This window comes from Rhynchophorus ferrugineus, unplaced genomic scaffold, assembly GCF_030347505.1.
Source record: "Rhynchophorus ferrugineus isolate W39M unplaced genomic scaffold, kcgeb_rfMv2 rfM2, whole genome shotgun sequence".
NCBI lineage: Eukaryota > Metazoa > Arthropoda > Insecta > Coleoptera > Curculionidae > Rhynchophorus > Rhynchophorus ferrugineus.
This window is the reverse complement of record NW_027472581.1, coordinates 26,979,106-27,051,194: the sequence shown is the minus strand read 5'-3', so window position 1 is coordinate 27,051,194 and position 72,089 is coordinate 26,979,106. Positions and strand designations below refer to the sequence as shown.

The 72,089-nt window shown below is 33.8% G+C and overlaps 3 protein-coding genes across 4 annotated transcripts; all 3 read left to right on the top strand.

Moving 5' to 3' along the window:
- Window positions 1–23,553: 23,553 nt before the first annotated feature.
- On the top strand, window positions 23,554–27,804 carry LOC143191715 (uncharacterized). The gene is made up of 3 exons (XM_076397076.1): window positions 23,554–24,051; window positions 24,336–24,831; window positions 24,934–27,804. The coding sequence occupies exons 1-3, from the start codon at window positions 23,800–23,802 to the stop codon at window positions 25,797–25,799; spliced, it is 1,614 nt and encodes a 537-aa protein (XP_076253191.1). The 5' UTR covers window positions 23,554–23,799; the 3' UTR covers window positions 25,800–27,804.
- A 5,919-nt stretch (window positions 27,805–33,723) lies between these two features.
- LOC143191714 (uncharacterized) lies at window positions 33,724–37,974 on the top strand. The gene is made up of 3 exons (XM_076397074.1): window positions 33,724–34,221; window positions 34,506–35,001; window positions 35,104–37,974. The coding sequence occupies exons 1-3, from the start codon at window positions 33,970–33,972 to the stop codon at window positions 35,967–35,969; spliced, it is 1,614 nt and encodes a 537-aa protein (XP_076253189.1). The 5' UTR covers window positions 33,724–33,969; the 3' UTR covers window positions 35,970–37,974.
- Window positions 37,975–39,332: 1,358 nt separating this feature from the next.
- Window positions 39,333–43,583, top strand: LOC143191713 (uncharacterized). 2 transcript variants are annotated; one of them, XM_076397073.1, is made up of 4 exons: window positions 39,333–39,830; window positions 40,115–40,385; window positions 40,443–40,610; window positions 40,713–43,583. In XM_076397073.1, exons 1-4 carry the CDS (start codon window positions 39,579–39,581, stop codon window positions 41,576–41,578), a joined length of 1,557 nt encoding a protein of 518 aa, XP_076253188.1. In that variant the 5' UTR covers window positions 39,333–39,578; the 3' UTR covers window positions 41,579–43,583. The 2 variants fall into 2 exon arrangements, with proteins under 2 accessions (XP_076253188.1, XP_076253187.1); XM_076397072.1 differs by having other exon boundaries at window positions 40,115–40,610.
- Window positions 43,584–72,089: the final 28,506 nt, after the last annotated feature.

The following is a 72,089-nucleotide window of genomic DNA, read 5'->3' as shown; positions in this document are numbered from 1 at the left end:
TATATTATGTATGACTATAAAAAATATAACAGGTTTATTATCTTGAATATTTTTGTCTTTGGCTATTATGTATTATAATGTAATAAAATTGTTTCTCCTTTGACATTGTGTTGGTTTGTAGTTTTATTGCACCCTAAAACACAATTGCCCCGCCCCTTTTGTTTAGTATTTAAGTCACAGTTTACTTAAATTCATCCATAGTTTTGTTAGTTAGCGCAACGCATTTACAACTGCACTATATTCTAATTTTTATAGTTCAACATGAGTTTTAATAACAGCACCCAGTTTAGTTTTGACTCTTGCACAGATAATGATGCTACATCAAGAAATATTGAAATAGAAAACAAATTTCCCGATAGGATCAAACTCACCGCTGTCAGAAGAATACCCTCACTGTACACTTCGTATCAACAGAGTGCCCAACTAAATATATCAACAACAAATGACAGTCAGGTGGGCAATCAAATAAAGACCGACATGGAATGGGAAGCAGCATATAATACTAAAGAGTCCTGTGAGTTTTCCGCAATTGAAGGATTAGTATATAAGCCCAAGAGCAATGAAATTTATCGAACATCTGAGCAAATACAAGAGGGCTCTGATAGTGAAACCGACGATAGTGTCGATGAGGATATATACAATGATATGTTGTGTTCGTATAAAATGCCAGATTTGTTGGAACCTTTAAGTTCTGACGAAGAAGTTGATGATATTATATCTTTAATGGAAGATAAATGCTTATTTTAGATAAATATAGATTGTATATTATGTATGACTATAAAAAATATAACAGGTTTATTATCTTGAATATTTTTGTCTTTGGCTATTATGTATCATAATGTAATAAAATTGTTTCTCCTTTGACATTGTGTTGGTTTGTAGTTTTATTGCACCCTAAAACACAATTGCCCGCCCCTTTTGTTTAGTATTTAAGTCACAATTTACTTAAATTCATCCATAGTTTTGTTAGTTAGCGCAACGCATTTACAACTGCACTATATTCTTATTTTTATAGTTCAACATGAGTTTTAATAATAGCACCCAGTTTAGTTTTAACTCTTGCACAGATAATGATGCTACATCAACAAATATTGAAATAGAAAACAAATTTCCCGATAGGATCAAACTCACCGCTCTCAGAAGACTACCCGCACTGTATGCCTCGCATCATCAGAGTGCACAACTAAACATATCAACAACAAATGACAGTCAAGTGGGCAATCAAATAAAGACCGACATGGAATGGGAAGCACCATATAATACTAAAGAGTCCTGTGAGTTTTCCGGAATTGAAGGATTAGTATATAAGCCCAAGAGCAATGAAATTTTTCGAACATCTGAGCAAATACAAGAGGGCTCTGATAGTGAAAACGACGATAGTGTCGATGAGGATATATACAATGATATGTTGTATTCGTATAAAATGCCAGATTTGTTGGAACCTTTAAGTTCTGACGAGGAAGTTGATGATATAATATATTTAATGGAAGATAAATGCATATTTTAGCTAAATATAGATTGTATATTATGTATGACTATAAAAAATATAACAGGTTTATTATCTTGTATATTTTTGTCTTTTTGTCTTTGGCTATTAGGCATTATAATATAATAAAATTGTTTCTCCTTTGACATTGTGTTGGTTTGTAGTTTTATTGCACCCTAAAACACAATTGCCCCGCCCCTTTTGTTTAGTATTTAAGTCACAATTTACTTAAATTCATCCATAGTTTTGTTAGTTACCGCAACGCATTTACAACTGCACTATATTCTTATTTTTATAGTTCAACATGAGTTTTAATAATAGCACCCAGTTTAGTTTTAACTCTGGCACAGATAATGATGCTACATCAACAAATATTGAAATAGAAAACAAATTTCCCGATAGGATCAAACTCACCGCTCTCAGAAGACTACACGCACTGTATGCCTCGCATCATCGGAGTGCACAACTAAACATATCAACAACAAATGACAGTCAGGTGGGCAATCAAATAAAGACCGACATGGAATGGGAAGCAGAATATAATACTAAAGAGTCCTGTGGGTTTTCCGGAATTGAAGGATTAGTATATAAGCCCAAGGGCCATGAAATTTATCGAACATCTGAGCAAATACAAGAGAGCTCTGATAGTGAAACCGACGATAGTGTCGATGAGGATATATACAATGATATGTTGTATTCGTATAAAATGCCAGATTTTTTAGAACCTTTAAGTTCTGACGAAGAAGTTGATGATATAATATCTTTAATGGAAGATAAATGCTTATTTTAGCTAAATATAGATTGTATATTATGTATGACTATAAAAAATATAACAGGTTTATTATCTTGTATATTTTTGTCTTTTTGTCTTTGGCTATTAGGCATTATAATATAATAAAATTGTTTCTCCTTTGACATTGTGTTGGTTTGTAGTTTTATTGCACCCTAAAACACAATTGCCCCGCCCCTTTTGTTTAGTATTTAAGTCACAGTTTACTTAAATTCATCCATAGTTTTGTTAGTTACCGCAGCGCATTTACAACTGCACTATATTCTTATTTTTATAGTTCAACATGAGTTTTAATAATAGCACCCAGTTTAGTTTTAACTCTTGCACAGATAATGATGCTACATCAACAAATATTGAAATAGAAAACAAATTTCCCGATAGGATCAAACTCACCGCTCTCAGAAGACTACCCGCACTGTATGCCTCGCATCATCGGAGTGCACAACTAAACATATCAACAACAAATGACAGTCAGGTGGGCAATCAAATAAAGACCGACATGGAATGGGAAGCAGAATATAATACTAAAGAGTCCTGTGGGTTTTTCGGAATTGAAGGATTAGTATATAAGCCCAAGGGCCATGAAATTTATCGAACATCTGAGCAAATACAAGAGAGCTCTAATAGTTAAACCGACGATAGTGTCGATGAGGATATATACAATGATATGTTGTGTTCGTATAAAATGCCAGATTTGTTGGAACCTTTAAGTTCTGACGAAGAAGTTGATGATATGATATCTTTAATGGAAGATAAATGCTTAATTTAGCTAAGTATAGATTGTATATTATGTATGGCTATAAAAAATATAACAGGTTTATTATCTTGAATATTTTTGTCTTTTTGTCTCTGGCTATTATGCATTATAATATAATAAAATGGTTTCTCCTTTGACATTGTGTTGGTTTGTAGTTTTATTGCACCCTAAAACACAATTGCCCCGCCCCTTTTGTTTAGTATTTAAGTCACGGTTTACTTAAATTCATTCATAATTTTGTTAGTTACCGCAACGCATTTACAACTGCACTGTATTCTTATTTTTATAGTTCAACATGAGTTTTAATAATAGCACCCAGTTTAGCTTTAACTCTGGCACAGATAATGATGCTATATCACCAAATAATGAAATAGAAAACAAATTTCCCGATGGGATCAAACTCACCGCTCTCAGAAGTATACCCTCACTGTGCCCTTCGTATCACCAGAGTGCACAACTAAATATATCAACAACAAATGACAGTCAGGTGGGCATTCAAATAAAGACCGACATGGAATGGGAAGCAGCATATAATACTAAAGAGTCCTGTGAGTTTTCCGGAATTGAAGGATTAGTATATAAGCCCAAGGGCAATGAAACTTATCGAACATCTGAGCTAATACACGAGGGCTCTGATAGTGAAACCGACGATAGTGTCGATGAGGATATATACAATGATATATTGTATTCGTATAAAATGCCAGATTTGTTATAACCTTTAAGTTCTGAGGAAGAAGTTGATGATGTAATAACTTTAATGGAAGATAAATGCTTATTTTAGATAAATATAGATTGTATATTATGTATGACTATAAAAAATATAAGAGGTATATTATCTTGAATATTTTTGTCTTTTTGTCTTTGGCTATTATGTATTATAATGTAATAAAATTGTTTCTCCTTTGACATTGTGTTGGTTTGTAGTTTTATTACACCCTATAACACAATTGCCCCGCCCCTTTTGTTTAGTATTTAAGTCACGGTTTACTTAAATTCATCCATAGTTTCGTTAGTTACCGCAACGCATTCACAAGTGCACTATATGCTCTTTTTATAGTTCAACATGAGTTTTAATAATAGCACCCAGTTTAGTTTTAACTCTTGCACAGATAATGATGCTACATCACCAAATATTGAAATAGAAAACAAATTTCCCGATAGGATCAAACTCACCGCTCTCAGAAGAATACCCTCACTGTACACTTCGTATCACCAGAGTGCACAACTAAATATATCAACAACAAATGACAGTCAGGTGGGCAATCAAATAAAGATCGACATTCAATGGGAAGTTGCATATAATACTAAAGATTCCTGTGAGTTTTCCGGAATTGAAGGATTAGTATATAAGCCCAAGGGCAATGAAATTTATCGAACATCTGAGCAAATACAAGAGGGCTCTGATAGTGAAACCGACGATAGTGTCGATGAGGATATATACAATGATATGTTGTATTCGTATAAAATGCCAGATTTGTTGGAACCTTTAAGTTCTGACGAAGAAGTTGATGATATAATATCTTTAATGGAAGATAAATGCTTATTTTAGCTAAATATAGATTGTATATTATGTATGACTATAAAAAATATAACAGGTTTATTATCTTGTATATTTTTGTCCTTTTGTCTTTGGCTATTAGGCATTATAATATAATAAAATGGTTTCTCCTTTGACATTGTGTTGGTTTGTAGTTTTATTGCACCCTAAAACACAATTTCCCCGCCCCTTTTGTTTAGTACTTATGTCACAATTTACTTAAATTCATCCATAGTTTTGTTAGTTACCGCAACGCATTGACAACTGCACTGTATTCTTATTTTTATAGTTCAACATGAGTTTTAATAATAGCACCCAGTTTAGCTTTAACTCTGGCACAGATAATGATGCTACATCACCAAATATTATAATAGAAAACAAATTTCCCGATAGGATCAAACTCACCGCTCTCAGAAGTATACCCTCACTGTGCGCTTCGTATCACCAGAGTGCACAACTAAATATATCAACAACAAATGACAGTCAGGTGGGCAATCAAATAAAGATCGACATTCAATGGGAAGTTGCATATAATACTAAAGATTCCTGTGAGTTTTCCGGAATTGAAGGATTAGTATATAAGCCCAAGGGCAATGAAATTTATCGAACATCTGAGCAAATACAAGAGGGCTCTGATAGTGAAACCGACGATAGTGTCGATGAGGATATATACAATGATATGTTGTATTCGTATAAAATGCCAGATTTGTTGGAACCTTTAAGTTCTGACGAAGAAGTTGATGATATAATATCTTTAATGGAAGATAAATGCTTATTTTAGCTAAATATAGATTGTATATTATGTATGACTATAAAAAATATAACAGGTTTATTATCTTGTATATTTTTGTCCTTTTGTCTTTGGCTATTAGGCATTATAATATAATAAAATGGTTTCTCCTTTGACATTGTGTTGGTTTGTAGTTTTATTGCACCCTAAAACACAATTGCCACGCCCCTTTTGTTTAGTACTTAAGTCACAATTTACTTAAATTCATCCATAGTTTTGTTAGTTACCGCAACGCATTTACAACTGCACTATATTCTTATTTTTATAGTTCAACATGAGTTTTAATAATAGCACCCAGTTTAGTTTTAACTCTGGCACAGATAATGATGCTACATCAACAAATATTGAAATAGAAAACAAATTTCCCGATAGGATCAAACTCACCACTCTCAGAAGACTACCCGCACTGTATGCCCCACATCATCAGAGTGCACAACTAAACATATCAACAACAAATGACAGTCAGGTGGGCAATCAAATAAAGATCGATATGGAATGGGAAGCAGAATATAATACCAAAGAGTCCTGTGGGTTTTCCGGAATTGAAGGATTAGTATATAAGCCCAAGGGCCATGAAATTTATCGAACATCTGAGCAAATACAAGAGAGCTCTGATAGTGAAACCGACGATAGTGTCGATGAGGATATATACAATGATATGTTGTGTTCGTATAAAATGCCAGATTTGTTGGAACCTTTAAGTTCTGACGAAGAAGTTGATGATATGATATCTTTAATGGAAGACAAATGCTTAATTTAGCTAAATATAGATTGTATATTATGTATGACTATAAAAAATATAACAGGTTTATTATCTTGTATATTTTTGTCCTTTTGTCTTTGGCTATTAGGCATTATAATATAATAAAATTGTTTCTCCTTTGACATTGTGTTGGTTTGTAGTTTTATTGCACCCTAAAACACAATTGCCCCGCCCCTTTTGTTTAGTATTTAAGTCACAGTTTACTTAAATTCATCCATAGTTTTGTTAGTTACCGCAACGCATTTACAACTGCACTGTATTCTTATTTTTATAGTTCAACATGAATTTTAATAATAGCACCCAGTTTAGCTTTAACTCTGGCACAGATAATGATGCTACATCACCAAATATTGAAATAGAAAACAAATTTCCCGATAGGATCAAACTCACCGCTCTCAGAAGGCTACCCGCACTGTATGCCTCGCATCATCAGAGTGCACAACTAAACATATCAACAACAAATGACAGTCAGGTGGGCAATCAAATAAAGATCGACATGGAATGGGAAGCAGAATATAATACTAAAGAGTCCTGTGGGTTTTCCGGAATTGAAGGATTAGTATATAAGCCCAAGGGCCATGAAATTTATCGAACAACTGAGCAAATACAAGAGAGCTCTGATAGTGAAACCGACGATAGTGTCGATGAGGATATATACAATGATATGTTGTATTCGTATAAAATGCCAGATTTGTTGGAACCTTTAAGTTCTAACGAAGAAGTTGATGATATAATATCTTTAATGGAAGACAAATGCTTATTTTAGCTAAATATAGATTGTATATTATGTATGACTATAAAAAATATAACAGGTTTATTATCTTGTATATTTTTGTCTTTTTGTCTTTGGCTATTAGGCATTATAATATAATAAAATTGTTTCTCCTTTGACATTGTGTTGGTTTGTAGTTTTATTGCACCCTAAAACACAATTGCCCCGCCCCTTTTGTTTAGTATTTAAGTCACGGTTTACTTGAATTCATCCACAGTTTTGTTAGTTACCGCAACGCATTCACAACTACACTATATTCTTATTTTTATAGTTCAACATGAGTTTTAATAATAGCACCCAGTTTAGTTTTAACTCTGGCACAGATAATGATGCCACATCACCAAATATTGAAATAGGAAACAAATTTCCCGATAGGATCAAACTCACCGCTCTCAGAAGAATACCCTCACTGTACGCTTCGTATCACCAGAGTGCACAACTAAATATATCAACAACAAATGACAGTCAGGTGGGCAATCAAATAAAGACCGACATGGAATGGGAAGCAGAATATAATACTAAAGAGTCCTGTGGGTTTTCCGGAATTGAAGGATTAGTATATAAGCCCAAGGGCCATGAAATTTATCGAACATCTGAGCAAATACAAGAGAGCTCTGATAGTGAAACCGACGATAGTGTCGATGAGGATATATACAATGATATGTTGTGTTCGTATAAAATGCCAGATTTGTTGGAACCTTTAAGTTCTGACGAAGAAGTTGATGATATGATATCTTTAATGGAAGATAAATGCTTAATTTAGCTAAATATAGATTGTATATTATGTATGACTATAAAAATATAACAGGTTTATTATCTTGTATATTTTTGTTTTTTTGTCTTTGGTTATTATGCATTATAATATAATAAAATGGTTTCTCCTTTGACATTGTGTTGGTTTGTAGTTTTATTGCACTATAAAACACAATTGCCCCGCCCCTTTTGTTTAGTATTTAAGTCACAATTTACTTAAATTCATCCATAGTTTTTTTAGTTACCGCAACGCATTTACAACTGCACTATATTCTTATTTTTATAGTTCAACATGAGTTTTAATAATAGCACCCAGTTTAGTTTTAACTCTGGCACAGATAATGATGCTACATCAACAAATATTGAAATAGAAAATAAATTTCCCGATAGGATCAAACTCACCACTCTCAGAAGACTACCCGCACTGTATGCCCCACATCATCAGAGTGCACAACTAAACATATCAACAACAAATGACAGTCAGGTGGGCAATCAAATAAAGATCGACATGGAATGGGAAGCAGAATATAATACCAAAGAGTCCTGTGGGTTTTCCGGAATTGAAGGATTAGTATATAAGCCCAAGGGCCATGAAATTTATCGAACATCTGAGCAAATATAAGAGAGCTCTGATAGTGAAACCGACGATAGTGTCGATGAGGATATATACAATGATATGTTGTATTCGTATAAAATGCCAGATTTGTTGGAACCTTTAAGTTCTGACGAAGAAGTTGATGATATAATATCTTTAATGGAATATAAATGCTTATTTTAGCTAAATATAGATTGTATATTATGTATGACTATAAAAAATATAACAGGTTTATTATCTTGTACATTTTTGGCCTTTTGTCTTTGGCTATTAGGCATTATAATATAATAAAATGGTTCTCCTTTGACATTGTGTTGGTTTGTAGTTTTATTGCACCCTAAAACACAATTGCCCCGAACCTTTTGTTTAGTATTTAAGTCACAATTTACTTAAATTCATCCATAGTTTTGTTAGTTACCGCAACGCATTTACAACTGCACTATATTCTTATTTTTATAGTTCAACATGAGTTTTAATAATAGCACCCAGTTTAGCTTTAACTCTGGCACAGATAATGATGCTACATCACCAAATATTGAAATAGAAAACAAATTTCCCGATAGGATCAAACTCACCGCTCTCAGAAGACTACCCGCACTGTATGCCTCGCATCATCAGAGTGCACAACTAAACATATCAACAACAAATGACAGTCAGGTGGGCAATCAAATAAAGACCGACATGGAATGGGAAGCAGAATATAATACTAAAGAGTCCTGTGGGTTTTCCGGAATTGAAGGATTAGTATATAAGCCCAAGGGCCATGAAATTTATCGAACATCTGAGCAAATACAAGAGAGCTCTGATAGTGAAACCGACGATAGTGTCGATGAGGATATATACAATGATATGTTGTGTTCGTATAAATTGCCAGATTTGTTGGAACCTTTAAGTTCTGACGAAGAAGTTGATGATATAATATCTTTAATGGAAGATAAATGCTTATATTAGCTAAATATAGATTGTATATTATGTATGACTATAAAAAATATAACAGGTTTATTATCTTGTATATTTTTGTCTTTTTGTCTTTGGCTATTAGGCATTATTATATAATAAAATTGTTTCTCCTTTGACATTGTGTTGGTTTGTAGTTTTATTGCACCCTAAAACACAATTGCCCCGCCAATTTTGTTTAGTATTTATGTCGCGGCTTACTTAAATTCATCCATAGTTTTGTTAGTTACCGCAACGCATTTACAACTGCACTATATTCTTATTATTATAGTTCAACATGAGTTTTAATAATAGAACCCAGTTTAGCTTTAACTCTGGCACAGATAATGATGCTACATCACCAAATATTGAAATAGAAAACAAATTTCCCGATAGGATCAAACTCACCGCTCTCAGAAGACTACCCGCACTGTATGCCTCGCATCATCAGAGTGCACATCTAAACATATCAACAACAAATGACAGTCAGGTGGGCAATCAAATAGAGATCGACATGGAATGGCAAGTAGCATATAATACTAAAGAGTCCTGTGAGTTTTCCGGAATTGAAGGATTAGTATATAAGTCCAAGGGCCATGAAATTTATCGAACATCTGAGCAAATACAAGAGGGTTCTGATAGAGAAACCGACGATAGTGTCGATGAGGATATATACAATGATATGTTGTGTTCGTATAAAATGCCAGATTTGTTGGAACCTTTAAGTTCTGACGAAGAAGTTGATGATATGATATCTTTAATGGAAGATAAATGCTTAATTTAGCTAAATATAGATTGTATATTATGTATGACTATAAAAATATAACAGGTTTATTATCTTGTATATTTTTGTTTTTTTGTCTTTGGTTATTAGGCATTATAATATAATAAAATGGTTTCTCCTTTGACATTGTGTTGGTTTGTAGTTTTATTGCACCCTAAAACACAATTGCCCCGCCCCTTTTGTTTAGTATTTAAGTCACAATTTACTTAAATTCATCCATAGTTTTTTTAGTTACCGCAACGCATTTACAACTGCACTATATTCTTATTTTTATAGTTCAACATGAGTTTTAATAATAGCACCCAGTTTAGTTTTAACTCTGGCACAGATAATGATGCTACATCAACAAATATTGAAATAGAAAATAAATTTCCCGATAGGATCAAACTCACCACTCTCAGAAGACTACCCGCACTGTATGCCCCACATCATCAGAGTGCACAACTAAACATATCAACAACAAATGACAGTCAGGTGGGCAATCAAATAAAGATCGACATGGAATGGGAAGCAGAATATAATACCAAAGAGTCCTGTGGGTTTTCCGGAATTGAAGGATTAGTATATAAGCCCAAGGGCCATGAAATTTATCGAACATCTGAGCGAATACAAGAGAGCTCTGATAGTGAAACCGACGATAGTGTCGATGAGGATATATACAATGATATGTTGTGTTCGTATAAAATGCCAGATTTGTTGGAACCTTTAAGTTCTGACGAAGAAGTTGATGATATAATATCTTTAATGGAATATAAATGCTTATTTTAGCTAAATGTAGATTGTATATTATGTATGACTATAAAAAATATAACAGGTTTATTATCTTGTACATTTTTGGCCTTTTGTCTTTGGCTATTAGGCATTATAATATAATAAAATGGTTCTCCTTTGACATTGTGTTGGTTAGTAGTTTTATTGCACCCTAAAACACAATTGCCCCGAACCTTTTGTTTAGTATTTAAGTCACAATTTACTTAAATTCATCCATAGTTTTGTTAGTTACCGCAACGCATTTACAACTGCACTATATTCTTATTTTTATAGTTCAACATGAGTTTTAATAATAGCACCCAGTTTAGCTTTAACTCTGGCACAGATAATGATGCTACATCACCAAATATTGAAATAGAAAACAAATTTCCCGATAGGATCAAACTCACCGCTCTCAGAAAACTACCCGCACTGTATGCCTCGCATCATCAGAGTGCACAACTAAACATATCAACAACAAATGACAGTCAGGTGGGCAATCAAATAAAGATCGACATGGAATGGGAAGTAGCATATAATACTAAAGAGTCCTGTGAGTTTTCCGGAATTGAAGGATTAGTATATAAGCCCAAGGGCCATGAAATTTATCGAACATCTGAGCAAATACAAGAGGGTTCTGATAGTGAAACCGACGATAGTGTCGATGAGGATATATACAATGATATGTTGTGTTCGTATAAAATGCCAGATTTGTTGGAACCTTTAAGTTCTGACGAAGAAGTTGATGATATGATATCTTTAATGGAAGATAAATGCTTAAATTAGCTAAATATAGATTGTATATTATGTATGACTATAAAAATATAACAGGTTTATTATCTTGTATATTTTTGTTTTTTTGTCTTTGGTTATTAGGCATTATAATATAATAAAATGGTTTCTCCTTTGACATTGTGTTGGTTTGTAGTTTTATTGCACCCTAAACCACAATTGCCCCGCCTCTTTTGTTTAGTATTTAAGTCACAATTTACTTAAATTCATCCATAGTTTTGTTAGTTACCGCAACGCATTTACAACTGCACTATATTCTTATTTTTATAGTTCAACATGAGTTTTAATAATAGCACCCAGTTTAGTTTTAACTCTGGCACAGATAATGATGCTACATCAACAAATATTGAAATAGAAAACAAATTTCCCGATAGGATCAAACTCACCGCTCTCAGAAGACTACCCGCACTGTATGCCTCGCATCATCAGAGTGCACAACTAAACATATCAACAACAAATGACAGTCAGGTGGGCAATCAAATAAAGATCGACATGGAATGGGAAGCAGAATATAATACTAAAGAGTCCTGTGGGTTTTCCGGAATTGAAGGATTAGTATATAAGCCCAAGGGCCATGAAATTTATCGAACATCTGAGCAAATACAAGAGAGCTCTGATAGTGAAACCGACGATAGTGTCGATGAGGATATATACAATGATATGTTGTATTCGTATAAAATGCCAGATTTGTTGGAACCTTTAAGTTCTGACGAAGAAGTTGATGATATAATATCTTTAATGGAAGACAAATGCTTATTTTAGCTAAATATAGATTGTATATTATGTATGACTATAAAAAATATAACAGGTTTATTATCTTGTATATTTTTGTCTTTTTGTCTTTGGCTATTAGGCATTATTATATAATAAAATTGTTTCTCCTTTGACATTGTGTTGGTTTGTAGTTTTATTGCACCCTAAGACACAATTGCCCCGCCCTTTTGTTTAGTATTTAAGTCACAGTTTACTAAAATTCATCCATAGTTTTGTTAGTTACCGCAACGCATTTACAACTGCACTATATTCTTATTTTTATAGTTCAACATGAGTTTTAATAATAGAACCCAGTTTAGCTTTAACTCTGGCACAGATAATGATGCTACATCACCAAATATTGAAATAGAAAACAAATTTCCCGATAGGATCAAACTCACCGCTCTCAGAAGACTACCCGCACTGTATGCCTCGCATCATCAGAGTGCACATCTAAACATATCAACAACAAATGACAGTCAGGTGGGCAATCAAATAGAGATCGACATGGAATGGCAAGTAGCATATAATACTAAAGAGTCCTGTGAGTTTTCCGGAATTGAAGGATTAGTATATAAGTCCAAGGGCCATGAAATTTATCGAACATCTGAGCAAATACAAGAGGGTTCTGATAGAGAAACCGACGATAGTGTCGATGAGGATATATACAATGATATGTTGTGTTCGTATAAAATGCCAGATTTGTTGGAACCTTTAAGTTCTGACGAAGAAGTTGATGATATGATATCTTTAATGGAAGATAAATGCTTAATTTAGCTAAATATAGATTGTATATTATGTATGACTATAAAAATATAACAGGTTTATTATCTTGTATATTTTTGTTTTTTTGTCTTTGGCTATTAGGCATTATAATATAATAAAATGGTTTCTCCTTTGACATTGTGTTGGTTTGTAGTTTTATTGCACCCTAAAACACTATTGCCCCGCCCCTTTTGTTTAGTATTTAAGTCACGGTTTACTTAAATTCATCCATAGTTTTGTTAGTTACCGCAACGCATTTACAACTGCACTGTATTCTTATTTTTATAGTTCAACATGAATTTTAATAATAGCACCCAGTTTAGCTTTAACTCTGGCACAGATAATGATGCTACATCACCAAATATTGAAATAGAAAACAAATTTCCCGATAGGATCAAACTCACCGCTCTCAGAAGACTACCCGCACTGTATGCCTCGCATCATCAGAGTGCACAACTAAACATATCAACAACAAATGACAGTCAGGTGGGCAATCAAATAGAGATCGACATGGAAAGGGAAGTAGCATATAATACTAAAGAGTCCTGTTAGTTTTCCGGAATTGAAGGATTAGTATATAAGTCCAAGGGCCATGAAATTTATCGAACATCTGAGCAAATACAAGAGGGTTCTGATAGTGAAACCGACGATAGTGTCGATGAGGATATATACAATGATATGTTGTGTTCGTATAAAATGCCAGATTTGTTGGAACCTTTAAGTTCTGACGAAGAAGTTGATGATATGATATCTTTAATGGAAGATAAATGCTTAATTGAGCTAAATATAGATTGTATATTATGTATGACTATAAAAATATAACAGGTTTATTATCTTGTATATTTTTGTTTTTTTGTCTTTGGCTATTAGGCATTATAATATAATAAAATGGTTTCTCCTTTGACATTGTGTTGGTTTGTAGTTTTATTGCACCCTAAAACACTATTGCCCCGCCCCTTTTGTTTAGTATTTAAGTCACGGTTTACTTAAATTCATCCATAGTTTTGTTAGTTACCGCAACGCATTTACAACTGCACTGTATTCTTATTTTTATAGTTCAACATGAATTTTAATAATAGCACCCAGCTTAGCTTTTACTCTGGCACAGATAATGATGCTACATCACCAAATATTGAAATAGAAAACAAATTTCCCGATAGGATCAAACTCACCGCTCTCAGAAGACTACCCGCACTGTATGCCTCGCATCATCAGAGTGCACATCTAAACATATCAACAACAAATGACAGTCAGGTGGGCAATCAAATAGAGATCGACATGGAATGGCAAGTAGCATATAATACTAAAGAGTCCTGTGAGTTTTCCGGAATTGAAGGATTAGTATATAAGTCCAAGGGCCATGAAATTTATCGAACATCTGAGCAAATACAAGAGGGTTCTGATAGAGAAACCGACGATAGTGTCGATGAGGATATATACAATGATATGTTGTGTTCGTATAAAATGCCAGATTTGTTGGAACCTTTAAGTTCTGACGAAGAAGTTGATGATATGATATCTTTAATGGAAGATAAATGCTTAATTTAGCTAAATATAGATTGTATATTATGTATGACTATAAAAATATAACAGGTTTATTATCTTGTATATTTTTGTTTTTTTGTCTTTGGCTATTAGGCATTATAATATAATAAAATGGTTTCTCCTTTGACATTGTGTTGGTTTGTAGTTTTATTGCACCCTAAAACACTATTGCCCCGCCCCTTTTGTTTAGTATTTAAGTCACGGTTTACTTAAATTCATCCATAGTTTTGTTAGTTACCGCAACGCATTTACAACTGCACTGTATTCTTATTTTTATAGTTCAACATGAATTTTAATAATAGCACCCAGTTTAGCTTTAACTCTGGCACAGATAATGATGCTACATCACCAAATATTGAAATAGAAAACAAATTTCCCGATAGGATCAAACTCACCGCTCTCAGAAGACTACCCGCACTGTATGCCTCGCATCATCAGAGTGCACAACTAAACATATCAACAACAAATGACAGTCAGGTGGGCAATCAAATAGAGATCGACATGGAAAGGGAAGTAGCATATAATACTAAAGAGTCCTGTTAGTTTTCCGGAATTGAAGGATTAGTATATAGGTCCAAGGGCCATGAAATTTATCGAACATCTGAGCAAATACAAGAGGGTTCTGATAGTGAAACCGACGATAGTGTCGATGAGGATATATACAATGATATGTTGTGTTCGTATAAAATGCCAGATTTGTTGGAACCTTTAAGTTCTGACGAAGAAGTTGATGATATGATATCTTTAATGGAAGATAAATGCTTAATTGAGCTAAATATAGATTGTATATTATGTATGACTATAAAAATATAACAGGTTTATTATCTTGTATATTTTTGTTTTTTTGTCTTTGGCTATTAGGCATTATAATATAATAAAATGGTTTCTCCTTTGACATTGTGTTGGTTTGTAGTTTTATTGCACCCTAAAACACTATTGCCCCGCCCCTTTTGTTTAGTATTTAAGTCACGGTTTACTTAAATTCATCCATAGTTTTGTTAGTTACCGCAACGCATTTACAACTGCACTGTATTCTTATTTTTATAGTTCAACATGAATTTTAATAATAGCACCCAGCTTAGCTTTTACTCTGGCACAGATAATGATGCTACATCACCAAATATTGAAATAGAAAACAAATTTCCCGATAGGATCAAACTCACCGCTCTCAGAAGACTACCCGCACTGTATGCCTCGCATCATCAGAGTGCACAACTAAACATATCAACAACAAATGACAGTCAGGTGGGCAATCAAATAAAGATCGACATGGAATGGGAAGTAGCATATAATACTAAAGAGTCCTGTGAGTTTTCCGGAATTGAAGGATTAGTATATAAGCCCAAGGGCCATGAAATTTATCGAACATCTGAGCAAATACAAGAGGGTTCTGATAGTGAAACCGACGATAGTGTCGATGAGGATATATACAATGATATGTTGTGTTCGTATAAAATGCCAGATTTGTTGGAACCTTTAAGTTCTGACGAAGAAGTTGATGATATGATATCTTTAATAGAAGATAAATGCTTAATTTAGCTAAATATAGATTGTATATTATGTATGACTATAAAAATATAACAGGTTTATTATCTTGTATATTTTTGTTTTTTTGTCTTTGGCTATTAGGCATTATAATATAATAAAATGGTTTCTCCTTTGACATTGTGTTGGTTTGTAGTTTTATTGCACCCTAAAACACTATTGCCCCGCCCCTTTTGTTTAGTATTTAAGTCACGGTTTACTTAAATTCATCCATAGTTTTGTTAGTTACCGCAACGCATTTACAACTGCACTGTATTCTTATTTTTATAGTTCAACATGAATTTTAATAATAGCACCCAGTTTAGCTTTAACTCTGGCACAGATAATGATGCTACATCACCAAATATTGAAATAGAAAACAAATTTCCCGATAGGATCAAACTTACCGCTCTCAGAAGACTACCCGCACTGTATGCCTCGCATCATCAGAGTGCACAACTAAACATATCAACAACAAATGACAGTCAGGTGGGCAATCAAATAAAGATCGACATGGAATGGGAAGTAGCATATAATACTAAAGAGTCCTGTGAGTTTTCCGGAATTGAAGGATTAGTATATAAGCCCAAGGGCCATGAAATTTATCGAACATCTGAGCAAATACAAGAGGGTTCTGATAGTGAAACCGACGATAGTGTCGATGAGGATATATACAATGATATGTTGTGTTCGTATAAATTGCCAGATTTGTTGGAACCTTTAAGTTCTGACGAAGAAGTTGATGATATGATATCTTTAATGGAAGATAAATGCTTAATTTAGCTAAATATAGATTGTATATTATGTATGACTATAAAAATATAACAGGTTTATTATCTTGTATATTTTTGTTTTTTTGTCTTTGGCTATTAGGCATTATAATATAATAAAATGGTTTCTCCTTTGACATTGTGTTGGTTTGTAGTTTTATTGCACCCTAAAACACTATTGCCCCGCCCCTTTTGTTTAGTATTTAAGTCACGGTTTACTTAAATTCATCCATAGTTTTGTTAGTTACCGCAACGCATTTACAACTGCACTGTATTCTTATTTTTATAGTTCAACATGAATTTTAATAATAGCACCCAGTTTAGCTTTAACTCTGGCACAGATAATGATGCTACATCACCAAATATTGAAATAGAAAACAAATTTCCCGATAGGATCAAACTCACCGCTCTCAGAAGACTACCCGCACTGTATGCCTCGCATCATCAGAGTGCACAACTAAACATATCAACAACAAATGACAGTCAGGTGGGCAATCAAATAAAGATCGACATGGAATGGGAAGTAGCATATAATACTAAAGAGTCCTGTGAGTTTTCCGGAATTGAAGGATTAGTATATAAGCCCAAGGTCCATGAAATTTATCGAACATCTGAGCAAACACAAGAGGGTTCTGATAGTGAAACCGACGATAGTGTGGATGAGGATATATACAATGATATGTTGTGTTCGTATAAAATGCCAGATTTGTTGGAACCTTTAAGTTCTGACGAAGAAGTTGATGATATGATATCTTTAATGGAATATAAATGCTAATTTAGCTAAATATAGATTGTATATTATGTATGACTATAAAAATATAACAGGTTTATTATCTTGTATATTTTTGTTTTTTTGTCTTTGGCTATTAGGCATTATAATATAATAAAATGGTTTCTCCTTTGACATTGTGTTGGTTTGTAGTTTTATTGCACCCTAAAACACAATTGCCCCGCCCCTTTTGTTTAGTATTTAAGTTACAATTTACTTAAATTCATCCATAGTTTTGTTAGTTACCGCAACGCATTTACAACTGCACTATATTCTTATTTTTATAGTTCAACATGAGTTTTAATAATAGCACCCAGTTTAGTTTTAACTCTGGCACAGATAATGATGCTACATCAACATATATTGAAATAGAAAACAAATTTCCCGATAGAATCAAACTCACCGCTCTCAGAAGACTACCCGCACTGTATGCCTCGCATCATCAGAGTGCACAACTAAAAATATCAACAACAAATGACAGTCAGGTGGGCAATCAAATAAAGACCGACATGGAATGGGAAGCAGAATATAATACTAAAGTGTCCTGTGGGTTTTCCGGAATTGAAGGATTAGTATATAAGCCCAAGGGCCATGAAATTTATCGAACATCTGAGCAAATACAAGAGAGCTCTGATAGTGAAACCGACGATAGTGTCGATGAGGATATATACAATGATATGTTGTGTTCGTATAAAATGCCAGATTTGTTGGAACCTTTAAGTTCTGACGAAGAAGTTGATGATATGATATCTTTAATGGAAGATAAATGCTTAATTTAGCTAAATATAGATTGTATATTATGTATGACTATAAAAAATATAACAGGTTTATTATCTTAAATATTTTTGTCTTTTTGTCTCTGGCTATTATGCATTATAATATAATAAAATTGTTTCTCCTTTGACATTGTGTTGGTTTGTAGTTTTATTGCACCCTAAAACACAATTGCCCCGCCCCTTTTGTTTAGTATTTAAGTCACGGTTTACTTAAATTCATCCATAGTTTTGTTAGTTACCGCAACACATCTACAACTGCACTGTATTCTTATTTTTATAGTTCAACATGAGTTTTAATAATAGCACCCAGTTTAGCTTTAACTCTGGCACAGATAATAGTGCTACATCACCAAATATTGAAATAGAAAACAAATTTCCCGATAGGATCAAACTCACCGCTCTCAGAAGACTACCCGCACTGTATGCCTCGCATCATCAGAGTGCACAACTAAACATATCAACAACAAATGACAGTCAGGTGGGCAATCAAATAAAGATCGACATGGAAAGGGAAGTAGCATATAATACTAAAGAGTCCTGTGGGTTTTCCGGAATTGAAGGATTAGTATATAAGCCCAAGGGCCATGAAATTTATCGAACATCTGAGCAAATACAAGAGAGCTCTGATAGTGAAACCGACGATAGTGTCGATGAGGATATATACAATGATATGTTGTGTTCGTATAATATGCCAGATTTGTTGGAACCTTTAAGTTCTGACGAAGAAGTTGATGATATGATATCTTTAATGGAAGATAAATGCTTAATTTAGCTAAATATAGATTGAATATTATGTATGACTATAAAAATATAACAGGTTTATTATCTTGTATATTTTTGTTTTTTTGTCTTTGGCTATTAGGCATTATAATATAATAAAATGGTTTCTCCTTTGACATTGTGTTGGTTTGTAGTTTTATTGCACCCTAAAACACAATTGCCCCGCCCCTTTTGTTTAGTATTTAAGTTACAATTTACTTAAATTCATCCATAGTTTTGTTAGTTACCGCAACGCATTTACAACTGCACTATATTCTTATTTTTATAGTTCAACATGAGTTTTAATAATAGCACCCAGTTTAGTTTTAACTCTGGCACAGATAATGATGCTACATCAACATATATTGAAATAGAAAACAAATTTCCCGATAGGATCAAACTCACCGCTCTCAGAAGACTACCCGCACTGTATGCCTCGCATCATCAGAGTGCACAACTAAACATATCAACAACAAATGACAGTCAGGTGGGCAATCAAATAAAGATCGACATGGAATGGGAAGTAGCATATAATACTAAAGAGTCCTGTGAGTTTTCCGGAATTGAAGGATTAGTATATAAGTCCAAGGGCCATGAAATTTATCGAACATCTGAGCAAATACAAGAGGGTTCTGATAGTGAAACCGACGATAGTGTCGATGAGGATATATACAATGATATGTTGTATTCGTATAACATGCCAGATTTGTTGGAACCTTTAAGTTCTAACGAAGAAGTTGATGATATAATATCTTTAATGGAAGACAAATGCTTATTTTAGCTAAATATAGATTGTATATTATGTATGACTATAAAAAATATAACAGGTTTATTATCTTGTATATTTTTGTCTTTTTGTCTTTGGCTATTAGGCATTATAATATAATAAAATTGTTTCTCCTTTGACATTGTGTTGGTTTGTAGTTTTATTGCACCCTAAAACACAATTGCCCCGCCCCTTTTGTTTAGTATTTAAGTCACGGTTTACTTGAATTCATCCACAGTTTTGTTAGTTACCGCAACGCATTCACAACTACACTATATTCTTATTTTTATAGTTCAACATGAGTTTTAATAATAGCACCCAGTTTAGTTTTAACTCTGGCACAGATAATGATGCCACATCACCAAATATTGAAATAGAAAACAAATTTCCCGATAGGATCAAACTCACCGCTCTCAGAAGTATACCCTCACTGTACGCTTCGTATCACCAGAGTGCACAACTAAATATATCAACAACAAATGACAGTCAGGTGGGCAATCAAATAAAGACCGACATGGAATGGGAAGCAGAATATAATACTAAAGTGTCCTGTGGGTTTTCCGGAATTGAAGGATTAGTATATAAGCCCAAGGGCCATGAAATTTATCGAACATCTGAGCAAATACAAGAGAGCTCTGATAGTGAAATCGACGCTACTGTCGATGAGGATATATACAATGATATGTTGTGTTCGTATAAAATGCCAGATTTGTTGGAACCTTTAAGTTCTGACGAAGAAGTTGATGATATGATATCTTTAATGGAAGATAAATGCTTAATTTAGCTAAATATAGATTGTATATTATGTATGACTATAAAAATATAACAGGTTTATTATCTTGTATATTTTTGTTTTTTTGTCTTTGGTTATTATGCATTATAATATAATAAAATGGTTTCTCCTTTGACATTGTGTTGGTTTGTAGTTTTATTGCACTATAAAACACAATTGCCCCGCCCCTTTTGTTTAGTATTTAAGTCACGGTTTACTTGAATTCATCCACAGTTTTGTTAGTTACCGCAACGCATTCACAACTACACTATATTCTTATTTTTATAGTTCAACATGAGTTTTAATAATAGCACCCAGTTTAGTTTTAACTCAGGCACAGATAATGATGCTACATCAACAAATATTGAAATAGAAAACAAATTTCCCGATAGGATCAAACTCACCGCTCTCAGAAGACTACCCGCACTGTATGCCTCGCATCATCAGAGTGCACAACTAAACATATCAACAACAAATGACAGTCAGGTGGGCAATCAAATAAAGATCGACATGGAATGGGAAGTAGCATATAATACTAAGGAGTCCTGTGAGTTTTCCGGAATTGAAGGATTAGTATATAAGCCCAAGGGCCATGAAATTTATCGAACATCTGAGCAAATACAAGAGGGTTCTGACAGTGAAACCGACGATAGTGTCGATAAGGATATATGCAATGATATGTTGTGTTCGTATAAATTGCCAGATTTGTTGGAACCTTTAAGTTCTGACGAAGAAGTTGATGATATGATATCTTTAATGGAAGATAAATGCTTAATTTAGCTAAATATAGATTGTATATTATGTATGACTATAAAAATATAACAGGTTTATTATCTTGTATATTTTTGTTTTTTTGTCTTTGGCTATTAGGCATTATAATATAATAAAATGGTTTCTCCTTTGACATTGTGTTGGTTTGTAGTTTTATTGCACCCTAAAACACTATTGCCCCGCCCCTTTTGTTTAGTATTTAAGTCACGGTTTACTTAAATTCATCCATAGTTTTGTTAGTTACCGCAACGCATTTACAACTGCACTGTATTCTTATTTTTATAGTTCAACATGAATTTTAATAATAGCACCCAGTTTAGCTTTAACTCTGGCACAGATAATGATGCTACATCACCAAATATTGAAATAGAAAACAAATTTCCCGATAGGATCAAACTCACCGCTCTCAGAAGACTACCCGCACTGTATGCCTCGCATCATCAGAGTGCACAACTAAACATATCAACAACAAATGACAGTCAGGTGGGCAATCAAATAGAGATCGACATGGAAAGGGAAGTAGCATATAATACTAAAGAGTCCTGTTAGTTTTCCGGAATTGAAGGATTAGTATATAAGTCCAAGGGCCATGAAATTTATCGAACATCTGAGCAAATACAAGAGGGTTCTGATAGTGAAACCGACGATAGTGTCGATGAGGATATATACAATGATATGTTGTGTTCGTATAAAATGCCAGATTTGTTGGAACCTTTAAGTTCTGACGAAGAAGTTGATGATATGATATCTTTAATGGAAGATAAATGCTTAATTTAGCTAAATATAGATTGTATATTATGTATGACTATAAAAATATAACAGGTTTATTATCTTGTATATTTTTGTTTTTTTGTCTTTGGCTATTAGGCATTATAATATAATAAAATGGTTTCTCCTTTGACATTGTGTTGGTTTGTAGTTTTATTGCACCCTAAAACACTATTGCCCCGCCCCTTTTGTTTAGTATTTAAGTCACGGTTTACTTAAATTCATCTATAGTTTTGTTAGTTACCGCAACGCATTTACAACTGCACTGTATTCTTATTTTTATAGTTCAACATGAATTTTAATAATAGCACCCAGCTTAGCTTTTACTCTGGCACAGATAATGATGCTACATCACCAAATATTGAAATAGAAAACAAATTTCCCGATAGGATCAAACTCACCGCTCTCAGAAGACTACCCGCACTGTATGCCTCGCATCATCAGAGTGCACAACTAAACATATCAACAACAAATGACAGTCAGGTGGGCAATCAAATAAAGATCGACATAGAATGGGAAGTAGCATATAATACTAAAGAGTCCTGTGAGTTTTCCGGAATTGAAGGATTAGTATATAAGCCCAAGGGCCATGAAATTTATCGAACATCTGAGCAAATACAAGAGGGTTCTGATAGTGAAACCGACGATAGTGTCGATGAGGATATATACAATGATATGTTGTGTTCGTATAAAATGCCAGATTTGTTGGAACCTTTAAGTTCTGACGAAGAAGTTGATGATATGATATCTTTAATGGAAGATAAATGCTTAATTTAGCTAAATATAGATTGTATATTATGTATGACTATAAAAATATAACAGGTTTATTATCTTGTATATTTTTGTTTTTTTGTCTTTGGCTATTAGGCATTATCTTATATATAAAAATGAATCGCAAAATATGTTCCTAAGCGCATAACTCAACAACGCCTGGACCAATTTGGCCAAATCTTTTTTTAAAATGTTCGTTGAAGTTCAGGGATGGTTTTTACGGCGAGAAAAATTAGAATTATTGCTGGAAAAACCCTAAAAATAGCCCTTTTTGTTTGAATTTGTTTCGTGTATCAGTTGACAATTCATCTGTCATCTGTCAAAAGTCATCTGTAACAGACAACTTTTTTTTTTTAAATTTGATATGACTTGAACTCAAATCCTTTTAATCCGTACGAATTGTTTTATTTATTTAAAATTTTTTATTTGTTTAAAATTTAATTCAAATTTTAAATAAATAAAACAATTTGTACGGCTTAAAAGGATTTGAGTTCAAGTCATATCAAATTAAAAAAAAAAGTTGTCTGTTACAGATGACTTTTGACAGATGACAGATGAATTGTCAAGTGATACACGAAACAAATTCGTATATCGTGTTTTGTGCAGAGTGTTTAGTTAGTTAGTGTTTGTTTAGTTCGTGATTAGTGAAAAAATAATTTATATTTGATTCGCGTGAAGCGCGAGCGCGACATTCAACTAATAATCGCGCAAGTTTGAATCCAGCTGCTTTCAGTTACGATGTGTCAATTGACTACAGTAACTACCAATGTGTTGTTATTGGTTCTATGAACTTGGTTTGCTCACACTGTATGGCATTAAAATACAAAAACGATGCCAATGGATTGTGTTGCGCAAATGGTAAAGTGAAATTGATACAATTGGATCCACCACCAGAACCATTGTACTCATTGGTTTCAGGAATAGGAACAGATTCTATACACTTTTTGACACATATTCAACAATATAACAATTGCTTTCAAATGACTTCATTTGGGGCAACAAATGCAGTTCGGGAAAATTTTATGCCAACTTTCAAGGTATGTATTATAGCAGTTACTCATAATTATTTTAGCGAACAAAATTTTCTGTCACCAAAGTTAAGATGTGTTACTAATCTTCAATTTCTTAATCATTACGAAATATATCACTTAGTCATCATATTATATGGTGATTCAGTTTCAGTGACACTTTTATTATATTTTATATTTGATAGATATTAGTTAAAACTAAATATATACTTTTTAAGATCAAATATTATTTAAGTTTGATCATTGACAATCCATTAATTTATACCACACCATAATATTTTTTTTATTTACAGATACAAGGGCAAATATATCACAGAGCAGGTTCACTGTTACCAGTGTCAGATAGCGACAACAAATTCCTGCAAATTTATTTTATGGGCAATTCACCACAAGAAATTGATCTGCGTTGTGCACATAACAATTTAGTAAAAAGGTCTATTGTAGAACAATTACAAACTTTATTTCATCAACACAATCAATTGATTATATTGTTTAAAACTGCCCTGGATCTGATGCCATCCGATAATCACAAAATTGTAATCAGAGCTGATAAAACACCTGCAGGTCAACATACAAGACGTTTTAATGCACCAACTATTGATGAAGTTGCTATCGTTGTAGTTGGAGAAAACTTGGAATCCCGTGATATTGTTTTACATCGTCGGAATTTTCAATTACAACCTATAAAGGAAACACACCGCTCATATGATGCACTGCAATATCCCATTATATTTTGGCAAGGTGAAGATGGCTACGATTTATCAATAAAAATGATAAATCCCATTACAGGTAACTAAAATATTAGTTTAGCTATGGCGATAATATCTCAGTCACTATATTATGTATTTTAATTTTATATTTGAATGTTATTAAAACAAAATCTGTTTACAGGTTCTGAAACCAACAAAAAAGTCAGTTCAATGAACTATTATTCATACCGCCTAATGATTCGGGAAAATGCAGATAATCACATATTGAAATGTCGGCGATTATATCACAAATATGTTGATGACATGTATGTTAAAATTGAAACGGAGAGATTAACATTCATCAGGTTGAATCAAACCAAACTCCGATCTGAAGAGTATATTCACCTTCGAGATGCGATTAATACTGATGGAAATGCACAGAATGTCGGTCGGATGACTATTCTTCCAGCAACATACATCGGAAGCCCTCGGCATATGCACGAATATGCTCAAGATGCCATGTCGTATGTTCGTCATTATGGTACAGCAGATTTGTTCATCACATTTACATTCAATCCGCAATGGATAGAAATTAAGCAGGAGTTATTACCTGGGAAATCATCCATTGATCGTCATGATATTACAGCCAGAGTCTTTAGACAAAAGTTGAAATCTTTAATGAATTTCATCGTAAAACATAATGTGTTTGGTGAGACACGCTGCTGGATGTATTCTGTGGAGTGGCAGAAACGAGGATTGCCACATGCACACATTTTGATTTGGTTGGTTGAAAAGATAAGGCCAAATGAAGTTGATGCAGTGATATCAGCTGAAATCCCTAATGTACAAGTAGATCCTGGATTGCATGAGATAGTTATCAAAAACATGATACATGGTCCCTGTGGAACTCTTAATCAAAATTCACCGTGTATGATGGATGGTAAATGTTCAAAACGATATCCACGGACATTAATATCGGAAACAATTACTGGTAATGACGGTTATCCATTGTATCGTCGCAGATCGACAGCAGACAATGGAAAATCAACAATTGTCAAATTAAATTAACAAGATATTGAAATAGATAATCGTTGGATTGTTCCATATTCACCTATTTTATCAAAGACATTCAAAGCACACATCAACGTTGAATCTTGCCATTCAGTGAAATCGATTAAATACATTTGCAAATATGTAACCAAAGGGAGTGATATGGCTGTGATTGGAATTGGTGCAGAGAATTCTAATGATGAAGTTACCCAATACCAAATGGGCCGCTATGTCAGTAGTAATGAAGCAGTTTGGCGAATATTTTCTTTTCCTATTCATGAGAGACACCCTTCTGTTGTTCACTTAGCTGTGCATTTAGAAAATGGACAAAGAGTGTATTTTACAGCACAGAACGCAGTACAAAGAGCTGCTCAGCCACCATCTACTACATTAACCAGTTTTTTTGAGACATGCCAAAACGATGATTTCGCACAAACATTGCTATATTCTGAAATGCCAAAATATTATACCTGGAATCAATCCTCAAGGAGATTTATACGACGGAAACAAGGAAAACCAGTTCCAGGATATACAGATGTATATTCCACCGATGCGATTGGCCGGATTTATTCAGTACATCCAAGCAATGATGAATGTTTTTATTTACGACTGCTATTAGTCAATGTACGTGGCCCAACATCATTCCAACAGTTACGAACTGTTGATGGTGAATTGTGTGGATCCTACAGAGAAGCCTGTCAACGTTTGCAATTGCTTGAAAATGACGCTCATTGGGATCAAACTCTCAATGATGCTGTAATATCATCACACACTCATCAAATACGAACATTGTTTTCTATAATCATATCTACATGCTTCCCATCAAACCCAATTGATTTGTGGATGAAGTACAAAGATTATATGTGTGATGATATTTTGTATCAAATACGGAATAGAATGGGAAATCCAAATATACAAATCAGTGAAGAAATTTACAATGAAGCATTGATTTCAATTGAGGACATGTGCTTGATAATGTCAAACAAACTATTAATTCAATTAGGCCTGACCGCGCCCAATCGTCCAATGCATGACGCTTTTAACCAAGAGTTGCATCGAGAAAGACTGTATGATCTCAACGCTTTGAAAGAATAAATTCAAACAAATCTTCCACTGTTAAATGAACAACAGAAGTATGTATTTGAAACTCTTATGAAAGTAACAAATGATGAAACTGGAGGGATTTATTTCTTAGATGCACCTGGTGGTACAGGAAAAACTTTTTTTATTTCATTAATATTAGCAACAATTCGCTCACAAAATAAAATTGCACTTGCACTCGCTTCGTCGGGAATCGCAGCAACTTTGCTTGAAGGTGGTCGAACAGCCCATTCAGCACTAAAATTGCCATTAAATATGCAAAGCAATGAAACTCCAACCTGCAACGTTTCGAAGAACTCTGCAATGGCAAAGGTTTTGCAGCAATGTAAATTGATTGTTTGGGATGAATGCACGATGGCACATAAAAAATCTTTGGAGGCTTTAGACAGAACCTTAAAAGATCTACGTAGCAATAATAACCGATTTGGTGGTGCAATGATTTTATTAGCAGGAGATTTTCGTCAAACATTGCCAGTGATTCCACGATCAACGCCAGCTGATGAACTCAATGCATGTCTAAAGTCCTCCAATTTGTGGAAACATGTTAAAGTACTTCATTTAAGCAAGAATATGCGTGTCGAGTTGCAAAATGACCAATCTGGAAACATATTCTCTAAACAACTCATTGACATTGGTAATGGCAAATTTCCTATAGACATGTTGACGGCTTGCTTTTGCTATGACTATAAACAAGTCCCAGGGGCAATCATTAAGTGTTTGTGGTATTAATCTAGAAAACCCATGTTTCTCACATGGTCAATTGTATGTTGCCTGTTCCCGTGTTGGAAAACCATCAGATTTGTTTATCTATGCGCCAGGTAATCAAACAAAAAACATCGTATACCACAAAGCAATATAATGATAATAATAATAATAATTATGATTCACATGATTAACAATAAAGCGATTACTTACTTTTCAATCCTTATATATGTTTTATTTAATTATTTTTTATTCACAACGCCCTATCACCAGGGTGATGGTTCTGTTCAGGAGAATTTTTTAAAATACGTAGGCACAAAAACTGCCACATTACAAATCTTTTTGACAGGACGAAGTCTGTCGGGTCAGCTAGTAATATAATAAAATGGTTTCTCCTTTGACATTGTGTTGGTTTGTAGTTTTATTGCACCCTAAAACACTATTGCCCCGCCCCTTTTGTTTAGTATTTAAGTCACGGTTTACTTAAATTCATCCATAGTTTTGTTAGTTACCGCAACGCATTTACAACTGCACTGTATTCTTATTTTTATAGTTCAACATGAATTTTAATAATAGCACCCAGTTTAGCTTTAACTCTGGCACAGATAATGATGCTACATCACCAAATATTGAAATAGAAAACAAATTTCCCGATAGGATCAAACTCACCGCTCTCAGAAGACTACCCGCACTGTATGCCTCGCATCATCAGAGTGCACAACTAAACATATCAACAACAAATGACAGTCAGGTGGGCAATCAAATAAAGATCGACATGGAATGGGAAGTAGCATATAATACTAAAGAGTCCTGTGAGTTTTCCGGAATTGAAGGATTAGTATATAAGTCCAAGGGCCATGAAATTTATCGAACATCTGAGCAAATACAAGAGGGTTCTGATAGTGAAACCGACGATAGTGTGGATGAGGATATATACAATGATATGTTGTGTTCGTATAAAATGCCAGATTTGTTGGAACCTTTAAGTTCTGACGAAGAAGTTGATGATATGATATCTTTAATGGAAGATAAATGCTTAATTTAGCTAAATATAGATTGTATATTATGTATGACTATAAAAATATAACAGGTTTATTATCTTGTATATTTTTGTTTTTTTGTCTTTGGCTATTAGGCATTATAATATAATAAAATGGTTTCTCCTTTGACATTGTGTTGGTTTGTAGTTTTATTGCACCCTAAAACACAATTGCCCCGCCCCTTTTGTTTAGTATTTAAGTTACAATTTACTTAAATTCATCCATAGTTTTGTTAGTTACCGCAACGCATTTACAACTGCACTATATTCTTATTTTTATAGTTCAACATGAGTTTTAATAATAGCACCCAGTTTAGTTTTAACTCTGGCACAGATAATGATGCTACATCAACATATATTGAAATAGAAAACAAATTTCCCGATAGGATCAAACTCACCGCTCTCAGAAGACTACCCGCACTGTATGCCTCGCATCATCAGAGTGCACAACTAAACATATCAACAACAAATGACAGTCAGGTGGGCAATCAAATAAAGACCGACATGGAATGGGAAGCAGAATATAATACTAAAGAGTCCTGTGGGTTTTCCGGAATTGAAGGATTAGTATATAAGCCCAAGGGCCATGAAATTTATCGAACATCTGAGCAAATACAAGAGAGCTCTGATAGTGAAACCGACGATAGTGTCGATGAGGATATATACAATGATATGTTGTGTTCGTATAAAATGCCAGATTTGTTGGAACCTTTAAGTTCTGACGAAGAAGTTGATGATATGATATCTTTAATGGAAGATAAATGCTTAATTTAGCTAAATATAGATTGTATATTATGTATGACTATAAAAAATATAACAGGTTTATTATCTTAAATATTTTTGTCTTTTTGTCTCTGGCTATTATGCATTATAATATAATAAAATGTTTTCTCCTTTGACATTGTGTTAGTTTGTAGTTTTATTGCACCCTAAAACACAATTGCCCCGCCCCTTTTGTTTAGTATTTAAGTCACGGTTTACTTAAATTCATCCATAGTTTTGTTAGTTACCGCAACGCATCTACAACTGCACTGTATTCTTATTTTCTGGCACAGATAATGATGCTACATCACCAAATATTGAAATAGAAAACAAATTTCCCGATAGGATCAAACTCACCGCTCTCAGAAGACTACCCGCACTGTATGCCTCGCATCATCAGAGTGCACAACTAAACATATCAACAACAAATGACAGTCAGGTGGGCAATCAAATAAAGATCGACATGGAAAGGGAAGTAGCATATAATACTAAAGAGTCCTGTGGGTTTTCCGGAATTGAAGGATTAGTATATAAGCCCAAGGGCCATGAAATTTATCGAACATCTGAGCAAATACAAGAGAGCTCTGATAGTGAAACCGACGATAGTGTCGATGAGGATATATACAATGATATGTTGTGTTCGTATAAAATGCCAGATTTGTTGGAACCTTTAAGTTCTGACGAAGAAGTTGATGATATGATATCTTTAATGGAAGATAAATGCTTAATTTAGCTAAATATAGATTGTATATTATGTATGACTATAAAAATATAACAGGTTTATTATCTTGTATATTTTTGTTTTTTTGTCTTTGGCTATTAGGCATTATAATATAATAAAATGGTTTCTCCTTTGACATTGTGTTGGTTTGTAGTTTTATTGCACCCTAAAACACTATTGCCCCGCCCCTTTTGTTTAGTATTTAAGTCACGGTTTACTTAAATTCATCCATAGTTTTGTTAGTTACCGCAACGCATTTACAACTGCACTGTATTCTTATTTTTATAGTTCAACATGAATTTTAATAATAGCACCCAGTTTAGCTTTAACTCTGGCACAGATAATGATGCTACATCACCAAATATTGAAATAGAAAACAAATTTCCCGATAGGATCAAACTTACCGCTCTCAGAAGACTACCCGCACTGTATGCCTCGCATCATCAGAGTGCACAACTAAACATATCAACAACAAATGACAGTCAGGTGGGCAATCAAATAAAGATCGACATGGAAAGGGAAGTAGCATATAATACTAAAGAGTCCTGTGGGTTTTCCGGAATTGAAGGATTAGTATATAAGCCCAAGGGCCATGAAATTTATCGAACATCTGAGCAAATACAAGAGAGCTCTGATAGTGAAACCGACGATAGTGTCGATGAGGATATATACAATGATATGTTGTGTTCGTATAAAATGCCAGATTTGTTGGAACCTTTAAGTTCTGACGAAGAAGTTGATGATATGATATCTTTAATGGAAGATAAATGCTTAATTTAGCTAAATATAGATTGTATATTATGTATGACTATAAAAATATAACAGGTTTATTATCTTGTATATTTTTGTTTTTTTGTCTTTGGCTATTAGGCATTATAATATAATAAAATGGTTTCTCCTTTGACATTGTGTTGGTTTGTAGTTTTATTGCACCCTAAAACACTATTGCCCCGCCCCTTTTGTTTAGTATTTAAGTCACGGTTTACTTAAATTCATCCATAGTTTTGTTAGTTACCGCAACGCATTTACAACTGCACTGTATTCTTATTTTTATAGTTCAACATGAATTTTAATAATAGCACCCAGTTTAGCTTTAACTCTGGCACAGATAATGATGCTACATCACCAAATATTGAAATAGAAAACAAATTTCCCGATAGGATCAAACTTACCGCTCTCAGAAGACTACCCGCACTGTATGCCTCGCATCATCAGAGTGCACAACTAAACATATCAACAACAAATGACAGTCAGGTGGGCAATCAAATAAAGATCGACATGGAATGGGAAGTAGCATATAATACTAAAGAGTCCTGTGAGTTTTCCGGAATTGAAGGATTAGTATATAAGCCCAAGGGCCATGAATTTTATCGAACATCTGAGCAAATACAAGAGGGTTCTGATAGTGAAACCGACGATAGTGTCGATGAGGATATATACAATGATATGTTGTGTTCGTATAAAATGCCAGATTTGTTGGAACCTTTAAGTTCTGACGAAGAAGTTGATGATATGATATCTTTAATGGAAGATAAATGCTTAATTTAGCTAAATATAGATTGTATATTATGTATGACTATAAAAATATAACAGGTTTATTATCTTGTATATTTTTGTTTTTTTGTCTTTGGCTATTAGGCATTATAATATAATAAAATGGTTTCTCCTTTGACATTGTGTTGGTTTGTAGTTTTATTGCACCCTAAAACACTATTGCCCCGCCCCTTTTGTTTAGTATTTAAGTCACGGTTTACTTAAATTCATCCATAGTTTTGTTAGTTACCGCAACGCATTTACAACTGCACTGTATTCTTATTTTTATAGTTCAACATGAATTTTAATAATAGCACCCAGTTTAGCTTTAACTCTGGCACAGATAATGATGCTACATCACCAAATATTGAAATAGAAAACAAATTTCCCGATAGGATCAAACTCACCGCTCTCAGAAGACTACCCGCACTGTATGCCTCGCATCATCAGAGTGCACAACTAAACATATCAACAACAAATGACAGTCAGGTGGGCAATCAAATAGAGATCGACATGGAAAGGGAAGTAGCATATAATACTAAAGAGTCCTGTTAGTTTTCCGGAATTGAAGGATTAGTATATAAGTCCAAGGGCCATGAAATTTATCGAACATCTGAGCAAATACAAGAGGGTTCTGATAGTGAAACCGACGATAGTGTCGATGAGGATATATACAATGATATGTTGTGTTCGTATAAAATGCCAGATTTGTTGGAACCTTTAAGTTCTGACGAAGAAGTTGATGATATGATATCTTTAATGGAAGATAAATGCTTAATTTAGCTAAATATAGATTGTATATTATGTATGACTATAAAAATATAACAGGTTTATTATCTTGTATATTTTTGTTTTTTTGTCTTTGGCTATTAGGCATTATAATATAATAAAATGGTTTCTCCTTTGACATTGTGTTGGTTTGTAGTTTTATTGCACCCTAAAACACTATTGCCCCGCCCCTTTTGTTTAGTATTTAAGTCACGGTTTACTTAAATTCATCTATAGTTTTGTTAGTTACCGCAACGCATTTACAACTGCACTGTATTCTTATTTTTATAGTTCAACATGAATTTTAATAATAGCACCCAGCTTAGCTTTTACTCTGGCACAGATAATGATGCTACATCACCAAATAATGAAATAGAAAACAAATTTCCCGATAGGATCAAACTCACCGCTCTCAGAAGACTACCCGCACTGTATGCCTCGCATCATCAGAGTGCACAACTAAACATATCAACAACAAATGACAGTCAGGTGGGCAATCAAATAAAGATCGACATAGAATGGGAAGTAGCATATAATACTAAAGAGTCCTGTGAGTTTTCCGGAATTGAAGGATTAGTATATAAGCCCAAGGGCCATGAAATTTATCGAACATCTGAGCAAATACAAGAGGGTTCTGATAGTGAAACCGACGATAGTGTCGATGAGGATATATACAATGATATGTTGTGTTCGTATAAAATGCCAGATTTGTTGGAACCTTTAAGTTCTGACGAAGAAGTTGATGATATGATATCTTTAATGGAAGATAAATGCTTAATTTAGCTAAATATAGATTGTATATTATGTATGACTATAAAAATATAACAGGTTTATTATCTTGTATATTTTTGTTTTTTTGTCTTTGGCTATTAGGCATTATCTTATATATAAAAATGAATCGCAAAATATGTTCCTAAGCGCATAACTCAACAACGCCTGGACCAATTTGGCCAAATCTTTTTTTAAAATGTTCGTTGAAGTTCAGGGATGGTTTTTACGGCGAGAAAAATTAGAATTATTGCTGGAAAAACCCTAAAAATAGCCCTTTTTGTTTGAATTTGTTTCGTGTATCAGTTGACAATTCATCTGTCATCTGTCAAAAGTCATCTGTAACAGACAACTTTTTTTTTTTAAATTTGATATGACTTGAACTCAAATCCTTTTAATCCGTACGAATTGTTTTATTTATTTAAAATTTTTTATTTGTTTAAAATTTAATTCAAATTTTAAATAAATAAAACAATTTGTACGGCTTAAAAGGATTTGAGTTCAAGTCATATCAAATTAAAAAAAAAAGTTGTCTGTTACAGATGACTTTTGACAGATGACAGATGAATTGTCAAGTGATACACGAAACAAATTCGTATATCGTGTTTTGTGCAGAGTGTTTAGTTAGTTAGTGTTTGTTTAGTTCGTGATTAGTGAAAAAATAATTTATATTTGATTCGCGTGAAGCGCGAGCGCGACATTCAACTAATAATCGCGCAAGTTTGAATCCAGCTGCTTTCAGTTACGATGTGTCAATTGACTACAGTAACTACCAATGTGTTGTTATTGGTTCTATGAACTTGGTTTGCTCACACTGTATGGCATTAAAATACAAAAACGATGCCAATGGATTGTGTTGCGCAAATGGTAAAGTGAAATTGATACAATTGGATCCACCACCAGAACCATTGTACTCATTGGTTTCAGGAATAGGAACAGATTCTATACACTTTTTGACACATATTCAACAATATAACAATTGCTTTCAAATGACTTCATTTGGGGCAACAAATGCAGTTCGGGAAAATTTTATGCCAACTTTCAAGGTATGTATTATAGCAGTTACTCATAATTATTTTAGCGAACAAAATTTTCTGTCACCAAAGTTAAGATGTGTTACTAATCTTCAATTTCTTAATCATTACGAAATATATCACTTAGTCATCATATTATATGGTGATTCAGTTTCAGTGACACTTTTATTATATTTTATATTTGATAGATATTAGTTAAAACTAAATATATACTTTTTAAGATCAAATATTATTTAAGTTTGATCATTGACAATCCATTAATTTATACCACACCATAATATTTTTTTTATTTACAGATACAAGGGCAAATATATCACAGAGCAGGTTCACTGTTACCAGTGTCAGATAGCGACAACAAATTCCTGCAAATTTATTTTATGGGCAATTCACCACAAGAAATTGATCTGCGTTGTGCACATAACAATTTAGTAAAAAGGTCTATTGTAGAACAATTACAAACTTTATTTCATCAACACAATCAATTGATTATATTGTTTAAAACTGCCCTGGATCTGATGCCATCCGATAATCACAAAATTGTAATCAGAGCTGATAAAACACCTGCAGGTCAACATACAAGACGTTTTAATGCACCAACTATTGATGAAGTTGCTATCGTTGTAGTTGGAGAAAACTTGGAATCCCGTGATATTGTTTTACATCGTCGGAATTTTCAATTACAACCTATAAAGGAAACACACCGCTCATATGATGCACTGCAATATCCCATTATATTTTGGCAAGGTGAAGATGGCTACGATTTATCAATAAAAATGATAAATCCCATTACAGGTAACTAAAATATTAGTTTAGCTATGGCGATAATATCTCAGTCACTATATTATGTATTTTAATTTTATATTTGAATGTTATTAAAACAAAATCTGTTTACAGGTTCTGAAACCAACAAAAAAGTCAGTTCAATGAACTATTATTCATACCGCCTAATGATTCGGGAAAATGCAGATAATCACATATTGAAATGTCGGCGATTATATCACAAATATGTTGATGACATGTATGTTAAAATTGAAACGGAGAGATTAACATTCATCAGGTTGAATCAAACCAAACTCCGATCTGAAGAGTATATTCACCTTCGAGATGCGATTAATACTGATGGAAATGCACAGAATGTCGGTCGGATGACTATTCTTCCAGCAACATACATCGGAAGCCCTCGGCATATGCACGAATATGCTCAAGATGCCATGTCGTATGTTCGTCATTATGGTACAGCAGATTTGTTCATCACATTTACATTCAATCCGCAATGGATAGAAATTAAGCAGGAGTTATTACCTGGGAAATCATCCATTGATCGTCATGATATTACAGCCAGAGTCTTTAGACAAAAGTTGAAATCTTTAATGAATTTCATCGTAAAACATAATGTGTTTGGTGAGACACGCTGCTGGATGTATTCTGTGGAGTGGCAGAAACGAGGATTGCCACATGCACACATTTTGATTTGGTTGGTTGAAAAGATAAGGCCAAATGAAGTTGATGCAGTGATATCAGCTGAAATCCCTAATGTACAAGTAGATCCTGGATTGCATGAGGTAGTTATCAAAAACATGATACATGGTCCCTGTGGAACTCTTAATCAAAATTCACCGTGTATGATGGATGGTAAATGTTCAAAACGATATCCACGGACATTAATATCGGAAACAATTACTGGTAATGACGGTTATCCATTGTATCGTCGCAGATCGACAGCAGACAATGGAAAATCAACAATTGTCAAATTAAATTAACAAGATATTGAAATAGATAATCGTTGGATTGTTCCATATTCACCTATTTTATCAAAGACATTCAAAGCACACATCAACGTTGAATCTTGCCATTCAGTGAAATCGATTAAATACATTTGCAAATATGTAACCAAAGGGAGTGATATGGCTGTGATTGGAATTGGTGCAGAGAATTCTAATGATGAAGTTACCCAATACCAAATGGGCCGCTATGTCAGTAGTAATGAAGCAGTTTGGCGAATATTTTCTTTTCCTATTCATGAGAGACACCCTTCTGTTGTTCACTTAGCTGTGCATTTAGAAAATGGACAAAGAGTGTATTTTACAGCACAGAACGCAGTACAAAGAGCTGCTCAGCCACCATCTACTACATTAACCAGTTTTTTTGAGACATGCCAAAACGATGATTTCGCACAAACATTGCTATATTCTGAAATGCCAAAATATTATACCTGGAATCAATCCTCAAGGAGATTTATACGACGGAAACAAGGAAAACCAGTTCCAGGATATACAGATGTATATTCCACCGATGCGATTGGCCGGATTTATTCAGTACATCCAAGCAATGATGAATGTTTTTATTTACGACTGCTATTAGTCAATGTACGTGGCCCAACATCATTCCAACAGTTACGAACTGTTGATGGTGAATTGTGTGGATCCTACAGAGAAGCCTGTCAACGTTTGCAATTGCTTGAAAATGACGCTCATTGGGATCAAACTCTCAATGATGCTGTAATATCATCACACACTCATCAAATACGAACATTGTTTTCTATAATCATATCTACATGCTTCCCATCAAACCCAATTGATTTGTGGATGAAGTACAAAGATTATATGTGTGATGATATTTTGTATCAAATACGGAATAGAATGGGAAATCCAAATATACAAATCAGTGAAGAAATTTACAATGAAGCATTGATTTCAATTGAGGACATGTGCTTGATAATGTCAAACAAACTATTAATTCAATTAGGCCTGACCGCGCCCAATCGTCCAATGCATGACGCTTTTAACCAAGAGTTGCATCGAGAAAGACTGTATGATCTCAACGCTTTGAAAGAATAAATTCAAACAAATCTTCCACTGTTAAATGAACAACAGAAGTATGTATTTGAAACTCTTATGAAAGTAACAAATGATGAAACTGGAGGGATTTATTTCTTAGATGCACCTGGTGGTACAGGAAAAACTTTTTTTATTTCATTAATATTAGCAACAATTCGCTCACAAAATAAAATTGCACTTGCACTCGCTTCGTCGGGAATCGCAGCAACTTTGCTTGAAGGTGGTCGAACAGCCCATTCAGCACTAAAATTGCCATTAAATATGCAAAGCAATGAAACTCCAACCTGCAACGTTTCGAAGAACTCTGCAATGGCAAAGGTTTTGCAGCAATGTAAATTGATTGTTTGGGATGAATGCACGATGGCACATAAAAAATCTTTGGAGGCTTTAGACAGAACCTTAAAAGATCTACGTAGCAATAATAACCGATTTGGTGGTGCAATGATTTTATTAGCAGGAGATTTTCGTCAAACATTGCCAGTGATTCCACGATCAACGCCAGCTGATGAACTCAATGCATGTCTAAAGTCCTCCAATTTGTGGAAACATGTTAAAGTACTTCATTTAAGCAAGAATATGCGTGTCGAGTTGCAAAATGACCAATCTGGAAACATATTCTCTAAACAACTCATTGACATTGGTAATGGCAAATTTCCTATAGACATGTTGACGGCTTGCTTTTGCTATGACTATAAACAAGTCCCAGGGGCAATCATTAAGTGTTTGTGGTATTAATCTAGAAAACCCATGTTTCTCACATGGTCAATTGTATGTTGCCTGTTCCCGTGTTGGAAAACCATCAGATTTGTTTATCTATGCGCCAGGTAATCAAACAAAAAACATCGTATACCACAAAGCAATATAATGATAATAATAATAATAATTATGATTCACATGATTAACAATAAAGCGATTACTTACTTTTCAATCCTTATATATGTTTTATTTAATTATTTTTTATTCACAACGCCCTATCACCAGGGTGATGGTTCTGTTCAGGAGAATTTTTTAAAATACGTAGGCACAAAAACTGCCACATTACAAATCTTTTTGACAGGACGAAGTCTGTCGGGTCAGCTAGTAATATAATAAAATGGTTTCTCCTTTGACATTGTGTTGGTTTGTAGTTTTATTGCACCCTAAAACACTATTGCCCCGCCCCTTTTGTTTAGTATTTAAGTCACGGTTTACTTAAATTCATCCATAGTTTTGTTAGTTACCGCAACGCATTTACAACTGCACTGTATTCTTATTTTTATAGTTCAACATGAATTTTAATAATAGCACCCAGTTTAGCTTTAACTCTGGCACAGATAATGATGCTACATCACCAAATATTGAAATAGAAAACAAATTTCCCGATAGGATCAAACTCACCGCTCTCAGAAGACTACCCGCACTGTATGCCTCGCATCATCAGAGTGCACAACTAAACATATCAACACCAAATGACAGTCAGGTGGGCAATCAAATAAAGATCGACATGGAATGGGAAGTAGCATATAATACTAAAGAGTCCTGTGAGTTTTCCGGAATTGAAGGATTAGTATATAAGCCCAAGGGCCATGAAATTTATCGAACATCTGAGCAAATACAAGAGGGTTCTGATAGTGAAACCGACGATAGTGTCGATGAGGATATATACAATGATATGTTGTGTTCGTATAAAATGCCAGATTTGTTGGAACCTTTAAGTTCTGACGAAGAAGTTGATGATATGATATCTTTAATGGAAGATAAATGCTTAATTTAGCTAAATATAGATTGTATATTATGTATGACTATAAAAATATAACAGGTTTATTATCTTGTATATTTTTGTTTTTTTGTCTTTGGCTATTAGGCATTATCTTATATATAAAAATGAATCGCAAAATATGTTCCTAAGCGCATAACTCAACAACGCCTGGACCAATTTGGCCAAATCTTTTTTTAAAATGTTCGTTGAAGTTCAGGGATGGTTTTTACGGCGAGAAAAATTAGAATTATTGCTGGAAAAACCCTAAAAATAGCCCTTTTTGTTTGAATTTGTTTCGTGTATCAGTTGACAATTCATCTGTCATCTGTCAAAAGTCATCTGTAACAGACAACTTTTTTTTTTTAAATTTGATATGACTTGAACTCAAATCCTTTTAATCCGTACGAATTGTTTTATTTATTTAAAATTTTTTATTTGTTTAAAATTTAATTCAAATTTTAAATAAATAAAACAATTTGTACGGCTTAAAAGGATTTGAGTTCAAGTCATATCAAATTAAAAAAAAAAGTTGTCTGTTACAGATGACTTTTGACAGATGACAGATGAATTGTCAAGTGATACACGAAACAAATTCGTATATCGTGTTTTGTGCAGAGTGTTTAGTTAGTTAGTGTTTGTTTAGTTCGTGATTAGTGAAAAAATAATTTATATTTGATTCGCGTGAAGCGCGAGCGCGACATTCAACTAATAATCGCGCAAGTTTGAATCCAGCTGCTTTCAGTTACGATGTGTCAATTGACTACAGTAACTACCAATGTGTTGTTATTGGTTCTATGAACTTGGTTTGCTCACACTGTATGGCATTAAAATACAAAAACGATGCCAATGGATTGTGTTGCGCAAATGGTAAAGTGAAATTGATACAATTGGATCCACCACCAGAACCATTGTACTCATTGGTTTCAGGAATAGGAACAGATTCTATACACTTTTTGACACATATTCAACAATATAACAATTGCTTTCAAATGACTTCATTTGGGGCAACAAATGCAGTTCGGGAAAATTTTATGCCAACTTTCAAGGTATGTATTATAGCAGTTACTCATAATTATTTTAGCGAACAAAATTTTCTGTCACCAAAGTTAAGATGTGTTACTAATCTTCAATTTCTTAATCATTACGAAATATATCACTTAGTCATCATATTATATGGTGATTCAGTTTCAGTGACACTTTTATTATATTTTATATTTGATAGATATTAGTTAAAACTAAATATATACTTTTTAAGATCAAATATTATTTAAGTTTGATCATTGACAATCCATTAATTTATACCACACCATAATATTTTTTTTATTTACAGATACAAGGGCAAATATATCACAGAGCAGGTTCACTGTTACCAGTGTCAGATAGCGACAACAAATTCCTGCAAATTTATTTTATGGGCAATTCACCACAAGAAATTGATCTGCGTTGTGCACATAACAATTTAGTAAAAAGGTCTATTGTAGAACAATTACAAACTTTATTTCATCAACACAATCAATTGATTATATTGTTTAAAACTGCCCTGGATCTGATGCCATCCGATAATCACAAAATTGTAATCAGAGCTGATAAAACACCTGCAGGTCAACATACAAGACGTTTTAATGCACCAACTATTGATGAAGTTGCTATCGTTGTAGTTGGAGAAAACTTGGAATCCCGTGATATTGTTTTACATCGTCGGAATTTTCAATTACAACCTATAAAGGAAACACACCGCTCATATGATGCACTGCAATATCCCATTATATTTTGGCAAGGTGAAGATGGCTACGATTTATCAATAAAAATGATAAATCCCATTACAGGTAACTAAAATATTAGTTTAGCTATGGCGATAATATCTCAGTCACTATATTATGTATTTTAATTTTATATTTGAATGTTATTAAAACAAAATCTGTTTACAGGTTCTGAAACCAACAAAAAAGTCAGTTCAATGAACTATTATTCATACCGCCTAATGATTCGGGAAAATGCAGATAATCACATATTGAAATGTCGGCGATTATATCACAAATATGTTGATGACATGTATGTTAAAATTGAAACGGAGAGATTAACATTCATCAGGTTGAATCAAACCAAACTCCGATCTGAAGAGTATATTCACCTTCGAGATGCGATTAATACTGATGGAAATGCACAGAATGTCGGTCGGATGACTATTCTTCCAGCAACATACATCGGAAGCCCTCGGCATATGCACGAATATGCTCAAGATGCCATGTCGTATGTTCGTCATTATGGTACAGCAGATTTGTTCATCACATTTACATTCAATCCGCAATGGATAGAAATTAAGCAGGAGTTATTACCTGGGAAATCATCCATTGATCGTCATGATATTACAGCCAGAGTCTTTAGACAAAAGTTGAAATCTTTAATGAATTTCATCGTAAAACATAATGTGTTTGGTGAGACACGCTGCTGGATGTATTCTGTGGAGTGGCAGAAACGAGGATTGCCACATGCACACATTTTGATTTGGTTGGTTGAAAAGATAAGGCCAAATGAAGTTGATGCAGTGATATCAGCTGAAATCCCTAATGTACAAGTAGATCCTGGATTGCATGAGGTAGTTATCAAAAACATGATACATGGTCCCTGTGGAACTCTTAATCAAAATTCACCGTGTATGATGGATGGTAAATGTTCAAAACGATATCCACGGACATTAATATCGGAAACAATTACTGGTAATGACGGTTATCCATTGTATCGTCGCAGATCGACAGCAGACAATGGAAAATCAACAATTGTCAAATTAAATTAACAAGATATTGAAATAGATAATCGTTGGATTGTTCCATATTCACCTATTTTATCAAAGACATTCAAAGCACACATCAACGTTGAATCTTGCCATTCAGTGAAATCGATTAAATACATTTGCAAATATGTAACCAAAGGGAGTGATATGGCTGTGATTGGAATTGGTGCAGAGAATTCTAATGATGAAGTTACCCAATACCAAATGGGCCGCTATGTCAGTAGTAATGAAGCAGTTTGGCGAATATTTTCTTTTCCTATTCATGAGAGACACCCTTCTGTTGTTCACTTAGCTGTGCATTTAGAAAATGGACAAAGAGTGTATTTTACAGCACAGAACGCAGTACAAAGAGCTGCTCAGCCACCATCTACTACATTAACCAGTTTTTTTGAGACATGCCAAAACGATGATTTCGCACAAACATTGCTATATTCTGAAATGCCAAAATATTATACCTGGAATCAATCCTCAAGGAGATTTATACGACGGAAACAAGGAAAACCAGTTCCAGGATATACAGATGTATATTCCACCGATGCGATTGGCCGGATTTATTCAGTACATCCAAGCAATGATGAATGTTTTTATTTACGACTGCTATTAGTCAATGTACGTGGCCCAACATCATTCCAACAGTTACGAACTGTTGATGGTGAATTGTGTGGATCCTACAGAGAAGCCTGTCAACGTTTGCAATTGCTTGAAAATGACGCTCATTGGGATCAAACTCTCAATGATGCTGTAATATCATCACACACTCATCAAATACGAACATTGTTTTCTATAATCATATCTACATGCTTCCCATCAAACCCAATTGATTTGTGGATGAAGTACAAAGATTATATGTGTGATGATATTTTGTATCAAATACGGAATAGAATGGGAAATCCAAATATACAAATCAGTGAAGAAATTTACAATGAAGCATTGATTTCAATTGAGGACATGTGCTTGATAATGTCAAACAAACTATTAATTCAATTAGGCCTGACCGCGCCCAATCGTCCAATGCATGACGCTTTTAACCAAGAGTTGCATCGAGAAAGACTGTATGATCTCAACGCTTTGAAAGAATAAATTCAAACAAATCTTCCACTGTTAAATGAACAACAGAAGTATGTATTTGAAACTCTTATGAAAGTAACAAATGATGAAACTGGAGGGATTTATTTCTTAGATGCACCTGGTGGTACAGGAAAAACTTTTTTTATTTCATTAATATTAGCAACAATTCGCTCACAAAATAAAATTGCACTTGCACTCGCTTCGTCGGGAATCGCAGCAACTTTGCTTGAAGGTGGTCGAACAGCCCATTCAGCACTAAAATTGCCATTAAATATGCAAAGCAATGAAACTCCAACCTGCAACGTTTCGAAGAACTCTGCAATGGCAAAGGTTTTGCAGCAATGTAAATTGATTGTTTGGGATGAATGCACGATGGCACATAAAAAATCTTTGGAGGCTTTAGACAGAACCTTAAAAGATCTACGTAGCAATAATAACCGATTTGGTGGTGCAATGATTTTATTAGCAGGAGATTTTCGTCAAACATTGCCAGTGATTCCACGATCAACGCCAGCTGATGAACTCAATGCATGTCTAAAGTCCTCCAATTTGTGGAAACATGTTAAAGTACTTCATTTAAGCAAGAATATGCGTGTCGAGTTGCAAAATGACCAATCTGGAAACATATTCTCTAAACAACTCATTGACATTGGTAATGGCAAATTTCCTATAGACATGTTGACGGCTTGCTTTTGCTATGACTATAAACAAGTCCCAGGGGCAATCATTAAGTGTTTGTGGTATTAATCTAGAAAACCCATGTTTCTCACATGGTCAATTGTATGTTGCCTGTTCCCGTGTTGGAAAACCATCAGATTTGTTTATCTATGCGCCAGGTAATCAAACAAAAAACATCGTATACCACAAAGCAATATAATGATAATAATAATAATAATTATGATTCACATGATTAACAATAAAGCGATTACTTACTTTTCAATCCTTATATATGTTTTATTTAATTATTTTTTATTCACAACGCCCTATCACCAGGGTGATGGTTCTGTTCAGGAGAATTTTTTAAAATACGTAGGCACAAAAACTGCCACATTACAAATCTTTTTGACAGGACGAAGTCTGTCGGGTCAGCTAGTAATATAATAAAATGGTTTCTCCTTTGACATTGTGTTGGTTTGTAGTTTTATTGCACCCTAAAACACTATTGCCCCGCCCCTTTTGTTTAGTATTTAAGTCACGGTTTACTTAAATTCATCCATAGTTTTGTTAGTTACCGCAACGCATTTACAACTGCACTGTATTCTTATTTTTATAGTTCAACATGAATTTTAATAATAGCACCCAGTTTAGCTTTAACTCTGGCACAGATAATGATGCTACATCACCAAATATTGAAATAGAAAACAAATTTCCCGATAGGATCAAACTCACCGCTCTCAGAAGACTACCCGCACTGTATGCCTCGCATCATCAGAGTGCACAACTAAACATATCAACACCAAATGACAGTCAGGTGGGCAATCAAATAAAGATCGACATGGAATGGGAAGTAGCATATAATACTAAAGAGTCCTGTGAGTTTTCCGGAATTGAAAGATTAGTATATAAGTCCAAGGGCCATGAAATTTATCGAACATCTGAGCAAATACAAGAGGGTTCTGATAGTGAAACCGACGATAGTGTGGATGAGGATATATACAATGATATGTTGTGTTCGTATAAAATGCCAGATTTGTTGGAACCTTTAAGTTCTGACGAAGAAGTTGATGATATGATATCTTTAATGGAAGATAAATGCTTAATTTAGCTAAATATAGATTGTATATTATGTATGACTATAAAAATATAACAGGTTTATTATCTTGTATATTTTTGTTTTTTTGTCTTTGGCTATTAGGCATTATAATATAATAAAATGGTTTCTCCTTTGACATTGTGTTGGTTTGTAGTTTTATTGCACCCTAAAACACAATTGCCCCGCCCCTTTTGTTTAGTATTTAAGTTACAATTTACTTAAATTCATCCATAGTTTTGTTAGTTACCGCAACGCATTTACAACTGCACTATATTCTTATTTTTATAGTTCAACATGAGTTTTAATAATAGCACCCAGTTTAGTTTTAACTCTGGCACAGATAATGATGCTACATCAACATATATTGAAATAGAAAAACAAATTTCCCGATAGGATCAAACTCACCGCTCTCAGAAGACTACCCGCACTGTATGCCTCGCATCATCAGAGTGCACAACTAAACATATCAACAACAAATGACAGTCAGGTGGGCAATCAAATAAAGACCGACATGGAATGGGAAGCAGAATATAATACTAAAGAGTCCTGTGGGTTTTCCGGAATTGAAGGATTAGTATATAAGCCCAAGGGCCATGAAATTTATCGAACATCTGAGCAAATACAAGAGAGCTCTGATAGTGAAACCGACGATAGTGTCGATGAGGATATATACAATGATATGTTGTGTTCGTATAAAATGCCAGATTTGTTGGAACCTTTAAGTTCTGACGAAGAAGTTGATGATATGATATCTTTAATGGAAGATAAATGCTTAATTTAGCTAAATATAGATTGTATATTATGTATGACTATAAAAAATATAACAGGTTTATTATCTTAAATATTTTTGTCTTTTTGTCTCTGGCTATTATGCATTATAATATAATAAAATGGTTTCTCCTTTGACATTGTGTTAGTTTGTAGTTTTATTGCACCCTAAAACACAATTGCCCCGCCCCTTTTGTTTAGTATTTAAGTCACGGTTTACTTAAATTCATCCATAGTTTTGTTAGTTACCGCAACACATCTACAACTGCACTGTATTCTTATTTTTATAGTTCAACATGAGTTTTAATAATAGCACCCAGTTTAGCTTTAACTCTGGCACAGATAATGATGCTACATCACCAAATATTGAAATAGAAAACAAATTTCCCGATAGGATCAAACTCACCGCTCTCAGAAGACTACCCGCACTGTATGCCTCGCATCATCAGAGTGCACAACTAAACATATCAACAACAAATGACAGTCAGGTGGGCAATCAAATAAAGATCGACATGGAATGGGAAGTAGCATATAATACTAAAGAGTCCTGTGAGTTTTCCGGAATTGAAGGATTAGTATATAAGCCCAAGGGCCATGAAATTTATCGAACATCTGAGCAAATACAAGAGAGCTCTGATAGTGAAACCGACGATAGTGTCGATGAGGATATATACAATGATATGTTGTGTTCGTATAAAATGCCAGATTTGTTGGAACCTTTAAGTTCTGACGAAGAAGTTGATGATATGATATCTTTAATGGAAGATAAATGCTTAATTTAGCTAAATATAGATTGAATATTATGTATGACTATAAAAAATATAACAGGTTTATTGTCTTAAATATTTTTGTCTTTTTGTCTCCGGCTATTATGCATTATAATATAATAAAATGGTTTCTCCTTTGACATTGTGTTGGTTTGTAGTTTTATTGCACCCTAAAACACAATTGCCCCGCCCCTTTTGTTTAGTATTTAAGTCACGGTTTACTTAAATTCATCCATAGTTTTGTTAGTTACCGCAACGCATTTACAACTGCACTATATTCTTATTTTTATAGTTCAACATGAGTTTTAATAATAGCACCCAGTTTAGTTTTAACTCTGGCACAGATAATGATGCTACATCAACAAATATTGAAATAGAAAACAAATTTCCCGATAGGATCAAACTCACCGCTCTCAGAAGACTACCCGCACTGTATGCCTCGCATCATCAGAGTGCACAACTAAACATATCAACAACAAATGACAGTCAGGTGGGCAATCAAATAAAGATCGACATGGAATGGGAAGTAGCATATAATACTAAAGAGTCCTGTGAGTTTTCCGGAATTGAAGGATTAGTATATAAGCCCAAGGGCCATGAATTTTATCGAACATCTGAGCAAATACAAGAGGGTTCTGATAGTGAAACCGACGATAGTGTCGATGAGGATATATACAATGATATGTTGTGTTCGTATAAAATGCCAGATTTGTTGGAACCTTTAAGTTCTGACGAAGAAGTTGATGATATGATATCTTTAATGGAAGATAAATGCTTAATTTAGCTAAATATAGATTGTATATTATGTATGACTATAAAAATATAACAGGTTTATTATCTTGTATATTTTTGTTTTTTTGTCTTTGGCTATTTGGCATTATAATATAATAAAATGGTTTCTCCTTTGACATTGTGTTGGTTTGTAGTTTTATTGCACCCTAAAACACTATTGCCCCGCCCCTTTTGTTTAGTATTTAAGTCACGGTTTACTTAAATTCATCCATAGTTTTGTTAGTTACCGCAACGCATTTACAACTGCTCTGTATTCTTATTTTTATAGTTCAACATGAATTTTAATAATAGCACCCAGTTTAGCTTTAACTCTGGCACAGATAATGATGCTACATCACCAAATATTGAAATAGAAAACAAATTTCCCGATAGGATCAAACTCACCGCTCTCAGAAGACTACCCGCACTGTATGCCTCGCATCATCAGAGTGCACAACTAAACATATCAACAACAAATGACAGTCAGGTGGGCAATCAAATAAAGATCGACATGGAATGGGAAGCAGAATATAATACTAAAGAGTCCTGTGGGTTTTCCGGAATTGAAGGATTAGTATATAAGCCCAAGGGCCATGAAATTTATCGAACATCTGAGCAAATACAAGAGAGCTCTGATAGTGAAACCGACGATAGTGTCGATGAGGATATATACAATGATATGTTGTGTTCGTATAAAATGCCAGATTTGTTGGAACCTTTAAGTTCTGACGAAGAAGTTGATGATATGATATCTTTAATGGAAGATAAATGCTTAATTTAGCTAAATATAGATTGAATATTATGTATGACTATAAAAAATATAACAGGTTTATTGTCTTAAATATTTTTGTCTTTTTGTCTCTGGCTATTATGCATTATAATATAATAAAATGGTTTCTCCTTTGACATTGTGTTGGTTTGTAGTTTTATTGCACCCTAAAACACAATTGCCCCGCCCCTTTTGTTTAGTATTTAAGTCACGGTTTACTTAAATTCATCCATAGTTTTGTTAGTTACCGCAACGCATTTACAACTGCACTGTATTCTTATTTTTATAGTTCAACATGAATTTTAATAATAGCACCCAGTTTAGCTTTAACTCTGGCACAGATAATGATGCTACATCACCAAATATTGAAATAGAAAACAAATTTCCCGATAGGATCAAACTCACCGCTCTCAGAAGACTACCCGCACTGTATGCCTCGCATCATCAGAGTGCACAACTAAACATATCAACAACAAATGACAGTCAGGTGGGCAATCAAATAAAGATCGACATGGAATGGGAAGTAGCATATAATACTAAAGAGTCCTGTGAGTTTTCCGGAATTGAAGGATTAGTATATAAGCCCAAGGGCCATGAAATTTATCGAACATCTGAGCAAATACAAGAGAGCTCTGATAGTGAAACCGACGATAGTGTCGATGAGGATATATACAATGATATGTTGTGTTCGTATAAAATGCCAGATTTGTTGGAACCTTTAAGTTCTGACGAAGAAGTTGATGATATGATATCTTTAATGGAAGATAAATGCTTAATTTAGCTAAATATAGATTGTATATTATGTATGACTATAAAAATATAACAGGTTTATTATCTTGTATATTTTTGTTTTTTTTGTCTTTGGCTATTAGGCATTATAATATAATAAAATGGTTTCTCCTTTGACATTGTGTTGGTTTGTAGTTTTATTGCACCCTAAAACACTATTGCCCCGCCCCTTTTGTTTAGTATTTAAGTCACGGTTTACTTAAATTCATCCATAGTTTTGTTAGTTACCGCAACGCATTTACAACTGCACTGTATTCTTATTTTTATAGTTCAACATGAATTTTAATAATAGCACCCAGTTTAGCTTTAACTCTGGCACAGATAATGATGCTACATCACCAAATATTGAAATAGAAAACAAATTTCCCGATAGGATCAAACTCACCGCTCTCAGAAGACTACCCGCACTGTATGCCTCGCATCATCAGAGTGCACAACTAAACATATCAACAACAAATGACAGTCAGGTGGGCAATCAAATAAAGATCGACATGGAAAGGGAAGTAGCATATAATACTAAAGAGTCCTGTGGGTTTTCCGGAATTGAAGGATTAGTATATAAGCCCAAGGGCCATGAAATTTATCGAACATCTGAGCAAATACAAGAGAGCTCTGATAGTGAAACCGACGATAGTGTCGATGAGGATATATACAATGATATGTTGTGTTCGTATAAAATGCCAGATTTGTTGGAACCTTTAAGTTCTGACGAAGAAGTTGATGATATGATATCTTTAATGGAAGATAAATGCTTAATTTAGCTAAATATAGATTGAATATTATGTATGACTATAAAAAATATAACAGGTTTATTGTCTTAAATATTTTTGTCTTTTTGTCTCCGGCTATTATGCATTATAATATAATAAAATGGTTTCTCCTTTGACATTTTGTTGGTTTGTAGTTTTATTGCACCCTAAAACACAATTGCCCCACCCCTTTTGTTTAGTATTTAAGTCACAGTTTACTTAAATTCATCCATAGTTTTGTTAGTTACCGCAACGCATTTACAACTGCACTATATTCTTATTTTTATAGTTCAACATGAGTTTTAATAATAGCACCCAGTTTAGTTTTAACTCTGGCACAGATAATGATGCTACATCAACAAATATTGAAATAGAAAACAAATTTCCCGATAGGATCAAACTCACCGCTCTCAGAAGACTACCCGCACTGTATGCCTCGCATCATCAGAGTGCACAACTAAACATATCAACAACAAATGACAGTCAGGTGGGCAATCAAATAAAGATCGACATGGAATGGGAAGTAGCATATAATACTAAAGAGTCCTGTGAGTTTTCCGGAATTGAAGGATTAGTATATAAGCCCAAGGGCCATGAAATTTATCGAACATCTGAGCAAATACAAGAGGGCTCTGATAGTGAAACCGACGATAGTGTCGATGAGGATATATACAATGATATGTTGTAATCGTATAAAATGCCAGATTTGTTGGAACCTTTAAGTTCTGACGAAGAAGTTGATGATATAATATCTTTAATGGAAGACAAATGCTTATTTTGGGTAAATATAGATTGTATATTATGTATGACTATAAAAAATATAACAGGTTTATTATCTTGAATATTTTTGTCTTTTTGTCTTTGGCTATTATGTATTATAATATAATAAAATTGTTTCTCCTTTGACATTGTGTTGGTTTGTAGTTTTATTGCACCCTAAAACACAATTGCCCCGCCCCTTTTGTTTAGTATTTAAGTCACGGTTTACTTGAATTCATCCACAGTTTTGTTAGTTACCGCAACGCATTCACAACTACACTATATTCTTATTTTTATAGTTCAACATGAGTTTTAATAATAGCACCCAGTTTAGTTTTAACTCTGGCACAGATAATGATGCTACATCACCAAATATTGAAATAGAAAACAAATTTCCCGATAGGATCAAACTCACCGCTCTCAGAAGACTACCCGCACTGTATGCCTCGCATCATCAGAGTGCACAACTAAACATATCAACAACAAATGACAGTCAGGTGGGCAATCAAATAAAGATCGACATGGAATGGGAAGTAGCATATAATACTAAAGAGTCCTGTGAGTTTTCCGGAATTGAAGGATTAGTATATAAGCCCAAGGGCCATGAAATTTATCGAACATCTGAGCAAATACAAGAGAGCTCTGATAGTGAAACCGACGATAGTGTCGATGAGGATATATACAATGATATGTTGTGTTCGTATAAAATGCCAGATTTGTTGGAACCTTTAAGTTCTGACGAAGAAGTTGATGATATGATATCTTTAATGGAAGATAAATGCTTAATTTAGCTAAATATAGATTGAATATTATGTATGACTATAAAAAATATAACAGGTTTATTGTCTTAAATATTTTTGTCTTTTTGTCTCTGGCTATTATGCATTATAATATAATAAAATGGTTTCTCCTTTGACATTGTGTTGGTTTGTAGTTTTATTGCACCCTAAAACACAATTGCCCCGCCCCTTTTGTTTAGTATTTAAGTCACGGTTTACTTAAATTCATCCATAGTTTTGTTAGTTACCGCAACGCATTTACAACTGCACTATATTCTTATTTTTATAGTTCAACATGAGTTTTAATAATAGCACCCAGTTTAGTTTTAACTCTGGCACAGATAATGATGCTACATCAACAAATATTGAAATAGAAAACAAATTTCCCGATAGGATCAAACTCACCGCTCTCAGAAGACTACCCGCACTGTATGCCTCGCATCATCAGAGTGCACAACTAAACATATCAACAACAAATGACAGTCAGGTGGGCAATCAAATAAAGATCGACATGGAAAGGGAAGTAGCATATAATACTAAAGAGTCCTGTGGGTTTTCCGGAATTGAAGGATTAGTATATAAGCCCAAGGGCCATGAAATTTATCGAACATCTGAGCAAATACAAGAGAGCTCTGATAGTGAAACCGACGATAGTGTCGATGAGGATATATACAATGATATGTTGTGTTCGTATAAAATGCCAGATTTGTTGGAACCTTTAAGTTCTGACGAAGAAGTTGATGATATGATATCTTTAATGGAAGATAAATGCTTAATTTAGCTAAATATAGATTGTATATTATGTATGACTATAAAAAATATAACAGGTTTATTATCTTAAATATTTTTGTCTTTTTGTCTCTGGCTATTATGCATTATAATATAATAAAATGGTTTCTCCTTTGACATTGTGTTAGTTTGTAGTTTTATTGCACCCTAAAACACAATTGCCCCGCCCCTTTTGTTTAGTATTTAAGTCACGGTTTACTTAAATTCATCCATAGTTTTGTTAGTTACCGCAACGCATCTACAACTGCACTGTATTCTTATTTTTATAGTTCAACATGAGTTTTAATAATAGCACCCAGTTTAGCTTTAACTCTGGCACAGATAATGATGCTACATCACCAAATATTGAAATAGAAAACAAATTTCCCGATAGGATCAAACTCACCGCTCTCAGAAGACTACCCGCACTGTATGCCTCGCATCATCAGAGTGCACAACTAAACATATCAACAACAAATGACAGTCAGGTGGGCAATCAAATAAAGATCGACATGGAAAGGGAAGTAGCATATAATACTAAAGAGTCCTGTGGGTTTTCCGGAATTGAAGGATTAGTATATAAGCCCAAGGGCCATGAAATTTATCGAACATCTGAGCAAATACAAGAGAGCTCTGATAGTGAAACCGACGATAGTGTCGATGAGGATATATACAATGATATGTTGTGTTCGTATAAAATGCCAGATTTGTTGGAACCTTTAAGTTCTGACGAAGAAGTTGATGATATGATATCTTTAATGGAAGATAAATGCTTAATTTAGCTAAATATAGATTGTATATTATGTATGACTATAAAAATATAACAGGTTTATTATCTTGTATATTTTTGTTTTTTTATCTTTGGCTATTAGGCATTATAATATAATAAAATGGTTTCTCCTTTGACATTGTGTTGGTTTGTAGTTTTATTGCACCCTAAAGCACTATTGCCCCGCCCCTTTTGTTTAGTATTTAAGTCACGGTTTACTTAAATTCATCCATAGTTTTGTTAGTTACCGTAACGCATTTACAACTGCACTGTATTCTTATTTTTATAGTTCAACATGAATTTTAATAATAGCACCCAGTTTAACTTTAACTCTGGCACAGATAATGATGCTACATCACCAAATATTGAAATAGAAAACAAATTTCCCGATAGGATCAAACTTACCGCTCTCAGAAGACTACCCGCACTGTATGCCTCGCATCATCAGAGTGCACAACTAAACATATCAACAACAAATGACAGTCAGGTGGGCAATCAAATAAAGATCGACATGAAAAGGGAAATAGCATATAATACTAAAGAGTCCTGTGGGTTTTCCGGAATTGAAGGATTAGTATATAAGCCCAAGGGCCATGAAATTTATCGAACATCTGAGCAAATACAAGAGAGCTCTGATAGTGAAACCGACGATAGTGTCGATGAGGATATATACAATGATATGTTGTGTTCGTATAAAATGCCAGATTTGTTGGAACCTTTAAGTTCTGACGAAGAAGTTGATGATATGATATCTTTAATGGAAGATAAATGCTTAATTTAGCTAAATATAGATTGAATATTATGTATGACTATAAAAAATATAACAGGTTTATTGTCTTAAATATTTTTGTCTTTTTGTCTCCGGCTATTATGCATTATAATATAATAAAATGGTTTCTCCTTTGACATTGTGTTGGTTTGTAGTTTTATTGCACCCTAAAACACAATTGCCCCGCCCCTTTTGTTTAGTATTTAAGTCACGGTTTACTTAAATTCATCCATAGTTTTGTTAGTTACCGCAACGCATTTACAACTGCACTGTATTCTTATTTTTATAGTTCAACATGAATTTTAATAATAGCACCCAGTTTAGCTTTAACTCTGGCACAGATAATGATGCTACATCACCAAATATTGAAATAGAAAACAAATTTCCCGATAGGATCAAACTCACCGCTCTCAGAAGACTACCCGCACTGTATGCCTCGCATCATCAGAGTGCACAACTAAACATATCAACAACAAATGACAGTCAGGTGGGCAATCAAATAAAGATCGACATGGAATGGGAAGTAGCATATAATACTAAAGAGTCCTGTGAGATTTCCGGAATTGAAGGATTAGTATATAAGCCCAAGGGCCATGAAATTTATCGAACATCTGAGCAAATACAAGAGGGTTCTGATAGTGAAACCGACGATAGTGTGGATGAGGATATATACAATGATATGTTGTGTTCGTATAAAATGCCAGATTTGTTGGAACCTTTAAGTTCTGACGAAGAAGTTGATGATATGATATCTTTAATGGAAGATAAATGCTTAATTTAGCTAAATATAGATTGTATATTATGTATGACTATAAAAATATAACAGGTTTATTATCTTGTATTTTTTTGTTTTTTTGTCTTTGGCTATTAGGCATTATAATATAATAAAATGGTTTCTCCTTTGACATTGTGTTGGTTTGTAGTTTTATTGCACCCTAAAACACAATTGCCCCGCCCCTTTTGTTTAGTATTTAAGTTACAATTTACTTAAATTCATCCATAGTTTTGTTAGTTACCGCAACGCATTTACAACTGCACTATATTCTTATTTTTATAGTTCAACATGAGTTTTAATAATAGCACCCAGTTTAGTTTTAACTCTGGCACAGATAATGATGCTACATCAACATATATTGAAATAGAAAACAAATTTCCCGATAGGATCAAACTCACCGCTCTCAGAAGACTACCCGCACTGTATGCCTCGCATCATCAGAGTGCACAACTAAACATATCAACAACAAATGACAGTCAGGTGGGCAATCAAATAAAGATCGACATGGAAAGGGAAGTAGCATATAATACTAAAGAGTCCTGTGGGTTTTCCGGAATTGAAGGATTAGTATATAAGCCCAAGGGCCATGAAATTTATCGAACATCTGAGCAAATACAAGAGAGCTCTGATAGTGAAACCGACGATAGTGTCGATGAGGATATATACAATGATATGTTGTGTTCGTATAAAATGCCAGATTTGTTGGAACCTTTAAGTTCTGACGAAGAAGTTGATGATATGATATCTTTAATGGAAGATAAATGCTTAATTTAGCTAAATATAGATTGAATATTATGTATGACTATAAAAAATATAACAGGTTTATTGTCTTAAATATTTTTGTCTTTTTGTCTCTGGCTATTATGCATTATAATATAATAAAATGGTTTCTCCTTTGACATTGTGTTGGTTTGTAGTTTTATTGCACCCTAAAACACAATTGCCCCGCCCCTTTTGTTTAGTATTTAAGTCACGGTTTACTTAAATTCATCCATAGTTTTGTTAGTTACCGCAACGCATTTACAACTGCACTGTATTCTTATTTTTATAGTTCAACATGAGTTTTAATAATAGCACCCAGTTTAGCTTTAACTCTGGCACAGATAATGATGCTACATCACCAAATATTGAAATAGAAAACAAATTTCCCGATAGGATCAAACTCACCGCTCTCAGAAGACTACCCGCACTGTATGCCTCGCATCATCAGAGTGCACAACTAAACATATCAACAACAAATGACAGTCAGGTGGGCAATCAAATAAAGATCGACATGGAATGGGAAGCAGAATATAATACTAAAGAGTCCTGTGGGTTTTCCGGAATTGAAGGATTAGTATATAAGCCCAAGGGCCATGAAATTTATCGAACATCTGAGCAAATACAAGAGAGCTCTGATAGTGAAACCGACGATAGTGTCGATGAGGATATATACAATGATATGTTGTGTTCGTATAAAATGCCAGATTTGTTGGAACCTTTAAGTTCTGACGAAGAAGTTGATGATATGATATCTTTAATGGAAGATAAATGCTTAATTTAGCTAAATATAGATTGAATATTATGTATGACTATAAAAAATATAACAGGTTTATTGTCTTAAATATTTTTGTCTTTTTGTCTCCGGCTATTATGCATTATAATATAATAAAATGGTTTCTCCTTTGACATTGTGTTGGTTTGTAGTTTTATTGCACCCTAAAACACAATTGCCCCTCCCCTTTTGTTTAGTATTTAAGTCACGGTTTACTTGAATTCATCCACAGTTTTGTCGGTTACCGCAACGCATTCACAACTACACTATATTCTTATTTTTATAGTTCAACATGAGTTTTAATAATAGCACCCAGTTTAGTTTTAACTCTGGCACAGATAATGATGCTACATCAACAAATATTGAAATAGAAAACAAATTTCCCGATAGGATCAAACTCACCGCTCTCAGAAGACTACCCGCACTGTATGCCTCGCATCATCAGAGTGCACAACTAAACATATCAACAACAAATGACAGTCAGGTGGGCAATCAAATAAAGATCGACATGGAATGGGAAGTAGCATATAATACTAAAGAGTCCTGTGAGTTTTCCGGAATTGAAGGATTAGTATATAAGCCCAAGGGCCATGAAATTTATCGAACATCTGAGCAAATACAAGAGAGCTCTGATAGTGAAACCGACGATAGTGTCGATGAGGATATATACAATGATATGTTGTGTTCGTATAAAATGCCAGATTTGTTGGAACCTTTAAGTTCTGACGAAGAAGTTGATGATATGATATCTTTAATGGAAGATAAATGCTTAATTTAGCTAAATATAGATTGAATATTATGTATGACTATAAAAAATATAACAGGTTTATTGTCTTAAATATTTTTGTCTTTTTGTCTCCGGCTATTATGCATTATAATATAATAAAATGGTTTCTCCTTTGACATTGTGTTGGTTTGTAGTTTTATTGCACCCTAAAACACAATTGCCCCGCCCCTTTTGTTTAGTATTTAAGTCACGGTTTACTTAAATTCATCCATAGTTTTGTTAGTTACCGCAACGCATTTACAACTGCACTGTATTCTTATTTTTATAGTTCAACATGAATTTTAATAATAGCACCCAGTTTAGCTTTAACTCTGGCACAGATAATGATGCTACATCACCAAATATTGAAATAGAAAACAAATTTCCCGATAGGATCAAACTCACCGCTCTCAGAAGAATACCCTCACTGTACGCTTCGTATCACCAGAGTGCACAACTAAATATATCAACAACAAATGACAGTCAGGTGGGCAATCAAATAAAGACCGACATGGAATGGGAAGCAGAATATAATACTAAAGAGTCCTGTGGGTTTTCCGGAATTGAAGGATTAGTATATAAGCCCAAGGGCCATGAAATTTATCGAACATCTGAGCAAATACAAGAGAGCTCTGATAGTGAAACCGACGATAGTGTCGATGAGGATATATACAATGATATGTTGTGTTCGTATATAATGCCAGATTTGTTGGAATCTTTAAGTTCTGACGAAGAAGTTGATGATATGATATCTTTAATGGAAGATAAATGCTTAATTTAGCTAAATATAGATTGTATATTATGTATGACTATAAAAAATATAACAGGTTTATTATCTTGAATATTTTTGTCTTTTTGTCTCTGGCTATTATGCATTATAATATAATAAAATGGTTTCTCCTTTGACATTGTGTTGGTTTGTAGTGTTATTGCACCCTAAAACACTATTGCCCCGCCCCTTTTGTTTAGTATTTAAGTCACGGTTTACTTAAATTCATCCATAGTTTTGTTAGTTACCGCAACGCATTTACAACTGCACTGTATTCTTATTTTTATAGTTCAACATGAATTTTAATAATAGCACCCAGTTTAGCTTTAACTCTGGCACAGATAATGATGCTACATCACCAAATATTGAAATAGAAAACAAATTTCCCGATAGGATCAAACTCACCGCTCTCAGAAGACTACCCGCACTGTATGCCTCGCATCATCAGAGTGCACAACTAAACATATCAACAACAAATGACAGTCAGGTGGGCAATCAAATAAAGATCGACATGGAATGGGAAGTAGCATATAATACTAAAGAGTCCTGTGAGTTTTCCGGAATTGAAGGATTAGTATATAAGCCCAAGGGCCATGAAATTTATCGAACATCTGAGCAAATACAAGAGGGTTCTGATAGTGAAACCGACGATAGTGTCGATGAGGATATATACAATGATATGTTGTGTTCGTATAAAATGCCAGATTTGTTGGAACCTTTAAGTTCTGACGAAGAAGTTGATGATATGATATCTTTAATGGAAGATAAATGCTTAATTTAGCTAAATATAGATTGTATATTATGTATGACTATAAAAATATAACAGGTTTATTATCTTGTATATTTTTGTTTTTTTGTCTTTGGCTATTAGGCATTATAGTATAATAAAATGGTTTCTACTTTGACATTGTGTTGGTTTGTAGTTTTATTGCACCCTAAAACACTATTGCCCCGCCCCTTTTGTTTAGTATTTAAGTCACGGTTTACTTAAATTCATCCATAGTTTTGTTAGATACCGCAACGCATTTACAACTGCACTGTATTCTTATTTTTATAGTTCAACATGAATTTTAATAATAGCACCCAGTTTAGCTTTAACTCTGGCACAGATAATGATGCTACATCACCAAATATTGAAATAGAAAACAAATTTCCCGATAGGATCAAACTCACCGCTCTCAGAAGACTACCCGCACTTTATGCCTCGCATCATCAGAGTGCACAACTAAACATATCAACAACAAATGACAGTCAGGTGGGCAATCAAATAAAGATCGACATGGAATGGGAAGTAGCATATAATACTAAAGAGTCCTGTGAGTTTTCCGGAATTGAAGGATTAGTATATAAGCCCAAGGGCCATGAAATTTATCGAACATCTGAGCAAATACAAGAGGGTTCTGATAGTGAAACCGACGATAGTGTCGATGAGGATATATACAATGATATGTTGTGTTCGTATAAAATGCCAGATTTGTTGGAACCTTTAAGTTCTGACGAAGAAGTTGATGATATGATATCTTTAATGGAAGATAAATGCTTAATTTAGCTAAATATAGATTGTATATTATGTATGACTATAAAAATATAACAGGTTTATTATCTTGTATATTTTTGTTTTTTTGTCTTTGGCTATTATGTATTATAATATAATAAAATGGTTTCTCCTTTGACATTGTGTTGGTTTGTAGTTTTATTGCACCCTAAAACACTATTGCCCCGCCCCTTTTGTTTAGTATTTAAGTCACGGTTTACTTAAATTCATCCATAGTTTTGTTAGTTACCGCAACGCATTTACAACTGCACTGTATTCTTATTTTTATAGTTCAACATGAATTTTAATAATAGCACCCAGTTTAGCTTTAACTCTGGCACAGATAATGATGCTACATCACCAAATATTGAAATAGAAAACAAATTTCCCGATAGGATCAAACTCACCGCTCTCAGAAGACTACCCGCACTGTATGCCTCGCATCATCAGAGTGCACAACTAAACATATCAACAACAAATGACAGTCAGGTGGGCAATCAAATAAAGATCGACATGGAATGGGAAGTAGCATATAATACTAAAGAGTCCTGTGAGTTTTCCGGAATTGAAGGATTAGTATATAAGCCCAAGGGCCATGAAATTTATCGAACATCTGAGCAAATACAAGAGGGTTCTGATAGTGAAACCGACGATAGTGTCGATGAGGATATATACAATGATATGTTGTGTTCGTATAAAATGCCAGATTTGTTGGAACCTTTAAGTTCTGACGAAGAAGTTGATGATATGATATCTTTAATGGAAGATAAATGCTTAATTTAGCTAAATATAGATTGTATATTATGTATGACTATAAAAATATAACAGGTTTATTATCTTGTATATTTTTGTTTTTTTGTCTTTGGCTATTAAGCATTATAATATAATAAAATGGTTTCTCCTTTGACATTGTGTTGGTTTGTAGTTTTATTGCACCCTAAAACACTATTGCCCCGCCCCTTTTGTTTAGTATTTAAGTCACGGTTTACTTAAATTCATCCATAGTTTTGTTAGTTACCGCAACGCATTTACAACTGCACTGTATTCTTATTTTTATAGTTCAACATGAATTTTAATAATAGCACCCAGTTTAGCTTTAACTCTGGCACAGATAATGATGCTACATCACCAAATATTGAAATAGAAAACAAATTTCCCGATAGGATCAAACTCACCGCTCTCAGAAGACTACCCGCACTGTATGCCTCGCATCATCAGAGTGCACAACTAAACATATCAACAACAAATGACAGTCAGGTGGGCAATCAAATAAAGACCGACATGGAATGGGAAGCAGAATATAATACTAAAGAGTCCTGTGGGTTTTCCGGAATTGAAGGATTAGTATATAAGCCCAAGGGCCATGAAATTTATCGAACATCTGAGCAAATACAAGAGAGCTCTGATAGTGAAACCGACGATAGTGTCGATGAGGATATATACAATGATATGTTGTGTTCGTATAAAATGCCAGATTTGTTGGAACCTTTAAGTTCTGACGAAGAAGTTGATGATATGATATCTTTAATGGAAGATAAATGCTTAATTTAGCTAAATATAGATTGTATATTATGTATGACTATAAAAAATATAACAGGTTTATTATCTTGTATATTTTTGTCTTTTTGTCTTTGGCTATTAGGCATTATAATATAATAAAATTGTTTCTCCTTTGACATTTTGTTGGTTTGTAGTTTTATTGCACCCTAAAACACAATTGCCCCACCCCTTTTGTTTAGTATTTAAGTCACAGTTTACTTAAATTCATCCATAGTTTTGTTAGTTACCGCAACGCATTTACAACTGCACTATATTCTTATTTTTATAGTTCAACATGAGTTTTAATAATAGCACCCAGTTTAGTTTTAACTCTGGCACAGATAATGATGCTACATCAACAAATATTGAAATAGAAAACAAATTTCCCGATAGGATCAAACTCACCGCTCTCAGAAGACTACCCGCACTGTATGCCTCGCATCATCAGAGTGCACAACTAAACATATCAACAACAAATGACAGTCAGGTGGGCAATCAAATAAAGATCGACATGGAATGGGAAGTAGCATATAATACTAAAGAGTCCTGTGAGTTTTCCGGAATTGAAGGATTAGTATATAAGCCCAAGGGCCATGAAATTTATCGAACATCTGAGCAAATACAAGAGGGCTCTGATAGTGAAACCGACGATAGTGTCGATGAGGATATATACAATGATATGTTGTGTTCGTATAAAATGCCAGATTTGTTGGAACCTTTAAGTTCTGACGAAGAAGTTGATGATATGATATCTTTAATGGAAGATAAATGCTTAATTTAGCTAAATATAGATTGTATATTATGTATGACTATAAAAAATATAACAGGTTTATTATCTTGAATATTTTTGTCTTTTTGTCTCTGGCTATTATGCATTATAATATAATAAAATGGTTTCTCCTTTGACATTGTGTTGGTTTGTAGTTTTATTGCACCCTAAAACACAATTGCCCCGCCCCTTTTGTTTAGTATTTAAGTCACGGTTTACTTAAATTCATCCATAGTTTTGTTAGTTACCGCAACGCATTTACAACTGCACTATATTCTTATTTTTATAGTTCAACATGAGTTTTAATAATAGCACCCAGTTTAGTTTTAACTCTGGCACAGATAATGATGCTACATCAACAAATATTGAAATAGAAAACAAATTTCCCGATAGGATCAAACTCACCGCTCTCAGAAGACTACCCGCACTGTATGCCTCGCATCATCAGAGTGCACAACTAAACATATCAACAACAAATGACAGTCAGGTGGGCAATCAAATAAAGATCGACATGGAAAGGGAAGTAGCATATAATACTAAAGAGTCCTGTGGGTTTTCCGGAATTGAAGGATTAGTATATAAGCCCAAGGGCCATGAAATTTATCGAACATCTGAGCAAATACAAGAGAGCTCTGATAGTGAAACCGACGATAGTGTCGATGAGGATATATACAATGATATGTTGTGTTCGTATAAAATGCCAGATTTGTTGGAACCTTTAAGTTCTGACGAAGAAGTTGATGATATGATATCTTTAATGGAAGATAAATGCTTAATTTAGCTAAATATAGATTGTATATTATGTATGACTATAAAAAATATAACAGGTTTATTATCTTGAATATTTTTGTCTTTTTGTCTCTGGCTATTATGCATTATAATATAATAAAATGGTTTCTCCTTTGACATTGTGTTGGTTTGTAGTTTTATTGCACCCTAAAACACAATTGCCCCGCCCCTTTTGTTTAGTATTTAAGTCACGGTTTACTTGAATTCATCCACAGTTTTGTTAGTTACCGCAACGCATTCACAACTACACTATATTCTTATTTTTATAGTTCAACATGAGTTTTAATAATAGCACCCAGTTTAGTTTTAACTCTGGCACAGATAATGATGCTACATCACCAAATATTGAAATAGAAAACAAATTTCCCGATAGGATCAAACTCACCGCTCTCAGAAGAATACCCTCACTGTACGCTTCGTATCACCAGAGTGCACAACTAAATATATCAACAGCAAATGACAGTCAGGTGGGCAATCAAATAAAGATCGACATGGAATGGGAAGCAGAATATAATACTAAAGAGTCCTGTGGGTTTTCCGGAATTGAAGGATTAGTATATAAGCCCAAGGGCCATGAAATTTATCGAACATCTGAGCAAATACAAGAGAGCTCTGATAGTGAAACCGACGATAGTGTCGATGAGGATATATACAATGATATGTTGTGTTCGTATAAAATGCCAGATTTGTTGGAACCTTTAAGTTCTGACGAAGAAGTTGATGATATGATATCTTTAATGGAAGATAAATGCTTAATTTAGCTAAATATAGATTGTATATTATGTATGACTATAAAAAATATAACAGGTTTATTATCTTGAATATTTTTGTCTTTTTGTCTCTGGCTATTATGCATTATAATATAATAAAATGGTTTCTCCTTTGACATTGTGTTGGTTTGTAGTTTTATTGCACCCTAAAACACAATTGCCCCGCCCCTTTTGTTTAGTATTTAAGTCACGGTTTACTTAAATTCATCCATAGTTTTGTTAGTTACCGCAACGCATTTACAACTGCACTGTATTCTTATTTTTATAGTTCAACATGAATTTTAATAATAGCACCCAGTTTAGCTTTAACTCTGGCACAGATAATGATGCTACATCACCAAATATTGAAATAGAAAACAAATTTCCCGATAGGATCAAACTCACCGCTCTCAGAAGACTACCCGCACTGTATGCCTCGCATCATCAGAGTGCACAACTAAACATATCAACAACAAATGACAGTCAGGTGGGCAATCAAATAAAGATCGACATGGAATGGGAAGTAGCATATAATACTAAAGAGTCCTGTGAGTTTTCCGGAATTGAAGGATTAGTATATAAGCCCAAGGGCCATGAAATTTATCGAACATCTGAGCAAATACAAGAGGGTTCTGATAGTGAAACCGACGATAGTGTCGATGAGGATATATACAATGATATGTTGTGTTCGTATAAAATGCCAGATTTGTTGGAACCTTTAAGTTCTGACGAAGAAGTTGATGATATGATATCTTTAATGGAAGATAAATGCTTAATTTAGCTAAATATAGATTGTATATTATGTATGACTATAAAAATATAACAGGTTTATTATCTTGTATATTTTTGTTTTTTTTGTCTTTGGCTATTAGGCATTATAATATAATAAAATGGTTTCTCCTTTGACATTGTGTTGGTTTGTAGTTTTATTGCACCCTAAAACACTATTGCCCCGCCCCTTTTGTTTAGTATTTAAGTCACGGTTTACTTAAATTCATCCATAGTTTTGTTAGTTACCGCAACGCATTTACAACTGCACTGTATTCTTATTTTTATAGTTCAACATGAATTTTAATAATAGCACCCAGTTTAGCTTTAACTCTGGCACAGATAATGATGCTACATCACCAAATATTGAAATAGAAAACAAATTTCCCGATAGGATCAAACTCACCGCTCTCAGAAGACTACCCGCACTGTATGCCTCGCATCATCAGAGTGCACAACTAAACATATCAACAACAAATGACAGTCAGGTGGGCAATCAAATAAAGACCGACATGGAATGGGAAGCAGAATATAATACTAAAGAGTCCTGTGGGTTTTCCGGAATTGAAGGATTAGTATATAAGCCCAAGGGCCATGAAATTTATCGAACATCTGAGCAAATACAAGAGAGCTCTGATAGTGAAACCGACGATAGTGTCGATGAGGATATATACAATGATATGTTGTGTTCGTATAAAATGCCAGATTTGTTGGAACCTTTAAGTTCTGACGAAGAAGTTGATGATATGATATCTTTAATGGAAGATAAATGCTTAATTTAGCTAAATATAGATTGTATATTATGTATGACTATAAAAAATATAACAGGTTTATTATCTTGTATATTTTTGTCTTTTTGTCTTTGGCTATTAGGCATTTTAATATAATAAAATTGTTTCTCCTTTGACATTTTGTTGGTTTGTAGTTTTATTGCACCCTAAAACACAATTGCCCAACCCCTTTTGTTTAGTATTTAAGTCACAGTTTACTTAAATTCATCCATAGTTTTGTTAGTTACCGCAACGCATTTACAACTGCACTATATTCTTATTTTTATAGTTCAACATGAGTTTTAATAATAGCACCCAGTTTAGTTTTAACTCTGGCACAGATAATGATGCTACATCAACAAATATTGAAATAGAAAACAAATTTCCCGATAGGATCAAACTCACCGCTCTCAGAAGACTACCCGCACTGTATGCCTCGCATCATCAGAGTGCACAACTAAACATATCAACAACAAATGACAGTCAGGTGGGCAATCAAATAAAGATCGACATGGAATGGGAAGCAGAATATAATACTAAAGAGTCCTGTGGGTTTTCCGGAATTGAAGGATTAGTATATAAGCCCAAGGGCCATGAAATTTATCGAACATCTGAGCAAATACAAGAGAGCTCTGATAGTGAAACCGACGATAGTGTCGATGAGGATATATACAATGATATGTTGTAATCGTATAAAATGCCAGATTTGTTGGAACCTTTAAGTTCTGACGAAGAAGTTGATGATATAATATCTTTAATGGAAGACAAATGCTTATTTTGGGTAAATATAGATTGTATATTATGTATGACTATAAAAAATATAACAGGTTTATTATCTTGAATATTTTTGTCTTTTTGTCTTTGGCTATTATGTATTATAATATAATAAAATTGTTTCTCCTTTGACATTGTGTTGGTTTGTAGTTTTATTGCACCCTAAAACACAATTGCCCCGCCCCTTTTGTTTAGTATTTAAGTCACGGTTTACTTGAATTCATCCACAGTTTTGTTAGTTACCGCAACGCATTCACAACTACACTATATTCTTATTTTTATAGTTCAACATGAGTTTTAATAATAGCACCCAGTTTAGTTTTAACTCTGGCACAGATAATGATGCTACATCACCAAATATTGAAATAGAAAACAAATTTCCCGATAGGATCAAACTCACCGCTCTCAGAAGAATACCCTCACTGTACGCTTCGTATCACCAGAGTGCACAACTAAATATATCAACAACAAATGACAGTCAGGTGGGCAATCAAATAAAGACCGACATGGAATGGGAAGCAGAATATAATACTAAAGAGTCCTGTGGGTTTTCCGGAATTGAAGGATTAGTATATAAGCCCAAGGGCCATGAAATTTATCGAACATCTGAGCAAATACAAGAGAGCTCTGATAGTGAAACCGACGATAGTGTCGATGAGGATATATACAATGATATGTTGTGTTCGTATAAAATGCCAGATTTGTTGGAACCTTTAAGTTCTGACGAAGAAGTTGATGATATGATATCTTTAATGGAAGATAAATGCTTAATTTAGCTAAATATAGATTGTATATTATGTATGACTATAAAAATATAACAGGTTTATTATCTTGTATATTTTTGTTTTTTTGTCTTTGGCTATTAGGCATTATAATATAATAAAATGGTTTCTCCTTTGACATTGTGTTGGTTTGTAGTTTTATTGCACCCTAAAACACTATTGCCCCGCCCCTTTTGTTTAGTATTTAAGTCACGGTTTACTTAAATTCATCCATAGTTTTGTTAGTTACCGCAACGCATTTACAACTGCACTGTATTCTTATTTTTATAGTTCAACATGAATTTTAATAATAGCACCCAGTTTAGCTTTAACTCTGGCACAGATAATGATGCTACATCACCAAATATTGAAATAGAAAACAAATTTCCCGATAGGATCAAACTCACCGCTCTCAGAAGACTACCCGCACTGTATGCCTCGCATCATCAGAGTGCACAACTAAACATATCAACAACAAATGACAGTCAGGTGGGCAATCAAATAAAGATCGACATGGAATGGGAAGTAGCATATAATACTAAAGAGTCCTGTGAGTTTTCCGGAATTGAAGGATTAGTATATAAGTCCAAGGGCCATGAAATTTATCGAACATCTGAGCAAATACAAGAGGGTTCTGATAGTGAAACCGACGATAGTGTCGATGAGGATATATACAATGATATGTTGTGTTCGTATAAAATGCCAGATTTGTTGGAACCTTTAAGTTCTGACGAAGAAGTTGATGATATGATATCTTTAATGGAAGATAAATGCTTAATTTAGCTAAATATAGATTGTATATTATGTATGACTATAAAAATATAACAGGTTTATTATCTTGTATATTTTTGTTTTTTTGTCTTTGGCTATTAGGCATTATAATATAATAAAATGGTTTCTCCTTTGACATTGTGTTGGTTTGTAGTTTTATTGCACCCTAAAACACTATTGCCCCGCCCCTTTTGTTTAGTATTTAAGTCACGGTTTACTTAAATTCATCCATAGTTTTGTTAGTTACCGCAACGCATTTACAACTGCACTGTATTCTTATTTTTATAGTTCAACATGAATTTTAATAATAGCACCCAGTTTAGCTTTAACTCTGGCACAGATAATGATGCTACATCAACAAATATTGAAATAGAAAACAAATTTCCCGATAGGATCAAACTCACCGCTCTCAGAAGACTACCCGCACTGTATGCCTCGCATCATCAGAGTGCACAACTAAACATATCAACAACAAATGACAGTCAGGTGGGCAATCAAATAAAGAACATGGAATGGGAAGTAGCATATAATACTAAAGAGTCCTGTGGGTTTTCCGGAATTGAAGGATTAGTATATAAGCCCAAGGGCCATGAAATTTATCGAACATCTGAGCAAATACAAGAGAGCTCTGATAGTGAAACCGACGATAGTGTCGATGAGGATATATACAATGATATGTTGTGTTCGTATAAAATGCCAGATTTGTTGGAACCTTTAAGTTCTGACGAAGAAGTTGATGATATGATATCTTTAATGGAAGATAAATGCTTAATTTAGCTAAATATAGATTGTATATTATGTATGACTATAAAAAATATAACAGGTTTATTATCTTGAATATTTTTGTCTTTTTGTCTTTGGCTATTATGTATTATAATATAATAAAATTGTTTCTCCTTTGACATTGTGTTGGTTTGTAGTTTTATTGCACCCTAAAACACAATTGCCCCGCCCCTTTTGTTTAGTATTTAAGTCACGGTTTACTTGAATTCATCCACAGTTTTGTTAGTTACCGCAACGCATTCACAACTACACTATATTCTTATTTTTATAGTTCAACATGAGTTTTAATAATAGCACCCAGTTTAGTTTTAACTCTGGCACAGATAATGATGCTACATCACCAAATATTGAAATAGAAAACAAATTTCCCGATAGGATCAAACTCACCGCTCTCAGAAGAATACCCTCACTGTACGCTTCGTATCACCAGAGTGCACAACTAAATATATCAACAACAAATGACAGTCAGGTGGGCAATCAAATAAAGACCGACATGGAATGGGAAGCAGAATATAATACTAAAGAGTCCTGTGGGTTTTCCGGAATTGAAGGATTAGTATATAAGCCCAAGGGCCATGAAATTTATCGAACATCTGAGCAAATACAAGAGAGCTCTGATAGTGAAACCGACGATAGTGTCGATGAGGATATATACAATGATATGTTGTGTTCGTATAAAATGCCAGATTTGTTGGAACCTTTAAGTTCTGACGAAGAAGTTGATGATATGATATCTTTAATGGAAGATAAATGCTTAATTTAGCTAAATATAGATTGTATATTATGTATGACTATAAAAATATAACAGGTTTATTATCTTGTATATTTTTGTTTTTTTGTCTTTGGCTATTAGGCATTATAATATAATAAAATGGTTTCTCCTTTGACATTGTGTTGGTTTGTAGTTTTATTGCACCCTAAAACACTATTGCCCCGCCCCTTTTGTTTAGTATTTAAGTCACGGTTTACTTAAATTCATCCATAGTTTTGTTAGTTACCGCAACGCATTTACAACTGCACTGTATTCTTATTTTTATAGTTCAACATGAATTTTAATAATAGCACCCAGTTTAGCTTTAACTCTGGCACAGATAATGATGCTACATCACCAAATATTGAAATAGAAAACAAATTTCCCGATAGGATCAAACTCACCGCTCTCAGAAGAATACCCTCACTGTACGCTTCGTATCACCAGAGTGCACAACTAAATATATCAACAGCAAATGACAGTCAGGTGGGCAATCAAATAAAGATCGACATGGAATGGGAAGTAGCATATAATACTAAAGAGTCCTGTGAGTTTTCCGGAATTGAAGGATTAGTATATAAGCCCAAGGGCCATGAAATTTATCGAACATCTGAGCAAATACAAGAGGGTTCTGATAGTGAAACCGACGATAGTGTCGATGAGGATATATACAATGATATGTTGTGTTCGTATAAAATGCCAGATTTGTTGGAACCTTTAAGTTCTGACGAAGAAGTTGATGATATGATATCTTTAATGGAAGATAAATGCTTAATTTAGCTAAATATAGATTGTATATTATGTATGACTATAAAAATATAACAGGTTTATTATCTTGTATATTTTTGTTTTTTTGTCTTTGGCTATTAGGCATTATAATATAATAAAATGGTTTCTCCTTTGACATTGTGTTGGTTTGTAGTTTTATTGCACCCTAAAACACTATTGCCCCGCCCCTTTTGTTTAGTATTTAAGTCACGGTTTACTTAAATTCATCCATAGTTTTGTTAGTTACCGCAACGCATTTACAACTGCACTGTATTCTTATTTTTATAGTTCAACATGAATTTTAATAATAGCACCCAGTTTAGCTTTAACTCTGGCACAGATAATGATGCTACATCACCAAATATTGAAATAGAAAACAAATTTCCCGATAGGATCAAACTCACCGCTCTCAGAAGACTACCCGCACTGTATGCCTCGCATCATCAGAGTGCACAACTAAACATATCAACAACAAATGACAGTCAGGTGGGCAATCAAATAAAGATCGACATGGAATGGGAAGTAGCATATAATACTAAAGAGTCCTGTGAGTTTTCCGGAATTGAAGGATTAGTATATAAGCCCAAGGGCCATGAAATTTATCGAACATCTGAGCAAATACAAGAGGGTTCTGATAGTGAAACCGACGATAGTGTCGATGAGGATATATACAATGATATGTTGTGTTCATATAAAATGCCAGATTTGTTGGAACCTTTAAGTTCTGACGAAGAAGTTGATGATATGATATCTTTAATGGAAGATAAATGCTTAATTTAGCTAAATATAGATTGTATATTATGTATGACTATAAAAATATAACAGGTTTATTATCTTGTATATTTTTGTTTTTTTGTCTTTGGCTATTAGGCATTATAATATAATAAAATTGTTTCTCCTTTGACATTGTGTTGGTTTGTAGTTTTATTGCACCCTAAAACACTATTGCCCCGCCCCTTTTGTTAAGTATTTAAGTCACGGTTTACTTAAATTCATCCATAGTTTTGTTAGTTACCGCAACGCATTTACAACTGCACTGTATTCTTATTTTTATAGTTCAACATGAATTTTAATAATAGCACCCAGTTTAGCTTTAACTCTGGCACAGATAATGATGCTACATCAACAAATATTGAAATAGAAAACAAATTTCCCGATAGGATCAAACTCACCGCTCTCAGAAGACTACCCGCACTGTATGCCTCGCATCATCAGAGTGCACAACTAAACATATCAACAACAAATGACAGTCAGGTGGGCAATCAAATAAAGAATAAAGAGTCCTGTGGGTTTTCCGGAATTGAAGGATTAGTATATAAGCCCAAGGGCCATGAAATTTATCGAACATCTGAGCAAATACAAGAGAGCTCTGATAGTGAAACCGACGATAGTGTCGATGAGGATATATACAATGATATGTTGTGTTCGTATAAAATGCCAGATTTGTTGGAACCTTTAAGTTCTGACGAAGAAGTTGATGATATGATATCTTTAATGGAAGATAAATGCTTAATTTAGCTAAATATAGATTGTATATTATGTATGACTATAAAAAATATAACAGGTTTATTATCTTGAATATTTTTGTCTTTTTGTCTTTGGCTATTATGTATTATAATATAATAAAATTGTTTCTCCTTTGACATTGTGTTGGTTTGTAGTTTTATTGCACCCTAAAACACAATTGCCCCGCCCCTTTTGTTTAGTATTTAAGTCACGGTTTACTTGAATTCATCCACAGTTTTGTTAGTTACCGCAACGCATTCACAACTACACTATATTCTTATTTTTATAGTTCAACATGAGTTTTAATAATAGCACCCAGTTTAGTTTTAACTCTGGCACAGATAATGATGCTACATCACCAAATATTGAAATAGAAAACAAATTTCCCGATAGGATCAAACTCACCGCTCTCAGAAGAATACCCTCACTGTACGCTTCGTATCACCAGAGTGCACAACTAAATATATCAACAACAAATGACAGTCAGGTGGGCAATCAAATAAAGACCGACATGGAATGGGAAGCAGAATATAATACTAAAGAGTCCTGTGGGTTTTCCGGAATTGAAGGATTAGTATATAAGCCCAAGGGCCATGAAATTTATCGAACATCTGAGCAAATACAAGAGAGCTCTGATAGTGAAACCGACGATAGTGTCGATGAGGATATATACAATGATATGTTGTGTTCGTATAAAATGCCAGATTTGTTGGAACCTTTAAGTTCTGACGAAGAAGTTGATGATATGATATCTTTAATGGAAGATAAATGCTTAATTTAGCTAAATATAGATTGTATATTATGTATGACTATAAAAATATAACAGGTTTATTATCTTGTATATTTTTGTTTTTTTGTCTTTGGCTATTAGGCATTATAATATAATAAAATGGTTTCTCCTTTGACATTGTGTTGGTTTGTAGTTTTATTGCACCCTAAAACACTATTGCCCCGCCCCTTTTGTTTAGTATTTAAGTCACGGTTTACTTAAATTCATCCATAGTTTTGTTAGTTACCGCAACGCATTTACAACTGCACTGTATTCTTATTTTTATAGTTCAACATGAATTTTAATAATAGCACCCAGTTTAGCTTTAACTCTGGCACAGATAATGATGCTACATCACCAAATATTGAAATAGAAAACAAATTTCCCGATAGGATCAAACTCACCGCTCTCAGAAGACTACCCGCACTGTATGCCTCGCATCATCAGAGTGCACAACTAAACATATCAACAACAAATGACAGTCAGGTGGGCAATCAAATAAAGATCGACATGGAATGGGAAGTAGCATATAATACTAAAGAGTCCTGTGAGTTTTCCGGAATTGAAGGATTAGTATATAAGCCCAAGGGCCATGAAATTTATCGAACATCTGAGCAAATACAAGAGGGTTCTGATAGTGAAACCGACGATAGTGTCGATGAGGATATATACAATGATATGTTGTGTTCGTATAAAATGCCAGATTTGTTGGAACCTTTAAGTTCTGACGAAGAAGTTGATGATATGATATCTTTAATGGAAGATAAATGCTTAATTTAGCTAAATATAGATTGTATATTATGTATGACTATAAAAATATAACAGGTTTATTATCTTGTATATTTTTGTTTTTTTGTCTTTGGCTATTAGGCATTATAATATAATAAAATGGTTTCTCCTTTGACATTGTGTTGGTTTGTAGTTTTATTGCACCCTAAAACACTATTGCCCCGCCCCTTTTGTTTAGTATTTAAGTCACGGTTTACTTAAATTCATCCATAGTTTTGTTAGTTACCGCAACGCATTTACAACTGCTCTGTATTCTTATTTTTATAGTTCAACATGAATTTTAATAATAGCACCCAGTTTAGCTTTAACTCTGGCACAGATAATGATGCTACATCACCAAATATTGAAATAGAAAACAAATTTCCCGATAGGATCAAACTCACCGCTCTCAGAAGACTACCCGCACTGTATGCCTCGCATCATCAGAGTGCACAACTAAACATATCAACAACAAATGACAGTCAGGTGGGCAATCAAATAAAGATCGACATGGAATGGGAAGTAGCATATAATACTAAAGAGTCCTGTGAGTTTTCCGGAATTGAAGGATTAGTATATAAGCCCAAGGGCCATGAAATTTATCGAACATCTGAGCAAATACAAGAGGGTTCTGATAGTGAAACCGACGATAGTGTCGATGAGGATATATACAATGATATGTTGTGTTCGTATAAAATGCCAGATTTGTTGGAACCTTTAAGTTCTGACGAAGAAGTTGATGATATGATATCTTTAGTGGAAGATAAATGCTTAATTTAGCTAAATATAGATTGTATATTATGTATGACTATAAAAATATAAC

What these genes read in the sequence shown, in the direction of transcription:
- LOC143191715 (XM_076397076.1), top strand. Translation starts at nt 23,800, where the DNA reads ATGAACTTGGTTTGCTCACACTGTATGGCATTAAAATACAAAAACGAT. An exon ending in ATTTTATGCCAACTTTCAAG is followed by an intron (nt 24,052 to 24,335) that starts GTATGTATTATA and finishes TTTTATTTACAG; the next exon opens with ATACAAGGGCAAATATATCA. An exon ending in AATGATAAATCCCATTACAG is followed by an intron (nt 24,832 to 24,933) that starts GTAACTAAAATA and finishes ATCTGTTTACAG; the next exon opens with GTTCTGAAACCAACAAAAAA.
- LOC143191714 (XM_076397074.1), top strand. Translation starts at nt 33,970, where the DNA reads ATGAACTTGGTTTGCTCACACTGTATGGCATTAAAATACAAAAACGAT. An exon ending in ATTTTATGCCAACTTTCAAG is followed by an intron (nt 34,222 to 34,505) that starts GTATGTATTATA and finishes TTTTATTTACAG; the next exon opens with ATACAAGGGCAAATATATCA. An exon ending in AATGATAAATCCCATTACAG is followed by an intron (nt 35,002 to 35,103) that starts GTAACTAAAATA and finishes ATCTGTTTACAG; the next exon opens with GTTCTGAAACCAACAAAAAA.
- LOC143191713 (XM_076397072.1), top strand. Translation starts at nt 39,579, where the DNA reads ATGAACTTGGTTTGCTCACACTGTATGGCATTAAAATACAAAAACGAT. An exon ending in ATTTTATGCCAACTTTCAAG is followed by an intron (nt 39,831 to 40,114) that starts GTATGTATTATA and finishes TTTTATTTACAG; the next exon opens with ATACAAGGGCAAATATATCA. An exon ending in AATGATAAATCCCATTACAG is followed by an intron (nt 40,611 to 40,712) that starts GTAACTAAAATA and finishes ATCTGTTTACAG; the next exon opens with GTTCTGAAACCAACAAAAAA.